Source organism: Xyrauchen texanus, chromosome 29, assembly GCF_025860055.1.
Source record: "Xyrauchen texanus isolate HMW12.3.18 chromosome 29, RBS_HiC_50CHRs, whole genome shotgun sequence".
Taxonomy (NCBI): Eukaryota; Metazoa; Chordata; class Actinopteri; order Cypriniformes; family Catostomidae; genus Xyrauchen; species Xyrauchen texanus.
In genome coordinates this window covers 11,595,224-11,654,785 of record NC_068304.1, presented here as the reverse complement: position 1 = coordinate 11,654,785, position 59,562 = coordinate 11,595,224, and the positions used below count along the sequence as shown (strand labels likewise).

At 38.3% G+C, this 59,562-nt stretch overlaps 1 protein-coding gene and 1 pseudogene across 3 annotated transcripts; one reads left to right on the top strand and one right to left on the bottom strand.

Annotated features, from left to right (window-relative positions):
- The first annotated feature begins 6,013 nt into the window (after positions 1-6,013).
- Positions 6,014-21,635, top strand: LOC127623202 (sprouty-related, EVH1 domain-containing protein 1-like). Of its 3 annotated transcripts, none has more exons than XM_052097526.1 (6): positions 6,014-6,117; positions 10,154-10,319; positions 10,466-10,634; positions 12,037-12,098; positions 17,253-17,414; positions 18,410-21,635. In XM_052097526.1, exons 1-6 carry the CDS (start codon positions 6,098-6,100, stop codon positions 19,385-19,387), a joined length of 1,557 nt encoding a protein of 518 aa, XP_051953486.1. In that variant the 5' UTR covers positions 6,014-6,097; the 3' UTR covers positions 19,388-21,635. The 3 variants fall into 3 exon arrangements, with proteins under 3 accessions (XP_051953486.1, XP_051953485.1, XP_051953487.1); XM_052097525.1 differs by having other exon boundaries at positions 6,036-6,369; XM_052097527.1 differs by having other exon boundaries at positions 6,036-6,369; positions 17,243-17,414.
- Positions 21,636-29,367: 7,732 nt separating this feature from the next.
- LOC127623246 (suppressor of tumorigenicity 14 protein homolog) lies at positions 29,368-56,174 on the bottom strand (annotated as a pseudogene).
- Positions 56,175-59,562: the final 3,388 nt, after the last annotated feature.

The window sequence follows — 59,562 nt, the reverse complement described above, 5'->3', positions numbered from 1 at the left end:
GCTCAGCAGCTAACTGGTTCTCAGAATGAATGATCCCTGAAAGCAAACTGGGGTAAAGCTTTCATGCCTGATGGAGCACCACATTCTTTGACTTTTCCAAAAGGAATTACAGCTGACTCTCTGGAGAAAGATTCGTTTAGGAGAAACTGGTGGAGCTGCCAGTTGTACTGCATGCTGCCTGGAGAAATTAAGGCATTTTATTGATGGACAGCCTACCTATTTTAATAGTTAAAGATGTATCTGTTGGCTAGGTGAATAGTTTTGCAGTGCTAGTTGTGCCGCTTGCAGCGTCCACAGCTGTAGTGGCAGATTTTGGATGCTTTCCTGATGGTTTGTCCAGTGGAGATTCTATCGCTGATGTAAAATAGATGGGTAGGTTTTCAGTAGTCCTGTTAACTGATTGTGGTACTGGTGATTGTACATTCTGCAGTCTTGCCTTTGTGTGGTTCTACATGCTGCTTTTTCAGTCCAGATTCAAGAGGAACTTCATAAGGATGTGTAATTTGGCTGGATCTTGTGTCATCAACCAATTTCAATCCAGCAGTAAGTAGTTGATCAGCAGAGGTTGTTCTGGGTGGTTTCAGAGGTGAACCCCTGGGGCCGAGACGTATAAGCTATTAAGCCCTTTCTATCCTGTCTAATATGGCTCATCTCTTCAAAGTTCTTTTGACGATAATGACAAGTTTTTGAAACAAATTCTGTATAGAAAACCAATAAAAACTGGGTAAATCTCATAAAGAACATGCCTGGGTTAAATATGCCACAAAATCCTTAGAAAAGTTGCATGAATGTAATTTATTTGAGTATATAGAACCATCTAGAAATTTCCTTCACAGGCAAAATAATTAAACCGTTCATGATCATGTAAATAATGATTATAAATATACATTGACATTAACCTGATTTGAACATTCAAATCATTAGATTATTTATACACATTTGTTTGAAAATTATTTTTTAATTTCTGCATTTTCAAATAAACACTAAATATTAGACAGAGGATTACTTGTAAAACCAAGTAATTGACCGAGTCAATGTGAGGAAAGTTTAGTATGATTAAAAAGCTGAATTTTCCCTAGTCGGTTCACTTGTTTAATATAGTTATTATCTGTGTTCGCTGTTGTGCATCACATGTTTTCTTGCACTTCAGCATGTTGGATTTAAGTAGAGCTGTATTTTCAGGTACAGTGTGAGCGGTCTAATAAAAGATGCATTTGTTAGCACAGACTTTAACCTTTCCTCTCTCTGATCCTCTTGGGAGTCCTTCCCCTCTGTAAGGTTGTAATTTAACAGCGTGTTAGTGTGAATGCAGTAGCTCACATGTAGAAAAAGCAACAGCCCACATACTGTATGTTAGTCTGAGCACTCATGACATTGCTAAAGACTTAATCTCCTTTGTATTACTTGTTTCGACAAACATAAACTTAGGGGAGAACGGGCAAGTTGTCATTCAGAAAAGTTACTAAAAAGGCTATATCTACAGTAAGTAAATGTTTTTGAGTCAGTAGTCCAAATGCATAAATGTCTATCAGTGGTTTTGTATGGTTGCAAATTGTGAAATTATCCCTGTCGCTATGCGATCACAATAAAACCACAATGGCATTATGGAATGGGTCAACTATTTTATGAAGATGAAGATTTTTGCCACATGGTTAAACTTTGGAATAGATTGTCACATTAAAGGAATATTCTGGGTTCAATACAAGTTAAGCTCAATCGACGGCATTTGTTGATCACAACAAAAAAAAATTTTTGTCTCGCACCTCAATTGTACAGAACGGTTATCTGAGTTACCGTAGACTTTGTCAGTTCAAACCAGTCTGGCCATTCTCTGTTGACCTTCTCATCAACAAGTTGTTTCCATCCACAGGACTGCTGCACTCTGGATGTTCAGGAGATCAGCAGTTACAGAAATACTCAGTGCAGTGTATAAAATAAGCGGCACTCCTGTGGATGGAAACGCCTTGTTGATGAGAAGGTCAACAGAGAATGGCCAGACTGGTTTGAACTGACAAAGTCTACTGTAACTCAGATAACCGCTCTGTACAATTGTGGGAAGAGCAGTATCTAATTAATGCTATTCTGATATGCCGATTGGCGCTGTTTTGGCAGCACGTGAGGGACTTACACAATATTAGGCAGGTGGTTTTAATTTTGTGGTTGATCGGTGTAAGTCCATCCATCCATCCATCCATCGTCAACCGCTTATCCTGTGTACAGGGTCGCGGGGGGCTGGAGCCTATCCCAGCTAACATTGGGCGAAAGGCGGATCGGTGTAAGTGCTTTTATAAAATTATAAGATTCACATTTCAGCCTTTGAAGCCTCCAGAAATGGGTCCCATTCACTACCATTATAAGTGCCTCACTGTAACCTTAAAAAAAAAAAAAAAAATCTTCTTTTTTAAGAAATGGAGGTGCCAGTCAAAATATTATTTTTTTTTGTTGAGATCAACAAATGCCGTCGACTGAGCTTAACTTGTATTGAACCCAGAGATGTGGGTTGGCGCTGGTTTGGCAGGTTGTTTTACTGTCGTAGCTGATGTGATTAATGTGTTACATTAATTTGTCTGTTAAAACGCATGTATTATTTAAGCTGTAAAGTGGCACGTGAGTTGCGTGGTGCGGGCGAGCGCGAGGCGATTTGTTCCGTAACTGTAACCGGGTCCTTGAATAATTTGCACCTGTGGAGTTTCGGTGGAGAAAACTTACCCCATATTGTGTGACAAAATGCCCTGTCAACACGTGTTAAAAGACCTGCTGCTTGTTTGCCTGGGCTATAAGAATGGAAATATTGTTCAATCAACTTTTAAAATATACATTTTTTTTTTTTTTTTTTTTTTACCGTGTAAGTAGCCTACTCTTGAGAAATAGGCCTATGGAATAAAAAAGGATGACAACTAGCCTCGGTATTACCTACATTATTGGGCATTAATGTTGCAAACTAAATGAAAAAGACTACCGATAAGGCTAATATAACATTAAAACAAATTGTTTGTCAATGTGATGTCGATTTCAACATTTTCCGTTGTGAATAAATGATGGACGAAACAATTAAACAAAATATACATTGCCTGCATAAATCCCAGCAACACAACCAAACAAACGAGCCACAAGCCCCCTTTAACCCAGCTAGACTTAAAGAACTCGACTTAATTTTGACCGTTATTTAGAAGCGTTCCCTCACATTTGAATTTAAATAAAATGGTAGCTGGAAATTCACGCGCCACATACATTCATTAGACAATTCCTGACACGTGCCGTTGGACTTTTATTCAAAGCAAATATCAATTATTTCTACCGTATTGTGTGCTGTACCTGACTGTATTGTATCCAAATCGTTGATAGGGAACGAGATGGACCGTTTATTCGAGTGATAAAAGGCTCGTCGTCTGGAGTGGCTGTTTGTCAATGGTGGGCTTTCACTGAACATGAATGGGGAGTTTGAGATGAATGGAAACTAGCTGCTGTGAATTCTGTTATGGCATAAAGAGCTGTATGGAAGGCATTATCCGCCGCTGATTTACACAATATTAAACTGTACTGAGCTATATCACAGAGTTACATCTGTACTAATCACACTATTTTAAAATTAATCAGACAATAAGGGTGTCTTACTCAAACTGTCTGAAGAATTACAAAAGACTTATATTTTAAATATTTTTAAATAACATATTTTAAATCCAAAATTGATGAAATGAATGAATCAATACACCAAAACACTTTTTGGAATCTCTATAAGAAATTTGAAACCCCACACTAGAAATGTCAATTCAGAGTGGCTCAATTTGGAAATCTTACTTCAGAAATATTTCTCATAAATTTAACCCACAGAGCTTAACCAGCCTGAAAGAAAAATAAAGCAAAAACTAGAAGATTTAAAGAAAACAATTAAAAATTATAAAATCCATTGGATACCTTTATAACAATATCAGAAATAACAGAGCATATAGCATGTGGACAAGACAACATTAGCAATGATATGCTTAAACTTAGCAGCCCCGACATAATCAAAGCTTTAGTCAAAATATTCAGTCTGTTATTTTGGTCTGGTATCTTCACTGATATCTGGTCTGAAGGATTGATCACCCCAATATTTAAAAAAGCCGATTTGACACCAATAATTACTGCAGCATTTGCGTGGGCAATACCCAAGGGAAGTTATTCTGCAGTATAATAAATAGCCACATAGTCACATTCATTTCGAAACACATCATCCTAAATAAATCACAAATAAATCCAACCACATGTATTCTCTTCATACTCTAATAAAAATCAATGTCAAATAAAGAAAAATATTTGCATGTTTTATAGATTTCCCTGGCCTCGTTCTACATGGCACTAAGGTCAATAAGGTCAAATGTCTGCTGTATGCCACAGCAGAGGGTCTTCATTCCAGTACCTGCTGGATGAATACTGGGCCCTTACAGTCAACCTGGGCAAAACCAAAGTCATGGTATTCCAGAAGAAGACCAGATCTCTGGGAAACAAATACCAGTTCATCTACAGAGGAGATGTCCTACAGCACAGCACCAGCTATAGTTATCTGGGCAGATCAGTGCAGGGTTTCGGTCTGACTGTAAACGCATTGAATGAAAAGGCTCAGAGGGCATTTATTGCAATTAAATCATGATTCGGCCATATGAAATGACCAATTAAAACATGGATTAAATTGTACAACTCAATCATTAAAGCACTTACATTATATGGATGTGAAATTTGGGGACCAGTCATACATTTTCAAAATTGGGATAAAATTGCAGTAGAAAAAATTCTGCAGGAATTTGCAAAGAATATTTTGGGAGTACATAGAGGCACTTCCAATACCGGCTACAGGACTAAATTAGGCTTATATGCACTAAACATTGAAATATATATATTCTATAGAAGAGATCTGTTCAATTCTGGCATCACCTCCATCAGTCTGATCCCGAGTCTATAAAATATAAAGCACTCCTCACCAATGATGTCCCACCAGTGTCTCATCCTCTAAATACACTTGCTCTTAAACTATTTAATGAAACTCAACCCATGATTGACTCATACAGCTCTGACTAACATCATTATTAAAGACATTGAGAAAAATCTAAAAGATATTATGGTAAAACATTAAAAACTCAATTTGACCTCCAAAACAAACTCCAATATTATTCGGCAAAAATTGACAAACTACTTAACAACTAAACAATTTAAGAGAGAAAACTCCTCTCAAAATACAGATTAAGTGATCATGATCTAGAAATAGAGAGAGGAAGACATAAGAAAGCTATGAACATGCAGACACTGCAACCTAAAGCAAATACAGGATCTCATCTGTCCCAAGTACCACACTGTGAAAGAAATGATTCCCCCAAATTTGAAACACTGAATCCATCATTCCTTATACTCAGCAATACAGAGAAAATCCCCTATACTTGGAGAGGACGACACCACAGCCGCACTAGCTGCTAATATATCTGACATTCACACTGTTAGACATGACTAATTCACTGTATACATTACATATATTATCCTATTTTGTGTGTGTGTGTGTGTGTGTGTGTGTAATCATTACTACTAATTGTTATATTTATTATTGTATTATTACCTTATTTAAAAGAGTTTGTATTTACATAACATTAAAATGCTTTGGCAATACTATACTCCAATTGTCATGCCAATTAAGTTGAATTGAAATTGATTATATTTTATTTATTCATTTAAATGTAATATAATCGTATTCTGTTGTCATATAGGCTATATGTGTTTACTCTGTTTCAGATTTTACAGTGACTGCTTATGCACATGCTGATTTATTGACAGGACACGGCGTCAATCCACGAGCGTGTTTTCAATGAGTGTGAGAGAACTGCTGTAGGGGAGTCGACAGGTAGAGAGAGATAGAAAAACAAACAGGGAGGGAGGGAGTGGAGAGAGAGAGAGAGAGGAAGAGAGGGAGGGAGAGAGAGATGGAGTGAGAGAGGGAGGGAGGGAGAGAGAGGAAGAGAGATGGAGAGAGCGCGCGCGAGAGGGAGGATGATGATGCTGCCGGTGGAAAATGGCTGCTGCATCCTCGAGCCCATCCGAAATCACATGAAGGTGGACAGAGAAAGAAAAGAAAATGAGGACAGCGAGCACAAGGTGTGCGTGAAAGAAAGACTGTGTGCGTGCGTATGTGAGTGGGGTGAGTGCACGTATGTGAGTGAGTGAGTGTGTGTGTGTGTGTGTGTGTGTGTGTGTGTGTGTGTGTATGAGAGAGAGAGAGAGAGAGAGAGAGAGAGAGAGAGAGAGAACGTGTGTGTGTGTTTGTTCGGTAAGAAGGGAAATAAAAAGACGAGAGACCGGGGGGCAGCCAGCTCAAAACGGCGGGCAACACCGAGCCATGGAGGGCGAGTAAGTCCATGCATTTTTATTTGACCGAGCATTTGAAAACAAAAGAGACAGATTGATTTGCAACACCTGTGATGGACTGTAAGATGGTCATGCGCTTACAACTGATGTTAGATTCTCACAAACACTATTACGCAGCTATGCCTATCAATACTGCACTCCATATTCTGCTATCCATCCAAACATTTGATGAATGACGCCTATGAATGGGCCTCGTTTGAACTACATGGTATATAAATCACCTTCAGTGCCGTATGAAAGACAAATAGACAAATACATCCGTGAATTATAAAACGCGTCGTTAAGAAATCGACGACATGTAGCGAGTTTGCCGCCGTCGGGATCACAATGGCGGGATAGAGGCGGATGCTTTTTATCAACGCGTCTCGAGTTTCATTATGATTTTTAAAGCCAAACTTTATGAATGAAATGTGATTTTTCTCTCACCCCCTCCTCCTCTCTCCTCTTCCTCTTCTCATGTCTCCCCTCCCCCCAGCGCTTCTCTCCTTCTTCCATATCCTCCATTCACCCACTCATCCACATTGAATTTACTGTGCTATTGCATGTATATGAGATTCAGACGCGTTTGTGTTATTCATTCATAAAACAGCGGGATGAACGAATGAGTGCGCGTGAATGTGTATTGATCAGACGATATGTTGGTGCTCGCGGAGGACGCAATGTCTTACTAATATATATATATATATATATAGCCTACTCTGAATCAAAATGGATGTGATTAGCGTTTATTGTTTATGGAGCTTGTAGGATTGAAAACAGCTATGAGAGGCCTTGTATGGCGAATGGGCGCGTTCATTGATACATCTCAGGGAGGAATATAACTCTTCATCTCCCACCCTCTCCCTCATCACCTCCACACATTTCATCTCCCTCAGGCCATTCATTTATTTACGATTTCGTTATTTGTGCTAGCCGCGTGCATGCAGCCATTATGACCTTCATGGTTTTATTTACCCATATATATATATATATATATATATATATATATATATATATATATATATATATATATATATAGCTATATTTATAAGGATTTTCTGCATACATATGCTTGTGCGTGCTGAAAGTGTGATTTGATTTTCCTCGCCCACGTGACCATCCATTAAAAAATCCATCGCGCCGTTTTTCTCATTGTTATAATCCTGCTTCACCAGCCTGTTTACATATTCCAGCCTGAATCTATGTATAAGACTATATTTAAGAGATAACATGTAAATACATATAACACAATAAACCAGTCCTCTCCACCACATCACATCATCCTTTCTCTAGAAATCAATCGAAATTTTCCTGTGTCCACGCACGTTATGTTAAATACAAATAGTCTACATATCATATAGGCCTCTATATTTACGAAGCATAAATGTCCCCATTTTCTGACAGATATCACTAAAATAGGTGTCTTAAAATCACACCTGTATCTGTGACAGCCCGGCTCTGTTAAAGAATCGTCACGGGAGCTGCCCGCTCCTTGTTAGCCAATCAGAGCCCCTCTCTGCCTGTCAATCATTGTGCACGTTCAGGTTTGGTTGCATTGGGTTGGATGACATGCGTTTGCAGGGCGGGGTTTCGGAGAGGGATGATGGATGGACCCCCGCAGCACACATCCGAGATGTCTGTTTTAGACCTTTTCATCTGGAAAGGAACACAATCTAATTAAGATCTGTAGAAAATCTTAAACAGATCAGATTTACAAACATTCTAAATCACAAACATCTCAAAGACATCTGATGAATATTTTGACATCAACTAGGAAATGTCTTATAGACCTATTACAGATTAGCAAAGGAAAAGATGTGTCATCCAGATGTAAACACACACATCAAATAGGCATCTGGGGGATGTATGAGTGGTATCATGGAATAGTTGGGAACACCATATGAAACTACCCTGATAGCACTCGTACATCACCCAGACGTTTATTTGATGCGTACGTTTACATCTGGAAGACGTTTCTTTTTAGGTAGTTTGCTCATCTGTAATAGGTCTATATGACGTTTACACTCTGAGGTTGTCTTTGAGATGTTTATGATTGGGAATGTTTGTAAATCTGATCTTTTTAAGATGTTTGGCAATTGTTAATTTTATTATGGTGCATTGCAGATGAAAAGATATAAAACAGACATCTTGGAGATGTACGTGTGCTATGTGGGTAGATAAAGGAGATGTGTTTTTGGCTGCTTTTTACCAAAACCCTTAAATTTTTGTACTTTTAATGAGGTTGTGTTTGAGGCATTCAAGAATTTCTGAGGCAGCAGGAAATGGGGTTGCTCAAGCTGGTCCATAAAGTAAATATATTAAATTAAAATGATATACTTTTGTAATGCAGGTTACTTGTCTTATTGTGCACACTTCACTTGTGCACTGTATTACAAATAAAAAATAAAATGTCGTCTTATTTTTTTTAATCAAAATGTAAAATCTAGGTCTGGCTCTGAATCAACTTTTTTCTTGGATGACGTTACAAATTCCTTTGACTTTTTTACTATTCCTTATGTTTCTCCAACTACCGGTCTCTATTCTGATATGTAATGCCCACTTTACCACTTTTCATGATCTAATAAATTTCTGATGCCTTATATTTTTTGCTTGTTGAAGATCCTGTTTTATTTAAAAATACGACAGATTACGGAATTTAAAAACGGATGCAAACTGTATTTCACATTGACTGTAAGATATACACTCACTGAGCATTTTATTAGGAAGACCCTTACTCATGCGATTATCTAATCAGCAAATCGTGTGGCAGCAGTACATAAAATCATGCAGATACGGGTCAGGAGTTTCAGTAAATGTTCACATCAACCATCAGAATGGGGGAAAATTTTGATTTCAGTGATTTGGACCATGGCAAGATTGTTGGTGCCTGATGGGCTGGTTTGAGTATTTCTGTAACTGTTGATCTCCTGGGATTTTCACACACAACAGTCTCTAGAATTTACTTACCAAAAATGGTGCCAAAAACAAAATACGTCCAGTGATTGGCAGTTCTGTGGACGGAAATGCCTTGTTGATGAGAAGGTCAATAGAGAATGGCCAGACTGGTTCGACTTGACAAAGTCTACGGTAACAAAGATAACCGCTCTGTACAATTATATGGAGCAGAATAGCATCTCAAAATGCACAACACGTCGAAGCCGGAGGCGGTTAGGCTTCAACAGCAGAAGACCACCTCGGTCACTTTATTAAGACCATAGTGTTCCTAATAAAGTGCTCGTGAGTGTATATAATATAATAACCTACACAGTACTAATGGATATTGCATTAAAGTTTATAATGGTGCATGCTTTACTCAGTTTTATACTGTAAACAGTTCACAAAGTTGTACACTATAGCATAATGTCCTATCTCTATTATTTTCTGTTTCTCTTATCAGTTGTCATGTAATTCCTGTATTTTAGGGCTATTGTGATATTGTCTTCTCTAAGGATAAATGTGTTTTTCTGTTTTAATTGCCTTTCTCTCACAGGTTGTATCTCATGCCACTCCTTTGTTCTCTATGATGTAGATAAGTACATTGTGAACATAATTTTGTGCACTAGCAAGGACCTTTATCCACTACACATTGGTACACTTTTAAGTTTTGTAACAATTCTTTTTCTTATTTTGACAATGGTACAGCCCTAGAAATGGCCGGACAGTGCTCTCCCTGGGTAGTGCACTTACTATTGGGAACAAGGGAGCAGACTGAGCACACCCACAGTCTATGCATGTGTGTGTTGTGCTCAGCTTGCTAGTGCACTCACTCCTTTTACTCCCCTAACAGTGTGCGTGTCCGAGCGGTGGTGATGACACGTGACGATTCTAGTGGTGGCTGGGTGCCCCTTGGTGGTGGCGGCCTCAGTCACGTGATCATTTGTAAGGGGCGGAGCTCTGAAGGCTGTGGGCGGAGAGAGTACGTCATACGTGGCGAACGGCTTCGCGATCGAGCAGTAAGTGTGTGCTTGTGTGTCCATGCCTGTCTTTGAGTGCACTGATGTTTCTTCTGCCTGAGAGTCCTGGCACATACCCTTATGTTATCCATCAGATTTGGTAGCCTAATGGCTTGTGAGTGACCCGAATCTCTTTCTTCATGTAGCCTGTGCTGGAATGCACCATTCAAAAGGCAATGGTCTACAACAAGGTGAACCCCATCTTCCATCACTGGTGTGTAGAGGAGAAGAAGTTTGGCCTGACCTTCCAGAGTCCAGCTGATGCCATCTCTTTTGAGAGGGGGCTTCAAAGTGTCCTTGAGAAGCTGGACAGAGGTACAGCAGCAGCAGTAGATACTGAGCGGGAAGATGGAGATAAAGACATGAATGTAGTTTACTTTAAGAATGTTTCAGTCAGTTTCAAATGGGTCATATCATGACGAATCAAAACGCTTGATGTACTATCAAAACTGTAAATTTTAAAACTCTGATCTCCCTTCCCAGTTCAAAAAAGAGCATTTATTGAAACTAAGCTGCAAAAATGTCTCTCTAATGTCAGACAGATGAAAACTTTAACACTGTCCATGTAAGTAAAACCCTTGTATCGGTCATAAACTTGGCCCACCCAGTCATTGTGATGTATAAATGAATAGCCAGGTTGGCACTATTATTTTTAAGATAATTTTTGACAGAATTCCTATAATTCCTATAATTTCAGTCTGATTAACTAATTATGCCAGCCTGCTCTCGTGACAATTACATGACTGTGGCGACATTTTTGCAAAATTACATGACATGGTTCCTTACTCAAATCCTGGCAATTCCGATGTGAAATGCCCACTGTGTCACCTTTCCTTCAAAACAGAAGAGGTTTTTAAAGATAATTCTGTATCGAGTTTTAAATCAACAAAACCTTCCTCCCTACCATAAACCTAAAATATACAGTATGTTCTATAAAACATTTAGCTCACCGTTGCACCATAATAAAGTTTAGATGTCAAAAGATAGCATTGTGTGGGGAACACAGCGAAACGTTTATGAACTGATATTCCACCATTTCACTCCTTATATGTGAGAAAGTGAATAAAATTAATGGTTGTTGTAGTGCCTCTAGAGCACATTTCATCAAGAAACTGCAGCAATACGTAAAATGAACCACATAAAATTATTTTACAAAAATGAAGGTATAGTAATATGATACTATGAGAGCAGGTTGGTATATATAGCACATTTCAGCACTGATTGTTTCATAAATCTTTCACAATATGACGTAGGATTTTCAAAAAGGATGTTATTGAAGAATGGTGCAGTTAAAAACCATATTGAACGGATCAAAGCATTGTTGCTTATTTCATATGCAAAGGGTGGGTTTTTTAATTGCACAGTAGCAAAAAACCTGCCCCTATAATTTAATGACCAGAGAGAGAGTGGAAAATTGTTTTGAAAAATTACATTATAACTATTTTGATAGAAGAAAAACAACTTTACTTACATTATAATTTTTTTTAAATAATAAAAAGTATGTATGACCATTACAATGATCATTGGCCTTTAAATGGGCCAATATAATGAAAATGATGAAGCCATATGACCTAAGAATATTGCTTATGTCTTAAGTGATCTGATGTATGATCCCATCTTCTGTCATGAGATGTTGTATATTTTCATGGCAGCAGAGTATCTCATCTCATTTATCATTTTTTTTGTTTTTTTGTCTCATGTTAAACATTTCCTGCAGGATCTGACTCGCCATCATCCTCGACACCTGAAGAGGGCAATACTGAGGATGACGGCCAAGCAGTGAGTGTTTTTATCACATCAAAGTGTTTGGTTCATATGTGATTTTGAGATTTACTTTGTGCTCAGATCCTCTCAAATAATCATAGACAATATGACATCAAAATGGACTCTATTTGCATTCTTTAAATATGTTACTGGTCTTATTGTCCTTATCAGTGCATGTTCTTCCAAAGAGAGAAATTGCTTGTCTTTATCACTTGCTCCACCTCTGAAATGATTTTCCTTATCGTATGATACCATCTAGGCCATGCAGGCTATTAATTCATGTTAACCATAAGGCAAAACATTTTTTTATTAAAAAAAAAACATTTAAGGCTACTGTTGGAAGGTAATGCAGCCTTTTAAAAATATTGTGGTAATTTAAAGATGATATAAGATATTTTCTTATTAAATGGTATGCAGAAAATGTTCCTCTCCCTGAAAGATAAAATAAGTGTCCTGTACTAGACTGTGTAAACAGCAAACAAAAATGTGCCCGCAACACCTTTAACGGAATGTTCCAGGTTTAATACAAGTTTGACAGCATTTGGGGCATAATGTTGATTACCACAAAAAATTATTTCAACTCGTACCTCCTTTTCTTTAAAAAAAAAAGCAAAAATCGAAGTTACAGTTGGGCACTTATAATGAAAGTGAATGGGGTCAATATTTGGAGGGTTTAAAAGCAGAAATGTGAAGCTTATTATTTTATAAAAGCACTTGCATTAATTCATCTGTTAAAACTTGTGTGTTATGTGAGCTGTAAATTTGTTTAAAATGTAATTTTTATAGTCGTTTTAGGGTTTGTTGACATTACATCGTCATGGTAACAAAGTTGTAAAACTGGCTATAACTTTACAAAGGAAAGGTTAGTAAGTGATTTTGAACTAAAATCATGTTTACATGCATATTGTGTATGTCTTGTGGCTATACTTTTGAAACAGTGAGTATTTTTATATTAGCAGATTGGCCCCATTCACTTCCATTGTAAGTGCCTTACTGTAACCCAGATGTTTTGCTCTTTTTTTATAAAAGGAGGGACAAGTTAAAATAAATTTTTGTGGTAATCAGTATTATGCCACAAATGCTGTTTATTGAGCTTCACTTGTATAGAACCCGGGAAAATTCCTTTAATGCCAGTTAACATTAAAAAAGATAGATTTAAAAAAGAAGCATTATAATCAGAATACATCATGCTGCTTTTGAGGGTGAACTTGAACTTCAAAGCCTCTGCATCTCAGTTAGCCTGATCACATTGTGAATTCAGTGACAGGAGGTTGAAAGTGTTGCTGCCGAAATCGTTCTGTGCCAACCCAAATTCAGTCCACTGCCCCCAGTGGCTGAAGCTGAAAGCGTTGTTGATGTGAAATTTCCACAGGGTGGCGCCAAAAACAAGATGTATTTTTAATTGTAAATGATGTAATAGTCAACAGGAATACATATTTTTTCTAATTCTACCCCCTAACCCAAACCACAACCTTAAACCTAACCGTCAGTGGATCAAAAAATTTATTTTAGAGTGAAAATTCAATCTTTGAATTGGAGGCACTTGTGGTGATTCAGGAGGGGAGTAGTTCTCCACAATACACTTCAACTCTGATTCAAGTCTGGCACAATGATTTCCAATGCACCTTGAGAAAGCTCTTTGTTACTTTAAAGCTATCGGCTACTTTTGCATGGCCGTCATTAAAGAAACAGGCTTTTGCCAACATGATCAAAGTCCCTGTCAAGGCAAGTCAGTCCACTGTCGGACATTTTTGGAATGCTCTCGGGAGGCTATTTCCAGTCATGAGAGTGCAGCTATTACATTATCTACTTGTATGGGGAAAGACCAAAATCTCCAAAATGGTTAGTCAAGATAATGAACAAAGAACATATTTAAAATCAGCAATAAAATCTGACAACAATGGTATTATAAATTGTTCTTCTTATTGGCAAAGGACACTCTTATCAGAATAATTTAAGTATACATATTTTATGTTAGATTGAGGTGGAATGACTTTGTGTAAGTTTCAGATATTTATTGTTTGAACACTAGCAGGTGCTCTATATTTGTAAATTTCTTTCTTTCAGTGGCTTGTTAAAATAGTGCCACACCTGATGCACTGTCAGTTGTGGGTGATAATATTGGAGAAGAAGATTGTATGGTGCACCTACTCGCCAGTTTACCAGACTCATTCAACATTATGGTTACAGCACTTGAAGCAAGCGTAGATGTACCTAAGATGGAGGTTGTCACAGAGCATTTGCTGCATGAGGAATGTAAAATGAAGGAGCAACATATTGAAAACAATGGCGAAGATGCCAAAGCCCTGACTGATAAGAAGTTAACAAAAGGATATGGTATGAAGTGTCACTACTGTTGAAGATTTGGACACATCAAGCGGAACTGCAGAGACTTATTCAGATCTGCTCAAAGCAAAGACTTCAACAAAGAAAGTAAAAAGGTTGGCTCCACACACAATAAGGCAAATAAGGCTTAGGTGAGAAGACAAGATAAAAGCAGTTGGGTTAGTAGTAAGCCACTCACTATCAGTAAGTTATTGGAAAGGAATAGAGAGCTGGATTATAGACGCTGGAGCAACGTGTCATATGTGTAATGACAAGAAACTGTTGAGTTTAATACTCTAGAGCCACCACAAGAATAACGCTAGGAGGTGGTTACTTTGTTGAAGCAAATGGATGGGAAGTTGTGGTGCTAAAGTTGATACCGACTGATGGCACAACAAAGAACTGTAAGCTGAATGATGTGTTATATGTACTTCACCTGTCATACAATCTGATGAGTGTTTCAAAGGCAACACAGTCTGTAAAAAAGGTCAAGTTCACTGAGGATGGATGTCATATTACAGATGCAAATCAGAAGCTGATTGCAACTGTGACAAAAGAAGGCAGTCTCTATTACCTGGACTGTAGAGCGAGTGAACAAGTGAGTGTAGCATAAAATGAGAGCATGCGAAAAAAACAAAAGAACACACCTGGCATCAACGTTATTTCCACCTAGGAGTGCAAAATTTGAAGAAGTTGTCCAATGAGTGTCTAGTTGATGGCTCCGATGACAGTGAAGGAGTTGACCAAACACTGTTTCAGTCTGCAGTTGGTAGTCTGCTTTATATGTCAACAAGAACAAGACCAGACATTGCGTATGCAGTGAACAATGTTGCAAGATTTAGTTCTTAACTTACAAAGCAACACTGGATGGCTGTCAAGCGCATTATGAGATACCTAAATGGCACTCTGGATTTAGGTCTGCTTTACAGCTAAGAAAATACAAAAGAATGCACAGGATACTCATACGCAGATTGGTCTTGAGACAAGGACGACTGCAAGTCCATGTCTGGATACAAGTTTCAAATCAGTGGTGCAGCTGTCAGTTGAAGGAGCAAGAAACAGACATACGTACATCTCTCCATTGCCGAAGATCAGTATATGGCACTGGCAAATACAGCTCAAGGAGCAATTTGGATGAGACAACTTTTGTCAGATCTAAAGAACAACCCAGCAGGACAAACACTAATACTTGAGGATAATCAGTCTGCTTGCTACCTGCATGGCCAAAACCATTACATTTCATGGACGTACCAAACACATTGACATCAAACCCCACTTCATTTGAGAGCAAATTGTAAGTGGAGCCGTGGACCTGAAATACTGCAGTATTTTCGAGATGATTGCTGACATATTCACCAAAGGACTGAGTCAAGACAAGTTCACAAAACTTAGACAGATGGCTGGAGCAAAACCAGTAAATTAATATTCTGCTTGTGAGTGAGGAGTGATGGACAAGGACACTCTTATCAGAATCATTTAAGTCTAAATATTTTATGTTAGATTAAGTTGATGACTTTGTGTAAGTTTCAGGTATTTGTTGATTTAACACTAGGAGGTGCTCTATATTTTTTATATTTCAGTGGCTTGTTAAAATAGTGACACACCTGATTGCTATCTGTTGTGTAATGATGCTGAAACTGAAAGTAAAGAGACACAAGTTTTCAGCTGGAATGGGAGTCCATTGTCTTTATTAAAAACAACACTTCAACACTATTTTTCAGGCTTGTTCAACTAATGCGCATTCACGGTGTCAAGTTCACTGACAGGCGATGTCTGTATCTAAAAGGAGATTGGCACTTTCACCTATAAGGCAGAACTTCCTTTTCTACATTTTTTGGCCATTTGGATGCTCCAAATTCTCCCATTCATTTTAATACCAGAGGTCCATTTCTGCTTAACTGTATCTGGCATAATGGTGTAGTTACAGCTTTTACTAGCAATGGCTAACTGCTCAAGTAAACTAGCCAAGCCGTGACCCTCTGGTTTAACTCTGGTTTGGAATGCCTACTTTTTGTGAATTTTGTGGGTAAAATCAAGTCCCACTCTACCTGTTTTTCTCATTGAATATCTCGTTTCACTCCAAAATACATCACATTATGGAAGAAAAATGGGTTTACTAATTCAATTTAATGTTCACCTAAAAGTGCCTTCCAGATGGATCAGGGATAAACAAAACAATCCAATCCATACCAATCATCACTACTTCACAGTCACAACACTCTATTTCCTCCATTTTGTGGTGTGTTATCCTCTGTCTGCGACTCCCAAACCTGTGTGTGTGTGTGTGTGTTAATGCTGCCTTCAAGTCTTCCTGGAAAGCTCCTACTTATGATTTTGGAAAACTCAGTAAACGTCCAAGTTAAATTGGGCAGAGTAAAATGGACACATTGAGCAATGTCAAATATTTTCTCTTTTTATGCCTATCCAACAAAGACTTAAAGGTCTTTTAGTGCTAGTGTAACAAAATGAAGTCAGAGAGCCATTAGTGTGTAATTCATGCTTTATCCATATATTTTATCAGTTTATTGCTGCCACAGAGATTAATGGGAAATGTCGTTTTGATGCACAAGCCTGTCGGCTCCTAAACTGACTAGCTTTATTGCTATTCTTCATCAACAGTAAACAAAATGTGTATAAACTAAACTGTACAGTCAGCATTCGCCATTACAACTCATTATAATCAATACCATTTTGCTTCCGCAATAATTCATTTATTGACAATCAGAAAGTTGGAGCTTTAAAAAGTTTCCCACTGACTATTACGACTATCAGGCCGACATGACTTAAAGGCTACATTAGATACATCCTGGTTCTGCATGTTTGATGACTTGCAGTCTGTCTCAGTCTCATACAGGGAGTGAGTCGTCGTCCAACAGCAGAAAAGAGATGCTGCCCAAACCCATCACCATTGTGACCAGCGAGTCCTCCTCTACCTGTTTTGTGCGCTCCACAGAGGAGTTTGCATATGGATCAGGGCATGCTGTTACAACACAGACCCCAACCCAGGTAAAGTATTTCTCTTCATTTCCTGTAAGAACTCCACATATTTCCACAGAATTGGCATGCCCGTCATTCAGCATAGTTCAACATATTCTGCCCTTGCATTTGTTCAAGTACAAGTAAGTGTTTATTAAGTGTCTAATTTGATTATGCTTTTAGCTACAAACAAGAGTGTAGCACTCTCAGCTCCATTTAGCACATTCTTACTATGTTTAAATGTGAAGTGTGTTATTTCTGCACCACTAGGGTCACCAAACAAAATATTTAAAAAAATTGTTTTCAAACTCCCCTTTCCATTAGTTGGTCAAAACGTCCCAAACTTACGCCATTGGTTAAGTAAATGTTGCTGGGTCTGTCTGGTCGGGCTGCTTAAACTAACAGAAGTTGTGTCTCAAATGACGCACTTTAAACTGTGCACTTACACTGGGCACACGGCCATCTAGTGTTTGAATTTTTAAAGGGTAGTATTGTCTCAAATAAAGCACCAAGGGTTTTTTTTGTTACTACAAGGACGGATTTGCACTTTAGTCCATTAGCCAATATCAAAAAAAGTACATATTGACATAGCGTGTATTGATGGTAAAACTTCCAACTCATATTTGTAAGGTGCTGCCTTCACAGAAGTTTTGTTACTTGCCAGATTAACGAATAAACACTGTTTATTAAACATAAATAATATTAAACACTGTTTTGTCAGGCCAGCATCGAGGCCAGGTAACCCCATCCCCCTAGAAAAGTGCAGAAATATGCAAATTGGGACACAGCTAGAGCAAGGTTTTGAAAGTGCCAACAAGCCACAGGGTTCATGACGAATGACTTAAAGTCTTAGAGTCTAAGACTGGGTTAAGAGAAAATATTTAGCCTGGGGCTGCTTATAATTGATTTTTGATTATTGATACTGGGATTTTTATAGAGACTCAAAATTGCAATGACAGCCATGTGCATTCCCCAGCATTACATTTAATATTCACTGTTCAATATTCCTCCTCATTTCACCACAGCTCCACGCCCAACCTGCCCAGCACCAGCTCACCCAAGTTACAGCAGTGTTGAACCCTCCAGCACCTTCTCCGCCTCCTCCAGCTCCCCCAACTCCTCCAAATGTTCCCCCCGCTGCCTCTCCCCTCTCTCCACTCTCACCCACCATCTCCCTGCTGGAGGAGGGTGACCTACACAGCCTCGATCCCTGCAAAGACCTGTGGGGTACACGCGGTTATGAGGACTACCGACGTGCCGGTGCTACACGGACCAAGGTGGGGGGGCTGACGGGGGGCGTGGTTGTGGATGCTGGCCAGGACAAGTCGGAGCTTTGTGTGGTGCGCTTCGAGAAAGAACTGGCTGGTGTGGGAACCACAGGCTGCGAGGTCACCGTCATGCTGGACGCCAAAGGCTCTCAGCATCACTCTTCGCCCACTTGCATGCCCAACGCTGTGCCCGGGGTGCCATCCGCCAGTGGCTCCCCGCAGGAGACAGGCAAAGGCTCGCCCTCTCCATGCTGCATCCACACCTCGCTCGCCACGCCCCGCTCTCGGACTCACAAGCGAGGGGGCGGCACCGGCGCAGGAGGCGAAGCCATCTCACCTGACGACGACAGCTCCTGCCCGCAAGGCTCGTCCTCCTGCTCGTCGCGCTGTGTGTACTGCCGTTCTGTATTCAGCGCCTCGGAAAATGGACGGGGCCGCTGTCGGGACGCTCCCGACCCGGCGCTACACTGCCTGCGCCAGTGGACGTGCGTGTGGTGCGCAGAGAGCTTGCTCTATCACTGCATGTCAGACTCAGAGGGTGAGTTCTGGGAGCCATGCTCGTGTGAGGACTCGATGGGCCGGCGGCCGCACCCGCTGTGCTGCGCCCGCTGGATGGCGCTGTTGGTGCTGTCTCTTTTCGTGCCCTGCATGTGCTGCTACCTACCCCTGCACGCATGCCTGCGTTGTGGGGAGAGATGCGGCTGCTGTGGAGGAAAGCACAAGGCCGTGCGATGAGGCCTGATAGGGGGAGGGATTTGGGGAGGGAGGTGGGGCTTGTTTTGATGGCGAAGGGAGCACAAAGACGTTGTCATTCAAGAAACAGCTATACAGCCAGATCTCCTCCATAAACCTTCGCAATTATATCCCCTCCCCCCTTCGAGGCTGTCTGCTGCATTCCGCTCTTTCTATTTTTACCTGGACCCTTAATGGTTGTACCAATAGTGGGTGCATGGGCAGAAGAGATGACACCTGTGGTTTCAAAGTCTGAGCTCTCAGATTTGCTGGTTTGTGGGGTCATGGGGTCGTCTCTGGGAGGTGGGGAGTGAATGGGTATCAGTGATGTGTAAACTGTTTCAATTGTTAGTTTTCTTTTTTTAATTTATGGAGAAAATATGAGATGAAAAAACAGATGATGTTTATAGGTATGGGTATCAGACCTTTTATGAGTATCTTATTTTACTTGAACTCTTGAAAGATTTTCAATATTTTTTGAATTGATTTAATGAACACAATCCCCTTTTACCTCTAGTTTACTGAGTTTTACCTCAATGTCCTGAGAAGAGGAAGACAGATAGAGAAAAAGACACTGTGTGCTGTGGTGAGGTTTTGTATATGAACAGATGATATTGTGAAGGAGAACATTTTGATGCTGTTAGTTTTGATGCTTTTAGTTAAGAATAGGGAACATGATTGGATCCAGTATAATATCAGACGCAGTCAAGGGGCAGTTGCACCAAAATCACTTTCACCACATGCTCATTCTTCTGTCGAGAATATACATGTATTTAACTTGCCAGCAACCAAGAATGTTGCCTATTCTTCAATTGTAGACCAAAAAAAAAAGTGGAACGATAATCTAGACCAGAATCTGCCAAACATTTGCTCAGCAAATGTAAAGCAAGGCCTTGAAATGTAGTTGTATTCACCACCAAATATACAGTGCAATTAGTAATTAGAAAGAATGAGAAAATATAAATGAGCAAAGGAATGTTGTGTATGACATAACACTTTGACTTTTTCTTTTAGTATGGCAACAATAGAAGTACTCAATCATTACCTATAATGGGTTACACTGCATCTCATGTGTGCTCTTGTGCCCTGTTACAGTGAATAATTTCGACCAATCAGTTCAAACATTGCCTGGTGTAACAGTATGGACCTCAAAGTCTTTAGAAACATTGCTTTATAATATCTCAAAGCTGCTACTTCAGTTCCCATAATCTTGTCTTTACATTCTGCTGCTACTAATAAGTTATTGAAATCAGACACAGCCATGTAGTCAATTTGATTTAGAAAGACAATGTCCCTAAATCATCTCAAAGGAAAAATATCTATGATGGAAAAAAACTTCAACTCTAAAATGCTTCTATTTACTGTGTCAGGGAGTGTTACATTGGAATCAGTGTTGTATTAAATGCTGATTTAAGTCACTTTACAAGTAAAAGTGTTTTAGGGTCACTGCAGGGTGAACCGCTTGACCATTAAAACCTAAACACATCACATGCATTGTATGTCATTGTCCAATTTCAACCTGAACTCATTTCAGTGCATTTTCAAAGACACATTTTCAAATTCGAGATATGCTCTCACATACTTTATAGGCAGAATATTAGACATGAGTAGAGAAACACTAAATGACCCAAAACTAGCACTGGAAAAAGATGAACTTTGAGAGATGAGACCACCCTTGAGGGCCCAAGTCATACATCCTATTAATAAATGTGCCTTTTGATTTATTTAACCAATAACCTATGATTTCTAAGTAACAACGTACCTAAAACTCATTCTCTTTTTTTGGGTTGTTTATTTCTGCCAATGTGCATATTTTAACATGTATGTATCTATTAGTTTGAAAAGTAATCAATGGAAAATATACCTGTTTATATATTTATTGAGATATTTATTCTAATTCTTTATTTATTTTTGGAGACGGGTTTTTATTTTCTGTGCTGTCTTCTCTGACTTTGTGCCAATTTGCTGCTTTGAGGTGTTACATATCGTGGGTTTGTATCATTAATTAAACCCTAACTCTATATTTTAATGAAAAGTTTGCACTTTGAATCGTGTTTACATGTTTTTAATTCCATGTGTTAATGTGCAGCACAATGCATTAGTAAAGTCATACTGGAATACTTTCCAACAAAACTTTATACAGGACCTACACATAACCACCAAACCAGTGTGGGGTAGTGGAGTACAAGAATGCAAAAGTGCATTCATATACTCATCGTTAAGAGGGTGAATCTCACAAAAAAAAAAAATAATAAAATGTCTGCATCATATTTCACCCCAAATTAAAAAACCCCATCTCATTCTTGTTATTATATTACAGTAATGAAAATCACACTGTTCTGACTCTGTGTTTTTGTTTATTTTATAGACTACATTGAAAAACAAGTACTACCATGATGTATACTTACATTTTTACATTTATATTTTAAATCATTCTTTTATTTCTTTACAGTAATTAGAATGACATTTTTCACATTACAGAGTGCTTAAAGTGTTAGTTCACTCAAAAATGAAAATGCTCTCATCATTTACTCACCCTCATGCCATCCAAGATGTGTATGACTTTCTTTATTCTGTAGAACACAAACAAAGATTGTTAGAAGAATATCTCAGCTCTGTAGGTCCATAAAATACAAGTGAATGGTGGCCAGAAATCTGAAGGTCCAAATATCACATAAAGGTGTCATAAAAAGGAACCATACGACTCCAGTGGTTTAATCCATGTCTTCTGAAGCGATCCTGTCACCTTTGGGCAAGAACAGACCAATACGAAATTCTTGTTACTCTAGAAATCTTGACACCAGTCTACTTGGCATGCGTTAAGCGATTGGAAGTGTAATCAAGCTTAAAATCATGATCATGCCTAGAGACAATGCCATGACAAGATGTACAGTGTAAAAAGAATGACGTTTTGATCTGTTTCTCACACAAAACCAGCTGAATCACTTCTGAAGATACAGATTAAACTACTGGAGTCGAATGGATTACTTTTATCCTCCCTTTGTGATATTTGGACCTTCACATTTCTGGCCACCATTCACTTGCATTGTACGGACCTACAGAGCTGAGATATTCTTCTAAAAACCTTAACTTTGTGTTCCACAGAAGAAAAAAATCCATACACATCTGGGAAGACATGAGGGTGCGTAAATGAGAGAATTATCATTTTTGAGTGAACTATCCCTTTCATTGTGATAAAAATACTCTCACCATGCAAAATCATGATGGTCTAACAAAAAAAGGAAAACATATGATATTTCCGCAATAACCACTTGAAGCACAAGATGGAGCCAACTCTCACCAGACACATTCTTGATTATCCACAAGGTGGCGCATTATTAAGTGCTTCAGGATAATGTAATGCAATTTCAGGACCAACTGATTAAACCAAATCAAAAGCAATGAAAATTATTACATTGAGCTTTCACTACATAAAGTTTTAGCATCATGTTATACCTGACCAAGAATGACCTCAATGTACTACAGGAAAATTAAACATCTGATGGTTAATGAGTGAATGCCAGTCAAAGAGTTTCAATTTAACTTTTCACTCAGATATGATTTGCAATGAAAAAAATGCTTTTAATTGGAAAAATGCAAATCAGCTCACTCTGCTCTCTAGATTTCAGCACTACTAGTTTGTGTTTTTTAAGAAACTTTATAATGTGTTTAACATTGCTTTGTTTTTTTAAAGCAGGGCCAGCCATCAAACAAGAACCATTACAGCTAAACATATTCTGAGCCTTAAAAGTAAAAGCCTTATGATTTAGAACAAGCATAATCCTGTTGGTGCTTCCTCTTTCTCACCTTCCTCAGGCTGCTGTTCATCCGGTGGCCTGCATGTGGCTTCATGCTGCATGCGCTCCAAATGTGTCATGGGCATATCCATGTCACAGTGAGGGCAGCTCCAAAAAGTTTGCAGACATTCACTCACTGTACATGTCCTTAGAGTCCTAGATGACACACACATTAAAAACACAGAATAATAAACCCTCCGTGACTCGTAACAATGTGTTTGTTCAACTCTGGCCACTGGGTGAAAATCATAATATGTATAAGAAATTTAATAAACCATTTCCACACAATAAATATTGAAAAGGCTAATGTTTATTTATTTTTTTGTTTTGAGAGTTTTAAAAATGTAATCAAAATTTTAGAATTAGAGGGCCACAAGTAAGGGTGTTGATTTGGACAGAGAGATGCAGGAAATGCGGCGAGAGATGCTGGGCATGTCGGCAATGCTGACGAAGGTCGTTGCTGACTTGGAGGATCTTGCTGTGATATGTTGATCGATCACTGCCATGGAGGCGAAGTTCTCTGAGATGGTTATGTCGAGAAACGTATCGATTATCTGGAGTCATTGGAGAGAGAATTATCTGCTAGCAACCAAGGTGGATCTGGAGTGTGTCTGGGAGAAGTTGGAGGACTGTAGCCGGCGGAATAACGTCCATAATGTTGGAATTCCTGGAATTCAGAAGAGGGTCGGGATATGGTGAAATTCCTGGATGGGCTCCTTCCAAATCTGTTCGACATAACATGCCATTAGCTGGAAATCAATCAAGGCTCACAGGGTTCCTGCACAGAGATCCGTGGGAGACAGGCGACAGGTGAGGAATATAGGAAGGCTTTCTTGGAAAAACCACAGCATTTTCTTGTTCCCAGACTTTGCGAATACGACAAGAGAGAAACGTGATCGATTCAAAGAATGCAAGAAACATGTACATCAATGGAAGGTCGCTAAACTCTAAATCACATACATTTGCTTAGAATAAAATACCCAAATACTTAATGCCCTGTTTGGGCCACTGGATGACGCCCGGCTTAAAATCCGTCGTTGGGCAGTACGACCAATTGACTCTATATCCTGAGAACTTAGAAAAGGAATTAATAATTCTGCGGAGGCAAGGCATAGATCTAGTAGGGTCTGAGACGCATAATAAAATATAATCTGCATAGAGCAAGAGCTTCTGCACAATACCTCCCGCCACCGCCCCTGGAAAATCATCCTCATTTCTTATTGTGGCTGCTAATGGTTCCAGGGCAAAACAGAACAATAATGGGGAAAGAGGGCAACCCTGCCGGGTGCCCCTATCCAGAGTAAAATAATCTGAAATTAATCAATTTGTTTGAACTGCCTCTACTGGATGTCTATAAAGTAACTTAATCCATCCAATAAAAGTAATCTCAAACCTGTATATTTCCAAAATCTTAAAAAGATAATGACATTCTATCATATCAAATGCCTTTTTGACATCAAGTGAGATGGCAGCAACCAGAGTCCGATCATTCGCCACTGACCAGATGATATTGATGAAACGCCTAATGTTATCAGAAGAGCTGCAGCCCTGAATAAACCTCACCTGATCTATATGTATAATAAATGCCAGAATTTTTTACAATATTTTTATGTCTAGCTGGATTATGGAAATTGGACGGTAACTCTTACACTTGCTTGGATCTTTGTCCTTTTTAAGAATCTGACTGATCTGGGCTTGTGTCATGGTTGGCAGAAGCTTTCCATTCTTTAATGATTCCATATGAACTTCTAACAATAGTGGAGTCAGTTCTGTAGCATAAGATCTAAAAAACAGTGGCAAAGCTGTCTGGCCCCGGAGCCTTGCCTATAGGCAAGTTCTTAATTTCCTCACCAAGCTCCTCCAAGGTTATCTCAGAATCAAGAGAATTATTTTGCTCAGTCATCAATTCAGGAAGATCTAATGATTCCACAAAGTTTGTAATATCTTCATCAGTAGACAAAGACATGGAATTATAAAGATCAAGACAGAATTCTTTAAAAGCATTATTAATATCAATGGCTGAGTTAAATATTTCACCACCAGCAGCTTCACTGAGGGAATGGTAGAAAAAGACTCTCTCTGTTTTATATATCTAGCCAAAAGCTCAAAACTCAAAGTATGACTGCCTTGCCTGGAATAGCCAAAACTCCACCTTCCGTGACAAAATAGTATTATATCTGTATTTCCACAAGGCCATCAGACGACATTCGGCACTTCAGCTCTGCCTCTGCACTTTTAATATTCCCTTCCAACTCCTCAAGTTCTCGTGTTTTGGGTTTGTTGGTGAATGAGGCATTCTGTATGATCCGGCCCCTAAGAACCGCCTTAAGTGCCCCCTAAGCCACACCCACAGAGGATACTGAGGACCAGTTGATCTCCATATAAACATTGATTTCAGCCTTTAACATTTGTTGGAATTCAGGATTTTGCAAAAGGGATACATTAATGTGACAACAATATGATTTATTTTTCTCTGTATGTGGCAAAATCTCTGAACTCACCAGGGTGTGGATATTTCCAATTGAGCAATCAACAACAGATGAAATGAGGGACTTAGATATAAAAAAAACTATTCTAGAATAAATCTTATGGACTGTATAATCTTGTTTTTGACACATGATAAATTATTTTCTTATATGTCAAAATGTCAAATGTTTATATTAGTGGATTGTCTCTCTCCATGTGGAATGAATGGGTTGGGACACCCCATAAAAAGAAGGAAGGTTATTTCTCTTCTTAAGCATAAGTAATATGATATAGTGTTTCTTCAAGAAATGCACCTATCTCCACAGGAAGTGGAAACATTTTGAAAGATATGGGGTGGAAATTTTTTTATAGTGCTGGCTTGAGTTAGAGCAGGGGAGTCATTACACTGATAAGTAAACATCTGCAGTTAAAATGTCTCAAACAGAGTAAAGATACATTGGGAAGAGTAATTATTATTTTAGCTTAAATTCAGGGGCAATTTTAAATTCAAAGTCTTATTTTGGCTAATATTTATGCACCTAACATAGATGATCAGGGCTTTTTTATAGATCTTGAAGGGATGTTGCAAGCCGCTGGCACCCCTCATGATATAATACTGGGAGGAGACTTTAATCTATTGATGGACTCAGTCCTTGATCAGAGTGAAGAAAAAGTGTGCAAGCCCCCTAGAGGAACATTGATGCTTCACAGGATGTGTAAAAATCTTGGTCTTACAGATATTTGGAGACTTTTGAACCCATCTGGTAGGGACTATACATTATTTCATCAGTCCATAATATTTACTTTATAATAGATGTTTTTATATTTATCTAAGTCCCTCATTTCATCTGTTGTTGATTGCTCAATTGGAAATATTTAGTCTCAGATCATGCCCTGGTGTGTTTAGAGGTGTTGCCACATACAGAAAAAAAGAAATCATATAGTTGTCATTTGTATGTATCCCTTTTGCATGTCAATTAGTTATGTCGGGGGGCAATGCGGGGAAGCTTCTGGCTAGATATATAAAACAGAGAGAGTCATTTTCTACTGTTCCCTCTTTACCTCTGCCATTTATATTAATAATGCTTTAAAGAATTTAATAGAGATCAATCAGGTGCGGCAGTTTGGGAGGGAGAGAGTGTTTGTGTTTTGGGTATTTTTGTTTAAGTTTTCATTAAAATATTACTTTGATGCTTCGTACGGTTCCCACCTCCTCCTTGCCCATCCTTTATACTGTTACATGGACATTTTAATAATTTTTAATGTATACTTTTAAAAACTTTTTCTTTACTTTTGTATGATAAAATATTTTGGTAATGTGTCACAATTTCATGCTCAGTATAAAATCTGGGTGCTGTAGCAAAACCAGCAAAATGTGAAAAGACAACAACTAATGCAACCACTAAAGATCATAATGATTGAGAGTCTGCTGTCCTGGGAGAGTTGGCGTTAGTACCTTATCCTGCTGGGCCAGTGAAAGCATGCTGTGCAAATGATGGATGATCCAGCATTGTGTGTGTGTGTGTGTGTGTGTGTGTGTGTGTGTGTGTGTGTGTGTGTGTGTGTGTGTGTGTGTGTGTGTGTGTGTGTGTGGCGTAAGTCTGGCAGGCCTCCAGGATGGTGGAGAGCTCGGCCACTCCACTGAGGAAGAGAAGCAGGTCACCCCTCTCCTCTGGTGGATACCACTGGTCAATAACCTGCAGCATACACAAGTACAGCCATGGGTCTAGCTTCGCAGAGAGGGACACCTGCTCTTTTGGAGGAATGGGCTGGTAGATTACCTACACAGATAAGCAAAAGAAGATTCAAATAATAAATAAATAAATAAAAACATATAGACATAATGCATAATTACAGTACACAGTAACCCAAAAAAATATTTGGACATATAACCCTCATTTAAGAATGTATGAATGTCATTGCATCAGAAAACAAACTATTAAATCAACTGGCTAGACCTTTTCTCTGAAATAACTTACTTTTTTTAAACTTTTACTTTAAAATACTTTTACCTAGATGGTCCCAGGGTGATTTTTAGTGACTATAGGAATTCAGTTCCCCTTAGGTTTACACAGGTGTCCTAAGAAAGTTAAATTATGTTAAAGGAATGTTCTGGGTTCAGTAGAAGTGGAGCTCAATTGACAGCACTTCTGCCATAATGTAGATTACCACAAAAACTTATTTGTGGGTTACAGTGAGGCACTTACAATTGAAGTGAATGGGGCCAATCCATAAATGTTAAAAAACACACTTATTCAAATGTATAGTGTAACAGTTTGTGGAAAAGAGGAAGCTGGGGCCGGCGTGAGAAAACACATAGACATTTATTGTTGCACTATTCAGTCGCACACAATAACACACTTCTTCACACTATGCTATGCAGCATCACTACACAAACTCTGTTGGCTTTTCAGCGCAACACTCTACACATAAACTCTGTTGGCTTTTCAGCGCAACACTCTACATATAAACTCTGTTGGCTTTTCAGCTCAACACTCTACACATAAACTCTGTTGGCTTTTCAGCGCAACACTACACATAAACTCTGTTGGCTTTTCAGCGCAACACTCTACACATAAACTCTGTTGGCTTTTCAGCGCAACACTCTACACATAAACTCTGTTGGCTTTTCAGCTCAACACTCTACACTTAAAATCTGTTGGCTTTTCAGCTCAATATGCTACACATAGACAGTTTCACGGGCATTTTTTATTATTATTTATTATTACACCGCGGAGACTCACAGCATTTGGAGACTCATGCTACTCTCAGCAATCCACGCACAAATTACAACCATGAGGTGGTCACCTCATGTGACTCTACCCTCCCTAGCAACTGGGCCGATTTGGTTTCTTAGGAGACCTGGCTGGAGTCACTCAGCAGGCCCTGGATTTGAACTCGCGACTCCAGGTGCGATAGTCATTGTCAATACTCGCATCAACAGCTACACAAGCCCAGGAAATTCATTTAAAAAAAAGGATTGACATACTTGAATTTCCAGACCCATTCAGGGTCTGAATTTGCATCTTCTGAAAAAATGGACATGAGAGAGATTAGCCATCTCTCTGATGGGGCACGTAGCGAGATCGGCCATTGGTTGGACAGGGAACAGAGAGAGCTTGGACATTGCTTTGATGGGGCACAGAGAGAAATCAGTTATTAGTCGGACAGGGCACAGAGATCAGCCATACGTTGGAAGGGGCAGAGAGGCCGATCGGCCATCACTCTGATGGGGTACAAAGTGAGATCGGCCATTAGTCGGACGGGGAATAGAGAAAGATTGTAATATTTTTTCAGTCACATTTGTTTTAATTTCCTTGATGAGTGGTACATTTGATATTGTCTTGATGTAGGCAAAAAAATGACAAATGGGAACGATTCGATATTTAAAAATATAATGTAAATACAGAATAACAGAAACTCATGTAAATGCTATCAAAAAGGAACAGCATATATGCCCGTTTCCATCCCTGCAAATTCTTGGCCATTTCTGCTTCATTCGTTCAGGCAGATGTGAGAGGAGGAGGTGAAGATATACGGTTTAAATTATGAACTTCTCACATTACATACAAGCTCAGAGGAAGATGTCTCACTGGCGTCGTAGTTTAGTGCAGCATTCAGCTGACTGGCATTACGGAGTGCAGCATAATCAAATCAGCCCTTTCCAAAATCAGTAACTTAATCTCATTAAGTCAAAGATTTTACAACTTTTTAACAGGTTAAACTTTTCAGGAGGCTTCAGGTACAACTGTTGACAGAATGTAGCAACTTCTGTTTCAGAATGGCAAGAATGAGTAAAATTACACAGATTTTGCACAAAGTTGACCAGATAAACCTTTTATTTAATTGTGATATTTTGCTGAATTTTTAAATCATGGTATGAAACAATGTCTTCACTGCTAGATTTACTATGAAAGTGTTCAATGTAGTACCTGGATCAAATCAAATGCACCCAAGATTGCACATATTATGAGCCACACAAGAGACAGAGATCCTTTTAAGTGTTTCTATGATATGTGATTGTTGAGAGTCACTGCACATTACAGCATGTACATTTTGCAACTTACTGATTGTCACTTTCAGGAATGTGATGTCAACAAAAGTCAGAAAAGGCTTAAAGATGTTCACATTTAAGTGTGTATAACCCAGAAACACACTCCCTGACCCAAAGAAACTGAATCAACCAACCCACACAAAAACAAATCACTCACTTTTAAAAACAAAACAATATACAACAAAACCTTTAAAAAGGGAAAATAAGACATTTATTTACACATCTTAAGACAACTTAAAACCCTCAAACCACTTCTCAGTTATTGGACAAATGCAAAACACAAATCATAAAAAGTCGATCTGTTTGTCCTTTATCCAGACATCGCTAACAAATGCACCATGCTGTAATGCTGCAAAGTTATACTGGGTTATTCTGGTGTGTCACTAAAATATCTGTGACCCAAGACAAAAAAAAAAAAGTCCATAAAATTTCTCAAGAGTCCAACATAATAAGTTATACACCGGTCTTCTCTTTGATCCAACTGCGTAATTTCGGGACGGTTGTGTAGATGCCTGGCTTGTTTTTGCGGGCACAACCATCACCCCAGCTCACCACTCCCGCCAGGAAAGTGCGCTCATTGGTACTGAAGCACAGAGGACCGCCCGAGTCACCCTGAGAGAAGAAAGAGCAGGTGACAGTTAATTGGACACTGGTAAATATCAGCAAATACAGTGCATTGCTAACTGAAAACATTTGATTTTGCAGCATTCACACCATTAGGTTTGAGCATGTTATAATATCAGCAGTCACCTCAAGAGCACTTCTATTTAATAACTCATTTAAATAAATAAATAATGATTAATAATGTTGATAATGACTACAGATAGTATATAAATCAAAATAAAACAATATATGCTTAGAAAGGCGACAACCTATCCTGTGTGCTTCTATATAGACAGTTGGCAATGAGGCCCACCTGCTCATGGTGGAAAACAAAACCTGGTGACCATAGTTATGGTCTATGAGGGAAAACATGGAGAAATATCGAATTGATGTTTTAAAAAAAAAAAAACATTTAAAAGCTGTTGTGTAGTTTTTACACTTCAAAGCAAGCCAAAAACCTGCAAGTGCATTTTTATTGTGTGCCAAACGAGAAAACTGCAGAAGCTGCGAACAACTCATTGAGACTGGAACATCTAAGAATCTTTATGTCTGCAGCAAACATTTTAGTACAGGTAAAAGCAGGGGTTAAATTGGGATTTTGGAGGTTGGGGAACCCTAAAATCAGAAGTAATTCTATGCCTGCATCTCTGCTGAAGTACGTGTGTGTGCTTCTTTTCCAGCAAATGATCGATTATAAAAAGGTATATGAAACACACCTGACAAGCATCCACTCCTCCTGACAGAACACCGGCACACGTCATGCGAGACGTTATCTGACCATTCATTAGTTTATCACACACTGTGCTGTTGATGATGCGAACCTGTGCTTTCTGCAGCACAGTTGCTCCAGAGCCTCCAGAACACAAACACACAAAACAATTACATATGTACCATTAGACTTAAATGTGGATTATTTACTTATAATCTTAAGAAGTGCTTTTGCAAAAATATGAGCTTCAAATTTCTACTTTTAAACCCTCTGGTCCACTTGCCCTATATACTTTTACTGTGAATTGTTTTCTGTGATCCTCGACAGCATACCACAGGTGCTGTTGATAATGCTTAAAGGAATAGTTCACCACAACTCCAAATTCTCTCATTTTATAATTCTTAAGGTCCAAAAAAGCCTAAAGGCAACATAAAGCAAAAGACTCCAGTGGTTAAATCAATGGGCCCTATTTTAACAGTGCTCACACTACATGAAGCACTAGCACAAAGTACATCACTATGCCACAAGTCATACACACACAGTCAGTGGGCATGACCATGAAGTTTTGGTATTTTTGTGAAAACATGCGCTAAGTGTAGGAGCAAGAGGGTTTGGCGAAATGGGATCATGGGCTGGGTCAAATGCAATTTAATTCTGAGGTACTTCTCCGGTTATTGCACCACCTGCATCCTATTATATAGCCCATTCCCTCAAGAACTAGCGATATAAACAAAGACAGCATAAGAAGCCGGTAGTGTAAATGAACTGTATGCAATGAATTAGGAGAACAGAAAATAAAGACTTAATGCATTCTTTTGAGTATTATCTGCATCATTGTTGAATTTCAGGCATATTTCTATGACAGTGACACTCCTTTGATACGCATGGAAAATGTGATCCTCGCACGAATTTGGATGTACGTTCTGTTAAATTATAGAGAATGTAAGTATTATAATTAATTTATCAACTGACACAAAAATCATGGCTAGTATTAACAGTGAATGTATCGGCACGCACTTGACTTCTATTGGTTTATCTGGATTTCAAAAAAATATTTATTAGAATAAAGAACATATATATATATATATATATATATATATATATATATTATAGAATACTATTTATAAATAATGAATTTATAATACAGAAATGTTGACCTTCTGAAAAGTATGTTAATTTATGCACTCAATACTTGGTCTGGCCTTCTTTTACACGAATGATAATATTTACACTAAATAATAGGTGTGGGTGAGAAACAGATCAATATTTAAGTCCTTTTTTATTTATTTTTTTAACTATAAATTCACCTCCCTGCCCAGTAGGTGACAATATACACAAAGAAAATGTATTGCTCTTCTCTCTTAGGAGAGAAGAGCGCTTAGGAGGGCTCTGTAAAAGTGGAGATTTCTAGTAAAAAAAATATTGATTTGTTTCTCACCCACACCTATCATATCACCTCTGACGACCTGGATTTATTCACTGGAGTCCTGTGAATTACTTTTAAGTTGCCTTAATGTACCTCTTGAGCTTCAAAGTTTTAGACCTGGTTGACTTGCATTGTGTGGACCTATAGAGTTGAAATATTCTTCTAAAACGTTGTGTGCAGCAGGATAGCAGGAGGTAAATTATGAGAATTTAACTATCCATTTAATTAGTAATTAATCCAGAATATTTCTTAAAAAACAAAAAGCTGTTGAGTAGGTAAATATGCATGTTAAATAGCAGATCTTTCACTGACCCCCTTCTCTTGTGGCGCCCCAGCCAGTGATAGTGACAGACGTGCCAGCAACGAGGACGTCATTGGCAGAAGGCAGACAAATGGGGCGAATGGTCTCACTGAAGGCCACGGATGAGTCAAGCTCCATCAGGGCGATGTCATAGTCATAGGTGAAGGTGTTGTAGGACGGGTGAGGAATCACTTGTTTTATGTTTCTCTTCGTTGCAGTCTGTTTCACTTTCTGTGAGTGGAGACCCAGGTATGCCTCCCATGTGCCTGGCTGAGAATACCTGAAAATTCATCACATACATAGAGCTCAACATTTATTCCTTCACTCTTATAAACTTATAAAATGAGTTCCTCAAAGGATGATTTTCAACATGAATATCCGCACTGTTAACCCAATGCCATTCCATACACACATTTACATGGGTTATCTTGTTCTATGAACATTGTTTATTCTGTACCCTGGGTTAGTATTGAATCCTGGATAGTCAGATTTTGAGATTTCATCTTGTACATTTCTAAGCCTTTTTATTCTTTAAATGTTTGTGATAATATAACTGTTTTTCCATCTAAGGAAATGCTGCCATGTAAATGCCCTCTGGTTGTTTTAGGTCATTTCCTGCATGTCCTGTGACCAAATGTCATGCCGTCATGTTGCAACCTCAATTATTCAGCCCTGTTTACAGTTTTTACAATGACCTGATTTGATTTAAGAGTGATTAACAAAAACACAATTATGATCTGTTTATCAAACAAAGTTTTGTAGGAAGTTTAATCAAGCTTGAAATCATGACTGTTCCTAGAGTGCACAATGGCAAGATGTGCAGTGAAAAAATGTACTATGTTTTGTGAACTATTTCTTTAAATGTAGGGTTAAAAGTGGCATTGACATCGGATTACAAAAACACCAACCCTGGATTAAGTGCATTGTGAACGTCTCTAAAGGAATGCTGGGTAAACAATCTAGATCAGTGATTCCCAACCGGGGGTACGCAGAATTAATTTATAAATAATTTCATAAAGAACATATACATCATGTATCTTTTGTAAAACTATTCATGACATTTGACAGTTCTACAGTTGATTTATCCATTAATTTATGCTTAAGGTCCCTACTGAAACACCTAACAAAATAACAAGATAAAGTGATGGAGATATTTATTTGCATTTGTGGAGTTCACATCCAGAGAGTTTTTTATTATTATTTATGAAATTGTCCATTAATATAGGGGCACATAACACATAAATTAGTGACAAAACTTTGAGTCTTAAAAAATACTGTCCGTTACAATGTGTTCACAAAAAGAAAAGTATATAGAGAGATTAAATAATAAATACTAGCTTTACATTTTGTTTTTCATTCAAAATGTGTATATTTGCTAATATCCATGGAGAAGATGGAAACACTGCTGGGAACAGGCCAACACTCTTCCTCATAAAGAAAGAACAAAGTTACTGGATTTTTGCCTATGTGTTAGAAAATTGCCAATAATAACATGGTAAAAGTTGGCATCAGCTATTCATACTGTGCAAAATGACCCTTTCGTACATCGGGGATTTTACAATATTAATGATAACTTTAAATAATATGTGTCGGCAATTTAAGACTAATAACAATTTGACAAGTTGAAATAGGCGATATGTAAAGAACAAGGATCATTTGAGACTTGTCAATTTGCCAACAGATTCTTCAGCAAATATTCCAGCACTTTGAGAACAAAGTTCCCCAAAGACAAATTGGAGGAATTTTGGGAATTTACCCTCTACAGTGCACAATCTAGTTAAAAGATTCAAGGAATCTGGTCAATTCTCAGTGTAAATAGTAAGATGAAAACCACTTCTGAATGGACCAGAAATCTCTGATCACTCAGAGATCATAAAAACGACATTCACCTGTAATGGACATCATGAACATCGGTTTGGGATTACTTTATTAACATCGGGGGGGGAATTTGGGTTCAGACCACGTAATGGATTTCACAATGTAAAAGCACCCTTACTGATGGCACGGTAGTGTGAGAAACACTGATCTAGATTCTAAAATAAAAGTTCTAGATTAGAGGAAATCTATTGATTGTTTTACTTAATTTTCCAAATGAATTGGCATTATTGCCCATCTTAAACCCATGGATAATGGTCACTTCAGCTTTACAGAGAAAAACTGCACCTGGTTTTGACGTCGTCTTGTACACGGTGGGCAGCAGTCACAAGCCAGCGATCGTTGATGATTGATCCGCCACAGACATGTGCTGTGTTTTTAATGTGGAGGCTGACCTGCCATGGGAACTCTCCCACCGCTGCGTCCTGCCCGCCCACAATACGAGACTTCTTGTAAACTATTTTGCCACAATCTAGTGTAGAAAGAGACAGATAATGAAAATGGACAGGCAGAATGCTGTTACACCACGCAGGGTATGTGCTGAAGAATATTGTGATATGGCATTGGTGAACGATACGCACTGCAGTTGGCCTCATCAGATCCATCGCCGCAGTCATCTTGCCCATCACACATAGGGTTCATTTTGGTGATACATTTGCCATTACCGCACTCAAATGTTGAGACTGTGCAGCTCATATCTGATCAAGAGGGGGATAGAAGGTAGGCCAAGCAATGAGAACGAGATCAGAGAATGAAACTAATTGATATTTTCAATGTAATTTAAAGGTTTATATTTATTTGATATTGTAGTTAAATAAATATTAGTCAAATAAATATAATTTAACATTTATTTTTCTGTACATGTTAGTCATTTCTTTAGCATAAAATTACATTTGATAGACTCATTGACGTTTTAAATGGTGCTTCATTTGTTTCAAACCCTCTGACTTTGTTGCTTCGTGGAACACAAAAGGAGATTTTAGGGACTGACAGCCTCAGTCACCATTCACGTTCATCTTTTTATCCATACAATGAAAGTGAATGGTGACTTAGACTAACATTCTGCTTAACATCTACTTTTGTATCCTTCGGAAGGAAGTAATACAGGTTTAGAGCAACTTAAGGGTGTCAACCAACGCAATTTCGGGAGTGACTTCTGACTTTCGTACATAGAGTGAATGATAATTTAGGGGATTCACTGCAGAATTTAAATGCAGTTGTCACTCCCGAAACTTGGCACGGTGTGCATGGCCATAATGCATCAGCCATTTCTGAAATGTGTGTGTGAGGTCACCTCTTGAACAGCCTTCCTCATCTGAGCCATACTTACAGTCCTGACGTCCATCACACCTCAGCTTCTCTGACACACACTGATCGTTTTTACACTTAAATTCGCCAGTCTTACATCCTGCCAGAAAGGAGGCCATATTAAATCAGGTGAAGATGTGTGTCTGTGAGGTGGAAAGTAAAGAGAGATAGAAGCTGTGTCCTAAACCAAAGGCCCAATTGGTCGGCAGACAGGCACCTCAGAATAAAACTGGATTCAGTCCGACATTCAAGGCACATTTAATGATCTAGAATATTTACATCGGCATTTACAAATCAAAGCCAGATGAAGGTATATTAGTAGACATGGTCCTCAATTTTTATGGCCATGCAATTTATCACTTTTAAAACTAGCAATGATTTGTATATCAGTAGATATATTTTTTTATTATAACTATTATTATTATTATTATTATTATTAATAATAATAATAATAGGGGGCATGGGTAGCTCAGCGAGTATTGACGCTGACTACCACCCCTAGAGTCATGAGTTTGAATCCAGGGTGTGCTGAGTGACTCAAGCCACGTCTCCTAAGCAACCAAATTGGCCCGGTTGCTAGGGTGGGCAGAGTCACATAGGGTAACCTCCTCGTGGTCGCTTTAATGTGTGGTTCTCGCACTCGGTGCGGCAACTGAGATTCGTCCTCCACCACCCGGAAGTCACTACTCCACCATGAGAACTTAGAGCGTATTGGGAATTGGGCATTTCAAATTGGGAAGAAAATGGGAGAAAAAATTTTAATAAAAAATAATAAAATGTTTATTTGTAAAGCGCCTTTCCAAAGCTCAAGATCACTGTACAGAAATTAAACAAAACGTAAAGCATAAAAAATAAATGTATCAAAAACTTCATGGCCATGCCCACTGACTTTGTGCATATGACATATCGCATATGACCTATTGCATAGCACAGCACTTAAGGCATTGCACTCTTTATATAGGGCCCTAGATGTTATGCAAACATTGAATTCGGACATGGCCTGAAGCTTTCCTACCTCTGTATACTCCCTGCCAAGGCAGCACTTTTCAGGTTTCAGACACAGCCGACGAGAGAGGCAAACAGGTCTTACCACAATTAAGTTCATCTGCAAAATCGTTACAGTCGCTTATGCCATCGCACTGCCAGAACAGAGGCTTACAGAAGCCATTTCCACATTGGATCATATTGGAGCTGCAACCTGAAATCAGAACCCTATCCACGTTCTATCACACAGCGCATGACTGAGATCACATTTTTTTTAACAGAGCAAATTTGTGAGTACTTACTGCAGTTTTTCTCATCGCTGCTGTCTCCGCAATCGTTCCAGCCGTCACAGCGCATAGCTGGGCTAACACAGCGTTTGTTGCCACACTGGAACTGTTCTGGGCAGGCTGAGAGATTCAGAAAAGGAATTCACTTCCTAAAGTTTACATTGACACAACTCAGGCAAGGGGGTAGCCAGGAAATTACTTTTGGGTGGGCCTCAATAAAATTAACCCAAAAAAGAAACTTTATTTTTGACCAGATTCTCCTTAACAACAGAGAAGCAGCTCATTCAAACAGGTCTTTCACACTTTCAGAAATCAGAATTCATGCATTTTTTTTAACTATTTTGTAAATATACATTTGAAAACAAATAACAATCTCTAATATTCTGGGTGGGCCTGGGTCTAATTTGGGTGGGCCCAGAACTACCCCGGACCACCTTTGGCTACGCCACTGTACTCAGGGCTCCAGACTGTGACCAAAATATCACAAATGCAAAACAAATTAAAAATTGTGACAATAATTTAAAATCTATTTGTGTTATTTTTATTTATGTTCATTTGTGTATTATGCGGTTTAGTCAGATTTCATCTGGTGGGGAGTTGTTAGTTAATTACTGTACACCTTTAGATTCATAGATGACTAAATAAGTGAATGGTTACTTAAATCAAGCCATTCTGTATTTTTGCAACAAAAACAAGTAATGTGGTTAAGTCATATCTATTGTGAATAACACGTGGAGATAAAATGCAATATGCAACTACATATGAAATAAATTGCTTTGTTTTTCAGACACTGTGCTAGTCAACCATGTTCATGTCTTAACTTACGGTCAGTGGGCTCAAAGGCCTCGTAAGTGGCACTAAAACCTCGATCTACACGTGAAGCATCAGAGTAGAACACAACAGTCATCTTGTTGCTGTTGCTGGTAACCATGGGAATAGTTGACTTCTGCCCACAAAATCTGTTGCAAAGAAACAAACATATTCTTAAATGAATTCTCAATATAAATGGCTTCAAGTGCAGGCTAGCTGCTACAGTTATGGGCTGGTGCCTAAAAGGCGCACACCTGACGACTGGACGACAAGATTTAAAAACAGTTTGAAATCTGTCATAGTGTCTGCGACTAGTCTGAGTTTACTGAATCTCACAAGTACACCAAAAGTTGGTCGGTTATGCATTTGTTTTGCTCCATATAAACAGTACTAAGTGGATCGTTGCATAACATTCCTTTCTGGCATCCTTGAGCGCATCAAGCAAAAGTTACAATGTTTACGGGCTTTACACAGTCATGACATGAGTTAAAAGATTGAATATAACTTTGCACTGTAGTAAACAATTTTATCAGTTTTATGTTAACATGGATAATGTATTGTGTATATAGTTTGTATTTTAATTAGGGCTGTCAATCGATTAAATCAAATATAGATTTTAATCAAATTAATAACATGAAATGAATTGCAATTAATCAGTATTTATTGCGAAAGACCCCCCTAATGAAAATAATTATGAATACAATATATAATAAATATTATAATTCAGACAATTCAAATACAACAAAAAGTTAAAGAATTTAGACAACACAAATTGTCTTTAAATGTCAAAACATTGTTTATTGTTGGTCTCTGTACTTTTGCGTCAGACAGACACTTTTGGAGCATTTCACTTTGGTTGCATCACATCTCAATAGTTTTCAGTGCTGTGTTTTTAGGATGATGTGTCAAGTTAAACGTAGTTTGAAAAAAGTGTCTCGAAATCCCATCTTGGTCCATCTGTCTTTGAGCACAATGTATGGAGACAGAAATATGACAAAACAATTTGAATTAGAATTGTGTAAATTTGAATTATAAGTGTGATTTTGCCAAATGTTATATTACATTGTATTTTAAATATGTTTGAATTAGAATTTTTTAAACTCCAATCCTGGACATTTCATATTTAACCAAATGTAAAAAATGTTTTTTTTTTTAAATGGCACAATTTTATAAATATGTATTTTCAAACAGCAAATATTTGGTTCTGAATCCTTACACTGTAAATATCCCGTTTTAAAAAATACAGCTTCAAGTTTTCAAGATGAAGAAGAAAATCAGAACACCAAATTCAATATTCTAAAATTCAAACCGCAGAAATTCAGATCTACAGAAAGTGGGTCAGAGGTCCAGCTTCTGTGTTTCACAGGGAAGAGTAGAGGTCTCAGGAAAAGTCAAATGGAGCATTTTGGCCAATTACAGGTCGAGGTGCAATAATTCTCTGGCGCGAGCGTGATTCAAAAGGGTCGCCATTCTGACCATGAAGTGGTTCTTAAACTTTTAGGATTTATATTTTTATGGTTAGCACGTTAGCACATTCTCAGCACATGAGACATTTGTCTAAGCGATCTCTGGTATTTGTTTTTGTAAAAATTATATTTAGTATGAAAGTATGTGTAAGAGTAAGCATCACATATAACTCAATAATGAATGTAATTCTGCTTCATTCTGTGATCAGAATCCACATCAGATCCAAGTCGGATGTTATTTCAAACAATTGTTGGTGTTTGTAAGTGTGTTTTGAGCTCAAGACGCAGGAATAATCATTCAGATGTGTGTGATTTAGCAGGCGTGATTACATTATAAGTTAATTATAAGCTTATTTATTATTAGGCTAATTTACACACCGAACTCCGTTACAAACGCAGTATGACGGTCATTCTCACACGTGCACGTCCCTATTGACGTTTAGTCATTATGCCATTTATTTTTAGTTTGACAGTCAGAATCATTTTAAACTGAACATTTAACGTGTTCTTGTCATAAATCTTCAAAGCTGCAAAATAAGTAGACTAGGTTCGATTTTGGGTAATATTGATTATTGTTAATAATAACAAAGTAAAAATGTATAAGCCTTTTTACCGTTTCATAACTGTATTGTGTGTATGTGTGTGTGTAAATTGACATATATGTAATACATTATGCACTACAATGTTTGAGCTATCAAGTGTCAGCTTTGTATTCTTTGTTGAAGGATTGGTTTTGTAATGTAAAAATATCCTATTCCCCTACTTGATTTTTGATTATTTTACTTACTTTTTGTAATTTATTGTTTGGTATGTTGTGGAGAATATGATGTGTAAATTGAATTGTAGTCTTTGTTTGTAAATCTTTCAGGTATGACTGCCTTTCTGTTGATGTTCATACAAGAATAATAATTTAAAAAAACTTCAGGAAAAGGGTATAGTTTTTTGGAAAACATTTTAGTTTACAATCAAAAGAGCAAAGCGCACCCCACGACAGCCAAAATAAAAGTGTTTGAGCGAGCAAAAGCAGCAGATGAGATTAGATAGAGCGGGAGACTTTGGGGAATTGTCTTGCGCGTGCTGTCAGGCATATCCTCGCGTGAGAGATCTTGTATTGCGCGGGCAGATGTCATGCGCGCGTGGAATCTTCCCGTTTCCTCTTGTGCCAAGTGTCAATAATGCCCGTGAGGATTTAAAACGTGCACGCGAGTTATTCCTTTTAACTTGCGCAGCTTTACTCTATCGCACATGCGAGCATCAATAACGCACGCGGATTAATGGCGTTGAAATGCCTTCATAATGATGAACAAATTATGAAACAGTAAAAAAGCTTATACATTTTTACATTGTTATTATTAACAATAATCAACATTACCCAAAATCAAACCTTTTTATGCTGCTTGTTTAAATTTATTTTCCAGCTTTCTAGGTATAGTGGTATTGAATGGAAAAAATATGTAATGAAAGTGATTGGTGATTGACACCTGTCTACACCAGGCATGTCTGTTGATGCAATGAAATAGCTTTAGGCAGTCTACACTGGATGATTCGACAAACGTTGTAAACCATTTATTTGTGTAGAAGCACCAGCCTGTGCAGTGCAAAACAGAGCAGGACACCCATTTACTGTTGGTGCGGTGAGCCACAAACAACACTTCAAGTGTCGAAAGCATCATTGATTATAATTGGTTCTATTGCTTTTAGACCCAACACACACGTCTGATGTAGACAGGGTGTAAGGCAGTCAGCCTCTAACATTCTGCCTTACATCTCTGTCCTACATCTTTCGTGTTCCACAAAAGAAAGGCATACAAGTTTGGAACGTCATAAGGGGGAGTATATGATTACAGAATTCTTACTTTTGGGTGAACTATACCTATAAAAGTGTACTCTAAGCTTTTAGCTGGCTCTTAATCATCTTGTCAGTCCCAGTAGTACTTGTGGTTTTGGACTCTATACTGACACCCATCATCCTGGATAATGGAAGTTTGTTTACTAAATGCTGCTGTTTCACACTGAAAATGTTTATCTTCTTTTTTGTTACTTTTAGTCTGGGTTTTTATCCGAGTCATACTACACACATCCCTATAAATGGATATTCTTGGACATTATCCAAACAAAATACTGTGCGTTTCTGCACACTGGACTGTGGACCTGCGACTCCCAAGCTCTCTGCCATCTGAACACTGCTGTGTGCTGGCACTTGCCGTTTGATGTTGCACCGTTTATCCGTGATCAGTGATGTGAGAGCTGCAGGTTTGTTTCATCACTACAGCAGGTACCTCTTGTTTGTACATTTTATCTTTTTACTTGCACTCAGCCTGCTCATACTGTTTGGTGGTCCATACTGTCAATACCATCATCACTCTGGACTGTACTGTTGACACGGGCTCTGTTGTAGTCTGTAGTAAGAAATTTGTGTTTGTTGTTTGGTTTACTTGTACGTTTGAGCACTGGCTGAAAGTGCTAAATAAAGTAAATGTGTTGTAATATTGACCAAATTATTACCACTAAAAATGACAATTGCATGACACAACTGCACGACCCACTCCATGTAAAATTAAACAGCTTTTATTGGTTACTGATATGACTTAAGTCATCATATTATGTGCATGTACATAATTTTCAACAAATTTCTAAAAAGTGCTATTCATATCTTTATATGCAAACCTTTTTTAATAAGCAAAACTTATTAAGTGCACCTTTAACTTGTTTTGAATTATGAAACATTCCTTTAGTTTATTAACAGCACATTCTGTGAGTTCAAGTCAGCGTAAAACTCAAAATTGCTGACCTCTTTCCAGTCACCTCCACATAATCTCCTGGGCAAAGACTGTTTTCCTCTGTAGACACCAAGAACTTGGGGAATTTCAGCTTGATATATTTTCCAGCAGGAACCTTTAAACAAAAGTTAAGAGATGGACGAGTTCTTATATAACAATTGAAACTGTAATCTAACTGGTTCAAGGGGAAATGGAGAATTTCTGTTCCTCACCTCAATGTCCCACTGGCATGTAGTGTTGGGAGAGTAATAACTGGGAAAGTGTGGTGATGTAAAAGTACCAGAGGATCCAGTCAATTTACCACCACATTGGAGTTCTGTAGAAGAGTAGAACCAGTGATAGAACAACAGAATACAGTATCTCACAAAAGTGAGTACACCCCTCACATTTTTGTAAATATTTGATTATATCTTTTCATGTGACAACACTGAAGAACTGACACTTTGCTACAATGTTAAGTAGTGAGTTTACAGCTTGTATAACAGTGTAAATCTGCTGTCCCCTCAAAATAACTCAACACACAGCCATTAATGTCTAAACTGCTGGCAACAAAAGTGAGTACACCCCTAAGTGAAAATGTCCAAATTGGGCCCAATTAGCCATTTTCCCTCTCCGGTGTCATGTGACTCGTTAGTGTTACAAGGTCTCAGGTGTGAATGGGGAGCAGGTGTGTTAAATTTGTTGTTGTCGCTCTCACACTCCCTCAAACTGGTCACTGGAAGTTCAACATGGCACCTCATAGCAAAGAACTCTCTGAAGATCTGAAAAAAAGAATTGTTGCTCTACATAAAGATGGCCTAGGCTATAAGAAGATTGCCAAGACCCTGACACTGAGCTGCAGCACGGTGGCCAAGACCATACAGCGGTTTAATAGGACAGGTTCCACTCAGAACAGGCCTCGCCATGGTCAACCAAAGAAGTTGAGTGCACATGCTCAGCGTCATATCCAGAGGTTGTCTTAGGGAAATAGACGTATGCGTGCTGCCAGCATTGCTGCAGAGGTTGAAGGGGTGGGGGGGTCAGCCAGTCATGGCTCAGACCATACGCCACACACTGCATCAAATTGGTCATCCCAGAAGGAAGCCTCTTCTAAAGATGATGCACAAGAAAGCCCGCAAACAGTTTGCTGAAGACAAGCAGACTAAGGACATGGATTACTGGAACCATGACCTGTGGTCTGATGAGACCAAGATAAACTTACTTGGTTCAGATGGTGTCAAAGGTGTGTGGCGGAAACAAGGTGAGGAGTACAAAGACGAGTGTGTCTTGCCTACAGTCAAGCATGGTGGTGGGAGTGTCATGGTCTGGGGCTGCATAAGTGCTGCTGGCACTGGGGAGCTACAGTTCATTGAGGGAACCATGAATTCAAACATGTACTGTGACATACTGAAGCAGAGCATGATCCCCTCCCTTCAAGAACTGGGCCGCAGGGCAGTATTCCAGCATGATAATGACCCAAAACACACCTCCAAGATGACCACTACCGTGCTAAAGAAGCTGAGGGTGAAGGTGATGGACTGGCCAAGCATGTCTCCAGACCTAAACCTTATTGAGCATCTGTGGGGCATCCTCAAATTGAAGGTGGAGGAGCACAAGGTCTCTAACATCCACCAGCTCCGTGATGTCATCATGGAGGAGTAGAAGAGGACTCCAGATGCAACCTGTGAAGCTCTGGTGAACTCCATGCCCAAGAGGGTTAAAGCAGTGCTGGAAAATAATGGTGGCCACACAAAATATTGACACTTTGGGCCCAATTTGGACATTTTCACTTAGGGGTGTACTCACTTTTGTTGCCAGCGGTTTAGACATTAATGGCTGTGTGTTGAATTATTTTGAGGGGACAGCAAATTTACACTGTTATACAAGCTGTACACTCACTAGTACTTAACATTGTAGCAAAGTGTCATTTCTTCAGTGTTGTCACATGAAAAGAAATAAATCAAATATTTACAAAAATGTGAGGGGTGTACTCACTTTTGTGAGATACTGTATATACAGTACAATATAACAGTAAAGCATATTTTACAACTGCACCTAGAGAAGTATATTTTGAATCTGTCAATAAGGAATCATCTTTACCATTGCTATCTTGCTTAATCTGGGTGACACGGGCTCTAAAGCCAGGATAATTCCCAACCTCATTGCTTATAAAGGTGACCAGTATAACATTTCGAGATGGGATCGCTGGGAGAATAGTAGCCACATTTCCTGTTTGAGATGGAGTAAGAATTATTTTTTTTTATTTCACTACTTTATATTTCAACTTAAGGAACAGCAATGCTGCACTACAAAGCCAAAACACAGCAACTCTGCCAAAACTTAAACTGAGATTATTTTATTTGATTGGGCTGTCAAATGTGGATTATAAAATAATCTCACTCGGTTTTCTCTGAATCTAAACATATCTGAGCCAAACACATCAGTCACAATATTTGAGTTAGAACTCAATCTTGAATAAATGTGTTGTTACTGCATGTGACATTAGGGAAGAATATGTGTGTTGGCATAAAAAGACACTAGATGGCGCTAAATTTACAAAGGAGAGACAAAAGTCTCCATAAGTATTTAACAAGTGACAGATGCCTTGGTTCGAACTGGGGCTAAGATTAACCGTGCCACCAATGGGCAGACAAGATACTTAAAGGAATTGTTCAAACAAAAATGAAAATGTTGTCCTAATTTAATAATTAAATAACTTGCACTATTTAACGCTAAAAACAACTCAAGTTTGATTGTTTTCTTGAACACTCCTCGTCCACCGTTGGTCGCTCAAACAGATAGTCCACTCCCAAAATTACAACATTAGTCGAGCCAATATTGCTATGTGGGGTAGTCAGGATGCTCAAACAAACAAAGCAATGTTTTGATAGTGACACAGAGATGCAGTCTATACACTTTTCTGGGAAGATATAAAGTCATATGGATTTGGAACATGAATGGCTAAATAATGACAGAAGTAAATTTTTGGGTGAACTATCACTAACACTAAACTGTGTTCTCTTACTCTGCCATGAGGTGTTTATCAATGGCGACCAGCGAGTCATACACTCTCACTGAGTCACTGGAACAGTTTTGCTCCAGGTTGAATGTGTCAAAAGCCAGCTTGAGAACGTAGCCTGGGTCACCCCGCAGCTGCCACTGTACCAAAGCATTAGGAGGATGCGGCGAATCAGGGAAACCAGGTGATTTAATGATCTCATCCGCATAATTACTGGTGTGCTGGGCATAATTCTCAAATTCTGGGCATGCAGAAAACAAATACAAACAGCTTAGAACACATTTATTACTGGATATATGTATACGAATGAGAACAGACAATACTTGTGAGAATAGAGACCAATTGACTACTCACTTCTAGCTTCTGCCAACATACGTGTGTCCAGAGCTGTGAAATGAAAGATTGACAGATATAATAAATCTGTCAGGCTAAAGATGTCCATCTGTGCTTCAGTATCATGGGCATTAATGGGATAGTTACAATTTTGTTTTATTCTGACATAATTTACTCTCACCCTGATGGATTTCCAAACCCATACAATTTACTTTCTTTGGTGGAACACAAAAGGAGTTGTTAGGCACAATGACAGCTTCAGTCACCATTCACTTTCATTGTATGGAAGATAAATGCAATCAAAGGGAATGGTGACTGAGACTTAAATACAGCCTAAGATCTCATTTTGTGCTTTTTAGAAGGAAGAAAGTCATATAGGTTTAGAATAATAGACAGAAAACTATTCATTTTTGAGTGAACTACCACACACAGTAACAAATAGCCAAGAGGTCCATTACTGGGTGAATCTCAAAACCTGTCAAGACCATGGCCAGGTCATATTTATTCCAAAGGCAAAAGAAAGAACTAAGAAATTACATTTACAATTGAAGTCAGAAGTTTACATACACTTAGGTAGAAGTCATTAAAACAAATTTTTTAACCACTCCACAGATTTCATATTAGCAAACTATAGTTTTGGCAATCTACTTTGTGCTTGACACAAGTCACTTTTCCAACAATTGTTTACAGAGAGTTTGTTTCACTTTTAATTGAATATATTACAATTCCAGTGGGTCAGAATGTTAACTGTGCCTTAAAGCAGCTTGGAATATTCCAGAAAATTATTTCAAGCCTTGAGACAATTAGCTTCTGATAGGGGGGTGTACTGAACTGGGGGGATTACCTGTGGATGTATTATAAGACCTTCAAAACTCAATGCCTCTTTTCTTGACATCATGGGAAAAATCAAGAAAATAAAAAAATCAAGACCTCAGAAAAAAACTTGTGGGACCTCCACAAGACTGGTTCATACTTGGGAGCAATATCCAAACACGGTCCTAAAGATACCACGTTCATCTATACAAACAATAGTAAGCAAGTACAAACACTATGGGACCAATCATACTCAGGAAGGTGACGCATTATGTCTCCAAGAGATGAATGTATTTTTGTGTGAAAAGTGCAAATAAATTTCAGAACAGCAGCAAAGAACCTTGTGAAGATGCTGGAGGAAACGGGTAGACGAGTATCTATATCAACATAACCTGAAAGGCAGCTCAGCAAGGTAGAAGCCAATTCTCCAAAATCACCATAAAAAAGCCAGACTACAAACTACAACTTTTTGGCCATAATGATCATCGTTATGCTTGGAGGAAAAAGTGTGAGGCTTGCAAGCCGAAGAACACCATCCCAACCGTGAAGCATGGGGGTGGCAGCATCATATTGTGGGGGTGATTTTGCTGCAGGCTCTTCACAAAATAGATGGCATCATGAGGAAGGAAAATAGATATATTTAAGCAACATCTCAAGACATCAGCCATGAAGTTAAAGCTCGGTCGCAAATGGGTCTTCCAAATGGACAATTACCCCAAGCATACCTCTAAAGTTGTGGAAAAATGGCTTAAGGACAACAAAGTCAAAGTATTGGAGTGGCCATCACAAAGCTCTGACCTCAATCAGAACTGAAAAAGCATGTGTGAGCAAGGAGGCCTACACACCTGGCTCAGTTACACCAGTTCTGTCAGGATGAATGGGCCAAAACTAAAGCAACATTGTGAGAAGCTTGTGGAAGGCTACAGAAAATGTTTGACCTAAATTAAAAAAATGTAAACAAACAAGTTGAACAAATTGTATGTAAACTTCTGATTCACTGGGAATGTGATGAAAGAAATAAAAGCTGAAATAAATGATTCTCTCTTCTAATATTCTGACATTTCACATTCATAAAATAAAGTAGTGATCCTAACTGACCTAAGACAGGCAATTTTTTCTATGATTAAATGTCAGGAATTGTGAAAAACTGAGTTTAAATGTATTTGGCAAATGTGTATGTAAACTTCAGGCTTCAACTGTAGCTTTAAGAAAATGAAGCCACATCAGAATGTCCTTAGAAGATGTTTTGCATTGTCACATTACTTTAATGACAATTAAGCATATTATCCTCCAAAAGTCTCATTATTAGACTGTCAAAAAAACACTGACATGAAAAATAAATAAATATAAAAAAACTCTATTGAAATAAAAACATTCCATTACAGTAATTTTTACAGTATAAAAACTTAAAATGAAACTTAAAATGAGAATACAAAAAATCTATTATTATATTAGCATATTAACAAAAAGGATTCATTTTCTTTGTGCAAAAAATTACTTATTTTAGGATTGCGGGGTGAAATGTGACCTAGACATCTTTGTGTGTGATTCACCAATCTATCCAAAGTGTGTAATGGATGCATAGGTTTATATCACACCCGAAGAGATGAAGCTGTCGAAGACCAGGGAACCTGGTTCTTCCAAAAAACGCCATTGTTTATTGGTGCTGTACATGTCATTCAAGCTGTTCACACCCTGATCCACTGCTGCTTCCTGCCCCACCGGAACATTAAACTCTGACTCATAGTAAGCTATTACACTGCCCTCACTGCACAGAGAGAGATAGAGAGAGAATTTCTTAAAACAAACAGCACAAACAAGCAACACTCAAGAGTTTTAATTTTAAGGAATTAAGCCTATTTACACCTTTTGTTGTCTTAAAATTTCAATGTGAGAAAGACTTCAAAATCAATACAATGCATTTCTTTGAACCTATTCACACTGAAAATTCGAATCTGCTGAAAAATTGTTTTATGTTTTAAAGGTACTAAGTAATTTCAGCTGTTTTACTAACTTCTACCATAAAAATAAAAAAACAAATGCTCTATCTCCAAAAACATTTCAACCAATTCAATGTCATCAAATGTGCAAAACTGACAAAGAGCGTTTCTGATGAAAAAAAAAAACAAAAAAAACATTGGGCCACTCGTGTTCGCGTAGTGACTTGCCTCAATCCTGGTGGTGGAGGACAAATCCCAGCTGCCTCCGCGTCTGAGACCGTCAACCTGTGCATCTTATCATGTGGCTTGTTGAGCGCGTTGCCAAGGAGAAATAGAGCAAGTGGAGGCTTGCCATCCACACTCAACTCACCACGTGCCTTACCGAGAATGAACCACATTATAGCGATCACGAGGTTACCCTGTACTGCCCTCCCTAGCAACCGGGCAAATTTGGTTGCTTAAGAGACATGGCTGGAGTCACTCAGCATGCCCTGGGATTTGAACTAGTGAACTCCAGGGGTGGTAGCCAACGTCTTTACCACTGAGCTACCCAGGCCCCATACAATGCTCTAATGAGGAATAAGGATTGTTGTTATTCACAAAATATGCCGATGTATATGTTTCTGTATACTTACAATGCTCTTTTCTTGCCCTCACTTCAATTTAGAACAACAGATTATATAATACAAATAAATTATGTTTTGAAGTAAAGCTAAAAATAAGCATATTGTCAATGATGAAAGATTTAGATCAAATAAATCACATGGGGATTTGCAGTATTACACCTCTAGAGGCTGCTGTTATACTATACATCCAAGCTCTTCTAACTAGCAAAGAGCAACATGTACAAATAGTAATAAACATTAAAAAAAACGATCAGCACCAATTTTTCAGTGAAATCAATATAAGACCACTAATGGATAGTTGTGAATAGGCTTGTTTGTGTTGTGTTTGGCCAAATGAAATAGTACCTGAAGGCAAGAACCTTGGAACCGACATAATATTTCACCAGTTGTGAAGACTCAGAGTACATTGATTTCAACTGAAAAAGAAAGTATTCAAAATCAACACCTATGAACAAACTAAGCAGTTTGATTCTTGCCAACAAAATGTATATACCGATCAGCCACAACATTAAAATCACAAGCCTAATATTGTGCAGGTCCCCCTCGTGCCGCCAAAACAGCACCAACCCACATCTCAAAATAGCATTCTGAGATGATATTCTTCTCACCACAATTGTACAGAGTGGTTATCTGAGTTACTGTAGACTTTGAGAAATCTACAGTAACTCAGAGAATGGCCAGACTGGTCAGTTCAAACCAGTCTGGCCATTCTCTGTTGACCTCTCTCATCAACAAGGCGTTTCAATCCACAGAACTGCCCCTCACTGAATGTATTTTGTGTTTGGCACCATTTAGAGTAAATTCTAGAGACTGTTGTGTGTAAAAATCCCAGGAGATCAGCAGTTACAGAAATACTCAAACAGCCCATCTGGCACCAACAATCATACCATGGTCCAAATCACTGAGATCAAATTTTTTCCATATTCTGATGGTTGATGTGAACATTAACTGAAGCTCCTGACCTGTATTTGCATTATTTTATACACTGTACTGCTGCCACACCATTGGCTGATTAGATAATCACATGGATGATTGTTGGTGCCAGACGGGATGGTTTGAGTATTTCTGTAACTGTTGATGTCCTGGGATTTTCACACACAACAGTCTCTAGAATTTACTCCAAATGATGCTAAAAACAAAATACATCCAGTGAGGGGCACTTCTGTGGACAGAAAAGGTCAACAGAGAATGGACAGACTGGTTTGAACTGAAAGTCTACGGTAACTCAGATAACCACTCTGTACAATTGTGGTGAGAGGAATATCATCTCAGAATGCTATTCTGAGATGCAGGTTGGCGCTGTTTTGGCGGCACATGGGGGATCTGCACAATATTAGGCCGGTGATTTTAATGTTGTGGCTGATCAGTGTACGACTTCCATTCTCACCTGAGACATCACTTGATTTGCCAATTTTTTAAACTCTTCACTCTCTGGATTTTCATATGCATCCACAAAAGCTTGATTGGTTATTCTAAGGGAGCCGGTGTAAATCTTCCGTAAACTTAAATCCTTTCGGACTGCAGATCGCACATCGGGAATGAACAAGATATGATCAAACAAACACATGATCAAAATAATCATGACTGATGACCTAGTAACGGAGCATCAGGTTACACTGAACATCTGTGCTATGCTATAATGTCTGTAACTGGATGAATGAAGTGAGGTGCTCACTTACACTGAAAATGCCAGACCACGACGCCAATGATCAAAGCCAAAATGGCTACCAAGATCACCAGGGCAACAATTATCCCAACCTTACCAGGACCCCTTTTCTTCTCCAGCTTTTTATTGTTTGACGCTGGCAAGAATGTGACAGCTTGGTCCCAGTGCTTGTCCTGAAAAAGTGACAAATGCAAACATTTTAGCGAGCAGAGCAAAATAAGCAAAGTTTTATACTTAAGTCCAATTCCCTCTGTATATAAAATAAAACATTCTATGGGCAAAGACAGTTTGAAGACAAAAATAAATACAAATAATGACTGTATCTGCACATTTTCTCAATTGAAATCTGGCTTAGAACAGTAACTATGGAGTCCAATTTCAGAGTTTTTTTTTGTTGAATAATAAGCACAGATTCAATGGCATTATATAAGAGTTGCATCAAAACACTTTGCCTGTTGCTCAAACTGCTCTGCGTCACTTTTATGACAACATGAAACTGCATTTGCAAATAATTTTAAGTAATGTGAAATATAGTTCTGAGTGAAACAGAAAAAAATTTTGGGCAGGACTTAATTAACCAATTCTCATGACAAGTGGTTATAATTAGAACGCGATGGTGAAATCGAAAGACATCAAAAATTGTAACACCCCTGGTGTCGCAAGTTCAAATCCAGGGTGTACTGAGTGACTCCAGCCAGGCCTCCTAAGCAACCAAATTGGCCTGGTTGCTAGAGAGGGTAGAGTCACATGGGGTAACCTCCTCGTAATCACGATTAGAGGTTCTTGCTCTCAATGGGGCGTGTGGTAATTTGTATGTGGATTGCAGAGAGTAGCATGAGCCTCCACATGCTGAGTCTCAGAGGTGTCATGCACAACGAGCCATGTGATAAGATGCCAGGATTGAGGTGAGTAACCGCACCACCACGAGGACCTACTAAGTAGTGGGAATTGGGCATTCCAAATTGGGAGAAAATGGCATATTTATTTATTTTTTAAATACATTTATAAATTAAAAATTGAGATGGCTCATACAAAAACGTAAGATTTGTACTCCCATAGAGAAAAATGAATCAACCAATGAATAATGTTGTCACAATCTTTCCTAGGTTTAACCCCTAACTAAACCCTAAACCCAACCATGAAAATACTTTTGTGTACCACAGAATAAAAAAATGTTGGGGTTTGGAACAAGACAAATGTTAATGAAGCACATCATAAAGCGTACAGGTTTTTGAAAAACATTCATTTGTTTTGCATAAATAAATATGGAATAAGTAACCAAATTTGTTTATAGACATTTACTTTCTTAAAATAAAGTGTTGTTTAGGAGGTGAGCGAACATTTGATGCCTCTATTGTATCAATTTGAATTTATTTTTGTTGATTGGTTGGTCTGTATGAGAATAAAGTTGTACTTTTTTGTACAAGCCTAGATTTACGATCTTACAATTTCGCCACTTTGTACAAATCTTGTTTAATTATCATGAGACTGTGTGGATTTAATCTCTCAGGAATTGACTGGAATGTGAAAAGTGTCTGTTCCATACCAGCAGGGTTTAAAATGAACACCCGCCAACCCACCAAATGTGGGTAAAAATCCAAACTTCGATGGGTGACATTTTCTGGGTTTTTCCTGCATTGAAAATTCAGTGGATATTGTACAACTTGGGCTGCTCCTGAAGCAAATGTAATTGTATTCATCTAACATTCAGCATTTATAAGGCACTAATTATGCCTCTCATAACTTACACACGCATCTGTGCGGGGGCGAATTAAGGGTGTTTTCAGGTAAACCACAGCAGTGCACATCAGAGTGTTCGATAGATAAGATTGGCAGAGCTCTCTGACTGCGCAGAGCAAAACTTGCCTGATTCAGTTTCAGTCAGGCTTCACTCTATATTGCGATAATGCGGAGTGGCTAGTGACCTTGGAACAATCCTAGCCACAGTGGCCGGTGAGCTAAAAAGTTCATGTGGGATTACTATCCCCTGAAACGTCACCCACCTGCCTCTTTTTTTCAAATGCTGCATACTGCTGCAAATGCCATTATTTTAATGTTAACTGACATTAAAATAGTGTGTTTCTGGCAGGCAGCATTATTTACAACATTAGTTGACAACCATGACAAAACAGCTACTTGGCAACTGGTTAATATTAATGAAATATCACAAATTGATCAAAGACAATTGAGGAAAGATTTCAAAACATTTTTGGAATAACCTGCACTGATGAATCATGTACAATAAGACCAGATAGTGTATTAAAATGTATACAAGTTAAGTTTTGATTTCATATTGACTTTAAATGAGACAATGAATACACAATCTGAGAGATAAGGGTAGTATGAGGCAAAAGAAGGCATGTTAATTAACATCATCAAAGCAGTTACAAGGAAACAAATCACAGCCTATAACATCTCTTTCCTTGCAACAAACGCAAACCAATCAATCAACGACTACCTGTGGTCAAACATCAAAAGCACAGTCAGTTGCATGCAATGGTTTTTCATTATCATACTTCAATTAATATTAAAAGCCCTTAATTTTTTTTGCATAAGCATTCATTTGAAACAAAAACAAAAAAGGACTCTGGAACTGAATAAGTACTTGCCCTTAGCAAAGTACTTGCTCAATATAAAATACTGACCCACAGTTGCTTCATTTACAACCTCCGAATTGTTTCCCAGTTATCTAAAACTGCAGTCGCATGACAGCGTTCCTGACCTGTATTGTGTTTAGTTTGTATCAAAAAATGTGCCATGACAAAATGTTCATGAGACTACACAAAAACAGCTACAGCAAAACCAAAATGTATTGGAACCAATGCATTCCTTGTTGCTGACACCAAAGCATAGACTATACATTTCCAAACTTTTAACATTTTAAGATTTGCGCTAGATATGTGGTTGGTTGATATTTGAGACCAGTGGTGTAACACCGGTCAGTTTCAGTTAATTGCAAATAATATATTTTCTAATGTCTAAAATATGAATGTGATTTTATCTAATGGTAACACATCTATAGTGCTGATTAATGGTGGTGCACTTTTTAAAATGAGACCAGAATTAGTTTTTTTGTTCTTCTCTTTAGAGTGAATTTGTTTGCAACTCAAGACATGGTCAAGTTCTGCAGGGAAGAATAAGGGGCATATCCCCATCTTAAAATAAACCTGTAGTAATAAACAGAGTAATTTTCTCTGTCAAGGTTTTAATTGTAGGTATGCTGTTTCTTTGTAAAACTAACTGCCATAAGCATGTCGTAACAGGTCTGTGGAATGCACACACACACACACACACACACACACACACACACACACACACACACACACACACACACAACACAAACACACACACAGCTGACGATCATTGTCTCATTGACTAACCTTGTCCCTGTCTCTGTAAATCCTAGAAAACTCCACAAGGAGTTCAGGACACAACAATAAGTATGAACAGATGGCCCGGTGCCAAAGCAATTGCGTTTCGGGACACGGGGCCAGTTGCCAGAACTGTCAATTGCCCTATCAGGCTTTGGTATCTTTACATCCTACATTTGTAGGTCATTTGCATGTGCTTTTATGTATTACCAATTTCAAAGTTTCCTTTTCTTTAATGCAAATGCTACTGATTTAATCTCCACATGATTGGCTGACTATATAATCACATGAATATGTAGGTGTACAGGTGTACCTAATAATGTGGCCGGTGAGTGTAGTGTACTTGTTATAGTCTTGGGAACATCAGTAAGAATGTGTCAAAAATGATAAACTAATCATCTTTTACAATCCATATATAAGTAAATGTTGGCAGGGCAAGAGTCCTGGATTCTACTGATTAAAATGTATTCATGAAGGCAGCAAAATATTAGTTGTTCCTCTGTGCTCTGAAACTGCCCTAAACATAACCCAACATTTCACCAGCAGTGACCATTTCCAATCTAACCCTGACAACTGCAGCTACCCATGATTACCAGAGGCATAATTTACTGTTGTGGACTGTAAGCAGCACTTCATTTGAGGGCTTGTAAATGACAGCTGACACCCTATCATTAGGGCATATCATGAAGAACAGCTAACCCAGTCACTACAACAGCTTAAAAGCAATATTGAATATCAATAAGAGTAAAATCCCTTCCACATGCAAACCAAAGGCAACGGAAAGAAAATGAGAACAAATGTCGGTCATCTGTTTTGTTCTAGTGATCGACCGATGTGGGGTTTTCAATGCAAACACCAACAGAGAAGTAGAGGTAGATGACATGGTGCCAGTAGTTGCTTTGTAGAACTATCGGTTATTGGCAAAAATCTATGCCGATAGTTGCTGATAGTTTTTTTTAAATTCCTCCGTGTTACTCTATGGCCACTGCTGGCCCTAAATCTGACTGCTTGCTAAGTTCTGACTTCCCGCTACCTGATTAGCCTTCATCCCTAAAGCCCAAAGAAATATTTTAAATCACTGACAATATTCAAAAAACTATTGAATGCTTCATCGGTTATCAGCTCAAATTCAAAGCTCAATATGTGGTTCTGCTATGTGTCAGACATATTCTTAATCAGCTTCCTGCCTTGCATGCTTTCTGAGCAGATCAGGATTCTCAAACCCTATAAATGTACCAGAACATTAACAGTACTAACATGTCTTCGGTAAAGCACTTTCTTAACATTGTTTTGAAAGGTGCTATATAAATAAAGCTTAACTGACTATGACTTTTCTAGAAATAAATCACAATTTGACCCTAGGATGGACATTTGCCTGATGGACATAGTCCACAATCTCAACTTCACTGTGCTGAGACTGTTCTTTTACATGTTTAGATCTTCCACCTGTTTACATCTGGGTTTGATTTCTTGAAGAACAAAAAGTAGGTAGCCTACATTCAACAGGAGACAAAAATGGGAGACATGGCATGGTGACAGCTTTTGGGAGCAGAAGTATGGGATTTCAGGTCTTCATTACATGTATAATGGCTGTGGGAGGTTGTAAAATAGCAAGATAACATCACAAATTAATATGTCAAAGGCAGTATCAATCTTACCGAAGAATTCATTCCTCCATCTAGAAGGTCCATGTCTGGGATCCCACCAGCAGTTTCGATACAGCACACTTTTCACTTCTGCTGACAAAATAAAGTGAGTAGTTGTCAAATGTGAGCAAACACAGCCTTGCTAGTCCCAAATAAAGTCAGGCATGTGTTGAAAACTATAATAGGCGATACGCCCGAAACAATCTCACGCGGCAACCAAATAAAACGTAGTAAAAACTACAGCGTATAAATAAAAACTAGCCAATGAACGGTCGAACCAACTCAAACGAGCCAGTTTCTGAAAAGAAAGGGGGATTAAATTAGACACACTTTATCTTCCACAGAGAGTAGATATTGTGTCGTCTACCTATTCCGGAGAAAATCGAGTTACAATGGGAGTGACTTACTCCACAGGTGAGCTCTGAAATAACTTTGGAAACCTCAAAATAAGATGAATCTATCCATTAGTCTTCCAAAGCAACTATGCGGTAAACTTTAAGTGTGGATAAACGTATAGATTCGGTATCGATGTGTGAATCACACGCCGCATGTGGCGGCTGCGTCTCAAAATCTAGTGTGCTATTTACCTAGACAGCATTTTTTATTATTTTTTTTTGCTCACTCGGAATGCGCTTATGGTGCCGGAAAATGCTATCTAGGTAGGGAGCATACTATGTTTTGAGCTTCAGCTTGATACAAACTCGACTTGCAGGTTTCTGTTGCATAAAAATATGTTTCCACGAAATAGTGCTGACTGGAAAAACAAAGTCCGAAACTTTTAACCTATAGACCGTTTACAATTGCAACAAAACAATGACCAAAACAGATGAAAATCATCATATAATAATAATAATAATTATATATATATATATATATATATATATATATATATATATATATATATATATATATATATATATATATATATATATATATATATATCATAATAATATCACATCATATCATAATATAAAAGTTTATTGACCAAAAAGTTAACTTACAGGAATGTTTTAATAAATCGTTCACAAAAGTGCCTCATAATTACCATTAAACAACATTAATGAATTAGTCTATATCTAACTCAGGTATGCTATGTAGTTGTCTATAACAATCATTGCTGAGTCTTAAGGGCAATTGTGTTTATTGCTTATATTGATATACACTCACTGAGCACTTTATTAGCAAAACTACTGGGTTGGATCACATGACGCCATCCTAGGAGCAGATGTGTAGTCTGTGAGCTCTGCACACATATATTCATGTTATAATCAGGTGAGATTCGATACACCCAGATATTTGTTCTTGGAGGTAAACATGGCGAAGAAGTCAAATTCCCTGGGCTCTGGAGACATTAAAAACACTTACGTGCTCAAGCTGAAACCCCTGATGGGCCTGCGGACCAGGGACTCATTTTGAATGGCACGGCGGGTGAAATCCAGTGTCAATTGTCCAACATTTCGGTGATGCTGACGAACGTTGTTGCTGACTTGGAAGATCTTGCTGTAATACGTCGATCGATTACGGCGATAGAAACTAAATTTTCTGAGTTGGTTACAAGAGTGACAGATGTTGAGAAATGGATCATTATCTGGAGTCATCGGAAAGGGAATTTTCCGCTAATGAATTAGCGACCAAAATAGACATTGAGGGAATTTGGAAGATTTGGAAAATAGGAGCAAAAGAAATAACATACAGATTGTTGGAATTCCTGAGCATGAAGAAGGCAGAGATATGATGAAATTCTTAGACAAGCTCTTCCCGAGTCTGCTCGACATAACAGGCCACAAGCTGGAAATCGAGCGATGTGTGTAGAATCGGAGATCCGCTGAGGGAGACAGGCCCCGATCAATTCTGGCCAGATTTCTGAGATCATCTGATAAAGATCTCATGTTGTGCGAGGCGATGAGCAAAGGAAAACTTTCTTGGAAGAATCACAATATTTTCAAAATCGTCTAGAGAGAAACGATTGATTCAAGGAATGTAAGGAACTCTTACATCAACGGAAGATCGCTTTTGCACTAATGTTTCCAGCCAAACTGAGAATAGATGCTAAGGATGTTTGCAAAGTATTTACATGCCCCAAACAAGCACTGTCTTTCAAAGAAACAAAATATCTACATGCCTACATAAAGGATGTCTTTTATAAAGTTGACTGACTGAGTAAGTAATGGTGTATTGTTTTTATGTGGCATCCGAGTGAATAATACACACTTGACCATCCGAGGAACCGGGATGCCTGTTTTGTTTCTTTTTGCTCTGGTTCCGGCTAGTGGCTGGAGTTTGTTTTGTGAAATAACACTGCTTCGGGACTGCTGTGGATGAATCTGTTTGTTTCCTGTTGGCTGGAGTTTGTTTTGTGGAGTATTTCTGTGGGACATTGGAATGATTTAGTCTGCACACTGAACACTTGTTTGTCTGTCCGAGGAAACTGAACGGCTTTATGTCGTTTGGAATTTGTTTTGTGGAGGAACACACCTTCGAGACAGTTCTGTGGATGAAGCTACACATTCTCTGTGTTTGTTCTGCCTATTGGCTGGGGTTTGTTTTACAAAGTATTTTCTGTTATGTAATTTTGCCTCACAAAATTTATGCAGAAGCACTGGACTTGAGCAATCAACAAGTTGTCATGTTTGCTCTCGTAGGCATACATGGACCTTTTGAGTTTAGAGGGATGGATGCCACTTGGCGCTGTTGTGCGCAGGGTTATTACGCATGTTTTTATTTTTTTTATGTTTGTTTTGTTCTGGGTTAGATTGTTGCACTAATTTGGGAATGTGGTCTGTATAATCTTGTTTTTGACACACAATTCTATTTTTTTTTTATATCAAAATGTCTAATGTTATTATGAGTGGGTTATCTTGTGAATGTGAATGGGTTGGGGCACCCCATAAAAAGAAGGAAGGTTATTTATCTTCTTAAGCATAAGAAATGTGATATAGTGTTTCTTCAAGAAACACATTTTTCCTTGCAGGAAGCTGAAGATTTTGGGAAGATATGGGGTGGGCTCAGTCCTTGATCATAGTGAAGCAAACGTATGTAAGCCTCCTAGAGCAACACTAATGCTTCACAGGATGTGTAAAAATCTTGGTCTTGCAGATATTTGGAGACTTTTTAGGGACTATACATTTGTATGGACTATACATTTTTCATCAGTCCATAAGATTTATTATAGAATAGATTTTTTTTTTATATCTAAGTTCCTAATTACATCTGTTGTTGATTGCTCAACTGGAAACATCTTAGTCTCAGATCATGCCCTGGTGAGTTTAGAGATGTTGCCACATATGGAAAAAAAAAAGTTATATTTGGCGCTTTAATGTATCCCTTTTGCAAAATCCTGATTTTCAACAAATGTTATAGACTGAAATCAATGTTTATATGGAGACCAACTGGTCCTCAGTATCATCTGTGGGTGTGGCTTAGGGCAGTTCTTAGGGGTTGGATCATACAGTATGCCTCATTTACTAAAAAATCCAAAGCCTAGAACTCGAGGAGTTGGAAGGTGGAGAGGCAGAGCTGATACACAGACTGTCATCTGATGACCTCAGAGAATTGGCCTGTTTTAAATACAGATATAATACTATTTTGTCACAGAAAGTGGTTTTGGCTATTCAGGGCAAAACAGTCATACTTTGAGTCAGGGGACAAGTTAGGAAAATTCTGGCTAGATATATAAAACAGATAGAGTCTTTTTCTACCATTCCCCTTGTGAAATCTGCTGGTGGTGAAATGTTTACCTCAGCCATTGATATTAATAATGCTTTTAAAGAATTATATCTTGATCTCTTTAGTTCCTCGTCTTTTTCTATTGATGAGGATGTTAGAAACATTGTGGAACCATTAGAACTTCCTAAACTGACAGCTGAGCAAAAACATTCTCTTGATTCTGAGATAACTTTGGAGGAGCTTAGCGAGGTAA

What these genes read in the sequence shown, in the direction of transcription:
- LOC127623202 (XM_052097525.1), top strand. Translation starts at nt 6,227, where the DNA reads ATGAGAGAGAGAGAGAGAGAGAGAGAGAGAGAGAGAGAGAGAACGTGT. An exon ending in CCTTGAGAAGCTGGACAGAG is followed by an intron (nt 10,635 to 12,036) that starts GTACAGCAGCAG and finishes CATTTCCTGCAG; the next exon opens with GATCTGACTCGCCATCATCC. An exon ending in CTGAGGATGACGGCCAAGCA is followed by an intron (nt 12,099 to 17,252) that starts GTGAGTGTTTTT and finishes AGTCTGTCTCAG; the next exon opens with TCTCATACAGGGAGTGAGTC.